The sequence below is a fragment of the Vanellus vanellus genome, assembly GCF_965231255.1.
Source record: "Vanellus vanellus genome assembly, chromosome: 11".
NCBI classification, from domain to species: Eukaryota; Metazoa; Chordata; class Aves; order Charadriiformes; family Charadriidae; genus Vanellus; species Vanellus vanellus.
In genome coordinates this window covers 1,290,949-1,361,534 of record NC_138916.1, presented here as the reverse complement: position 1 = coordinate 1,361,534, position 70,586 = coordinate 1,290,949, and the positions used below count along the sequence as shown (strand labels likewise).

Genomic DNA, 70,586 nt, shown 5'->3' with positions numbered 1-70,586 from the left:
AGGCTCACATCCCTGGAGCTCTGCTCCACCTGTGCCTTCCCCCAAAAAAGCAAAGCACAACCTAAACCTGGATAACAGAAGTACCTTTACCTGTGTGCAGTGTTACCGGAGAGCTTCTCGAGTACACCAGCTCAGTGGGACAGCGCATGTAGGACCCACCTAAGAGAATTTCATCCCTTTTCGGCTCTCAGTTACTTCCTGCACTGACTAGAAAGGGTGAGACACCAGGGAAGCGCGCATGAGGTAACAGACAAGCAGAGCCACACAGACTGAGAAATTCCATCTCTGCATCCTGTGTGAGGATCTGTGTGTGTGCGCGCATTCACTCCCAGGGGCAGGTCCCCCACTAGGAGCTGCGTGAGCTCCAAGGCAAAAGCCACACCGAGGAGGCTGAGGATTTGCTGATGCACAGTGGGGCTACTGGAGCTCCAGCCTACTCCCCGAGACCCACTCTGCAGCGGTACAACTAATGCACACCTCCCTTCTGCAAGGCAAGCTAACAAAGCTATGTGCCCCTCAGTAACAAGGGGTCCCAACCACAGCAACACAGACCCACGATGCGGCCTCAGAAGCCCAAGACCTCTTTGCAGGACAGGCCCCTTTCCCTTCACGTATGGAATTGTGCCTTTCTTGGCCTCTTTCTACAGTAATAGAGGGGAGAAAGGATTTCTCTGTCCCTACAGTGGCTGGAAAAGGGGACATTTCTTCATGGCAGCCACAGTGGCCAGCCATCCCCTCCTCCATCTGGCCAAGGAAGACGCAGATGCTTATTAACAACCCCTGGGCTGGAGATCACCACTGCCACAGCTCCATCAAAGCATCCCTCGTTCATCCTCACACCCTTCCCAAGCATTTGGGACTATTAGCCACTGCCCAGCTAGACACACACCTAGGGAGGCTTCTCCTCTGCCCCTTTATGGCTGATCTTAAGAAGTGGTTTAAGAACGGTTAACAGGAGCAGGAAGTGGGGGAAATACATTTTTAGCAGCTGTGCAGATGCTCCCATCTCCAGCAAGGCTGGCTGTTGCAGACTACCATCTCCACCACCTCCCTGCTCTGAGCATCTCCCTCTGTCTCAGTCAATATTCACCTGGTCAGTGAGGTCATATTTTCCTTGGTTCTCATCCAAAAGTCTCTCTTGCAAGAGGATTTTCAGGAGCTCACGGGTAAGCAGTTCCATCATGTCCTCCAGCAAGGCTCTGAGAGAGGGACCGAAGACCATCGGCACCGCAGGCTCCTCTGGAGACTCCAGGTGCGGGGAGCCCGTGACGCTCTTCTTCCCCATGAAGTGACCTGCAACACAACGCACTTGTGTGCCTGCACACAAACGCCGGGCAGGAGCCAGTATCTGCTATCTCACACCAACACAAGTCAACACGAAGCACTCAGCAGACCTAACGCCTAAATTAGCGAGTATAACAAAGTGAGGAGAAACCCAGAAATCCCAGGTCCACACAGGACTTTGGGGAAACTTCCCTCTCCTGCTGACAGGACCCCTGGGGTTCCACAGACGCTGGACATGTCACCAAGAGACGAGGCAGGAGGCTGCCTCAGCCCTTCCCTTGGTCATCTCCTGCCCGCCGCACGTCCAGCATCCCCCTCCGCCCCGTGGGGTACCGTGGGGAGCAGGGGGCTCCCCACAGGCAGAGGGGTCGACTGGTGGGAGCTGTGCCCTGCACACCCCGCGTCTCACAGCCGCCCCACCCGCCCCTGTCCCGTCCCATCCTCCGTCCCCCTCCCCCGGTACCTGTGGCCCAGAGGTTGCCGCGGGGGTTGACCTTGATTTTGGCCGCCTGGCTGCGGTGCTCGGCGAAGTCCAGGTGGACGGCGGGCCCCAGCGCCGCGCCGCACAGCAGCAGCAGGAGGCAGCGCAGCGCCGCCATGGCCGCCCCGGCGGGACCCGCTCCCGCCCGCCACCGCCGCCGCCTTATAGACCGCGGGGAGGAGGAGGGGGAGAACGGGGGGTGCGGCCGAGGCACGTACCGCCCGCCCCCCCCTCCCCCACCCCCGGCAGCCGCTGGACTTCCCGCCCTCCCTCAGCCGCTCCCCCTCAGCCCGACCCGCTCCCCCTCGGCCACCCCTCAGTTCGCTCCCTCGGCCCGCCCCGCTCCCCCTCAGCCCGACCCGCTTCCCCTCAGCCGCCCCTCGGCCCGACCCGCTCCTGCTCCCCCCTCAGGTGTCCATCGGGACAGACCCCCTCTCACTGCCTGCATCCAGGCGAGGCGCGACCCGTTAACCCCAACCCTCGGAGCCCCGCAGGGCTCCTCACCCCTCTGCTTATGTCACCCCATCATCCCCCCATACCCAAACGGGCCACCCCAAACACCCAGCCACGGTGGGAGATGGCACTGGGTCAACCCCTGAGGTGGACAGGCGTCGCTGCTGGGACCTCACCCACAAATCCACCTCACAGCAGGAGATCGGGGTGGGCTTACCCCTTCCCCATCACCTCCTGCTTCTCCATCTGCCCAGGAACATGCTCCAGCAGGACTTGGTCCATGGTGGGTGGGGGCCAGTCTCTTCTCCCAAGTAACAAGCCATAGAACAAGAGGAAACAGCCACAAGTGGCAACAGGGGAGGTTTAGATTGGATATCAGGAAAAATTTCTTCACCAAAAGGGTTGTCAAGCATTGGACCAGGCTGCCCAGGGAACTGGTGCAGTCACCATCCCTGGATGTATTCAAAAGACGTGTAGACATGGTGCTGAGGGACATGGTTTAGTGGTGGACTTGGCAGTGCTGGGTTAATGGTTGGACTTGAGGACCTTAAAGGTCCCTTCCAACCTAGACAATTCTGTGATTTTCTCTGTGATGTTACAAGTGGTCTTGCAGGGACATCAGCCAGCACCCGTGGCCACCTCTCCACACCCTGGGACACAGCCTTTCTGGGCTTGCAGATTTTTATGGCTCCCCAAGTAATAACCACCCTGACCCTCATCCAATGCTGGTTGTTCTTCTCTCTGAACCCTGCCTTCAGGTACATGGCCTGGGAGACCTTGTTGGTGAAGACTGAGGCCAAGGAGGCACGGAGTACCTCAGCTTCGTCTGTGCCCTGGTCAGCCGCGGTGCCTTTGTGAACGCTTTCCTTCTTCAGCTTCCTACAACTAAAGGAGTTTGTTGAGATGTGCAAGGAACACAAATCTTCAGCAACTAATGTAGTACTACTCTAGTTATAGAAGATCTGCTGTCCTTGGCACATGTCAACAAAGTGAGCTTTGGCTTTCCTAACATTGTTCCTACAAACCCAGGTAACATTTTTCATGGAATCACGGAGTTTTCAGAGTTGGAAGGGACCTCTAGAGATCATCTAGTCCAACTCCCCTGCTAAAGCAGGATTGCCTAGAGCACATTACTCAGGACTGCATCCAGGCGGGTTTTGAAAATCTCCAGAGAAGGGGACTCCACAACCTCCCTGGGCAGCCTGTTCCAGTGCTCTGTCACCCTCACCATAAAGAAGTGTTTCTGTGTATTTGAACAGAAATTCCTATGTTCTAATTTGTGCCCGTTGCCCCTCGTCCTGTCACTGGGAACCATTGAAAAGAGCCTGGCTCCATCCTCCTTCAACCCACCCTTTAGATACTTGTACGCCATAATAAGGTCTCCCCTCAGCCTTCTCTTCTCCAGGCTAAAGAGTCCCAGCTCTCTCAGCCTTTCCTCGTAAGGGAGATGCTCCAATCCCTTAATCATCTTAGTTGCTCTTCGCTGGACTCGCTCCAGCGGTTCCCTGTCCCTCTTGAAGTGGGGAGCCCAAAACTGGACACAGTATTCCAGTTGTGGCCTCACCAGTGCAGAGCAGAGGGGGAGAATGACCTCCCTCGACCTACTGACCACAATTTTTGTATTTCTCCCAATGGCCTGTCCATGCTTCCACCTCCTTCAATACTGCCTTTTCGCATTGGAGCTCAGTCATGAGTCTAATTCAGTTTAGCCAAGCCCATCTCCTGGTTCACCTACTTGTTTATCTGATTATTGGGATGGGCTTGGAAGATCCTGTCCTTAAACACCTGCCAGCTCTCCTGAGCTCCTTCACCCTTCAGAGCAGCCTCCCACAGGATCCCGCTTACCGGTTCCCTGAAGAAGGTGAAGACCAGAGTCTGCGAATCACTACTCACCTTTTCTACTCCTCTCAGGATCTTGTAGGCAACTATTGGTGCTGCTGATCCCCGCATCCCCCATCAATTCCTCATTTTTCATTAGTGGGATGGAACTATGCATGCCCAGGCATGCCAGGGACAGAGATAGTAGGGGCCTGCAATGTGGACTGTTTATGTCCAGCACTCGAGTAAAGTGAAGTCCACGTAAAACTGGAAGCATTTGGTCAGAGGGCCCCCAAAAGCAGGTTGTGCTCTCTTTCTTCTTGTCACCTGCCTGCAGCCCACCTGAAGGCTCCTCCAGGTTCCACATTGATACAGGGGTGCTCTCAGGGGTTGGACTGCTGCAGGACAAACCAGTGTGTCTAAAACAGTAAAGAAAAGATGCATAAGAGTGCCCAGAAATCTCACCCAGCATGGTGGGGCTTTGAATTATCTCCAGTTTGTGCTGTATACACAGAGCCCTGTCAGGTAGCAGAAGGTCTGAAGAGCTGGGGACTGAACAGGATCAGGTGGCCAGCAATGCAGGTCTCTCCCCAGTCACAGTACCTGAGAGGCAAGCAGAACAGACTCAGAGGTGGTCACCAAGTTCAGAGAGAGCCCAGCTCATCAGGCATGTTCGTGGTGATGAGGCAAGTTCCAGGTGAAGCTGCAGGTCAGGATCAGATCTGGAAAGGGTCAGACACAGTCCAGAGAGGTCCATAGTGGTGAGGCAGGTCTGAGAACAGGTCAAGAAGTCAGTCCCTTGTCAGGCACTGCTGAGCTGGAGTCCAATACTTCTACAGCATAGATGAAGGAGAGACTAAAGGCCCAAGGCTGAGCTTTAATGGGTTCCTGGGCCCCTGGGGGTGGAGGGTGGAGGCCCCAGGTGAGACCCATTAAGGCCCATGAGTGTCCTCAGGCCTCTGACAGCTTCTGCCAATTTTACAGCTCCCTGACTTTGCTAGGAGGTGTTGGCTGGTGAGGGAGGAGCTGCCTGAGATGACCCAATTCTCCTGGGAACTAGCACAGGGAAGACTTGTTAGCGATGCCCTCAGCATTTACGGTTCTTCAAGAGAAAAGGGTGAGAGGAGATTAATTCCTCTTCAACAGCAGGGGTTAGAGTCTGAACTCCAAACCCAGCTCTCGTGTTACGGGGAAGGAACCAATTAAAAAGTACTCCTGCGTTAGACATGTCTACTTCCAAATCGTGTGTGCATCCCCTTAGGTGGCCAGCTGGCTGGTCAGCGTGTGCCTTCTTGTTGGTCCACCACCCATGAGGGGAGGTGGCTGCCTCTGCTAACCTTGTGTCTACATGCGCTGGAGGTCCTGGGCTTGCAACGGGGAATCTCGCTCCGCTTTCTCACCAGGTTCCTTCCCTGACGGCCCTCAGGCGCAGTACAGCTGAGCAGGGCAGCGCCGGGCCCACGTCTCTGCTCACCTTTGGAGGAGACGGCACTTTTGGGAGCTCCCTGCCCACTGTGTGGGACACATGAATGGGTGCCCACCACAGACATGGCATTTGCATCACCACGGCCCCGACCCTCATGCTCACATCGTGGCAGCTTCATCTCCTCCATCAAGTCAGCCAAGAGAGGAGCCTGAGGCCCTCTGTCCCAGTGATGCTAGGTGGCAGTGACCACCTGTCCCGGTTTGAGTGACACAGGACTAATTTCTCTTTTAATGCTTGGGAAAACCGCACTTTTAGAAGACTCTACTGTTCGAATTTGTGAAAATATTTAGTTTATAGCCAGCTATGGTATGTGAGTTTCAAGTTCTCACTGTTTTTGAGCTTGCTGGGTGTGGGGATGAGGAAGAGCGAGACCCTGTCACTTGACCCAAGCTAGCCAACAGGATTATTTCATACCATGAACATCACGTTTGATTTAAATGAGAAAGTTTGCTGAGGAGTTTTCCTCTTCCATGATGGTGGTCATCCAGAGAACTCCTTTCCACAGTGCCGGAGCCCTGAGCCCTTCCCTTCCTCCTGAAGCTGCAGCGCTCGCAGTGTCCCACATCTGCGGTCGCCTGCGAGGAGTGCACAGCTTCTGTGGATAGAATGGGCTGAGGATAATCCTCATCTATTTTATATCAGTATTGGGATCAATACTGGTTCTTTAGTGCTATTAAAGTTAATTATCTAGTCTCATTCTATTAAATCTGTTTATATTTCAACCCCTGGGATTCCTTGTTTTTTTCCCAATTCCCCTCCCCAGGTGGGGAGGGGTCATCAGGTAATAGAATAATCGTCCAAAAGACAATAAATTGTTGTGGGTTTTCTCAAACCATAACACCACTGCTTTGGCTCTGATGTCCCCCGTCTGTCCTCACAAGCCTTGTGGGAAGGTGCCCCTGGTGTTGGTTTGGGCTGCCCGATGATCCCACCCTGATCCGATTTTAAATGAGACGCACAACCAGAACTGACAGAGATCTTTTCTCTTTTTCAGCTGGCAGCTGCAGGTCAGGGTGTGAGGGGAGGAACAGCAAGGCTGATCTGCACCTGCCCCATCTGCACCGCTACCTTCTGGGGAAAGCAGGAGTACTTGCAGGGCTGCTGCTGCAGCTGGCGCAAAAGTCCTGGAAATCTGAGGTGTCTGGAGAAGGCTTGGGATGTAGGCAGGGCAGCAGGAGGAGGATGACAAATATGTGAGTTTGAGAGAGGGTGCTGCATGTGAAGGAATCACAGAATAATAGGAGTTGGAATGGACCTCTGGAGATCATCTAGTCTAACCCCCCCGCCAGAGCAGGGTCACCTACAGCAGTTGCACAGGACAGCGTCCAGGCGAGTTTGGAATGTCTCCAGAGTGGGAGACTCCCCTACCTCTCTGGGCCCTGTGCCAGTGCTCTGCCACCCTCACAGGAAAGAAGTCCCTCCTCATGTTAAGATGGAACTTCCTATGTTCAAGTTTGTGCCCATTACCTCTTGTCCTGTCACTGGACACCACTGAAAAGAGACTGTTCCCATCCCCCTGGCACCCTCCCTTTAAGGATTTGTAAGCATTAATAAGATCCCCCCTCAGTCTTCTCCAGACTGAAAAGCCCCAAGTCCCTCAGCCTTTGCTCATAAGAGAGATGCTCCAGTCTCCTCATCATCTTTATAGCCCTTTGCTGGACCCTCTCCAGCAGTTCCCTGTCCTTCTTGAACTGGGGAGCCCAGAACTGGACACAGTGCTCCAGATGTGGCCTCAGCAGGGCAGAGTAGAGGGGGAGGATGACCTCCCTTGACCTGCTGGCCACACTCTTCTTGATTCCCCCCAGGATGCCATTTACCTTTTTGGCCACCAGGGCACATTCCTGCCTCATGGTCATCCTGTTGTCCACCAGGACTCCCAGGTCCCTTTCCACACAGCCTCTGATGGTACCCTCTATCCCTTCATCCAGGTCATTGATGAATATATTGGACAGGACTGGACCCGGTACTGACTCCTGAGGGACACCACTTGTCACAGACCTCCAACTAGAAGAGATGCCAGGAAGAGCTCTGGCACAGATGTCTGTTTTCTCCTCACGCTGGGGAAGTGGCGTTACCTGCGATGCTGAGCTGCTTTCCTCTGCGGGTGCTGTGAGACCTGCTGGCTCCACTGCACACGCAAACGCCTTGTCTGCTGCTTTTCTGCCAGAAATGCCAGGGTTTCGCTCGCGCAGCTGCAGTGTGTTGGCAGGGGGGAATAAAATCCTCCCGTGTCGGGGTCCAAACTCTGCCTGGCGTCCCAGCAGCCAGAGGTGGGGAAGAGGGGTTACCTGTAGGATTACGGAGGATGAAACCAGGGATAAAGCAATAGCAGTTACAGAGAAAAGAGTCCCGGGCAATTACGGCACCTACCGAAGCGTGACGGGGTGAAGTCCTGCTCCTTCAGGGCAACAACACTTTGCTCCTCAGAGATTAACTAAGAGGGACAGGCAGCCCCGGGGGCAGGGGACGAGCGGCAGGACCCAGCGCGGCGTTTCAAGCAGGGCAAAGGCTTTTGTGCTGATCTGATTTGAAGCAGACACACAACCGCACCGACGCACGTCACCTCTTCTTCAGCTGGTGGCTGCAGGCTGCATGTGTTCTCCCAGCCAAGGTGGGAGAGGGGGAACAGGTATATCAGATCACGGTGGTAGCGATGAGGGGCTGCAAGGCAGGCTTGGGACAGGCTGGGAAAAGGAAACTGGGGAGTTCCTGCCCTGTCCCAGTGTCATTATAAATGCGTGGAAGTGGAGGGGACACCGGGTTCATTGCTGAGTACCAAGGCTTGGCCGGATGGGGCACGCGTGGGAGATCTGAGCCCCCGTAACCCTGGTTTCAAGCCTGGGAAGAGCAATGGGAATAGCTGCTCAGGGACTCGGTGGAGGCTGGAAGTGGGAGCACGATTCAGGGCAGCCAGTGGGGTTTTTTCATGGAAAACGACCTGTGAAAGGGAGCTGAGCTCACCGCTCACTGAGCAGCAGTGTCGGTGCTACAGCAAACTGCCCAGCCGTAATCCAGGCAGGGCTTTGAGAACACGGATTTCATCCTCTGCAGCAGGCTCGTTAACAACCAGCCCCAGATGCCCACAGGCAGATCCCAAGCAGGAGGCTCAGCGCAGCTCACCCCCTCTCAGTGGCGTAATTACAGCCAAGCCCGTTTTTTGATGAAGGTGGTGCAGGTGCTGAGCAGCCCCCCGGGGCAGCCGTGGATGCTGGAAGAGTAGGGTCCATCCGGAGGGTGGGAATCGGGACTGCAGCTCGGCCCGCGACCGGAGCGGGCCGATCACACCGCAGCCAAATCCCTCCGTTCCAGGGCTGCCCCCTCCCTTGTTGCCCTAAGACTGAACAAGCGCAGCCCGAGAGGTGGCCGCAACAAAAGTGGCCTCTCTTACAAATGGAGACCAAGTGGCGGGGGAGACGGCACTCGGTAGCAGAGGCGGCTGGAGCCTGCTGAGACCCCCACCACCCGGGGCAGGAATTGTCACTGCCACACTCTTCCACAGCTTGCTCTCTCCAGCTCAGCAGAGTTTCACTTTCCCAACCACCACCAAAATAATCTCTCCAGTTTATCTATCAAAAAAGGCAGTACAAATTCCATTTTAGAAATTGATTTTGCTGGCAAAGGCCGCTGCGCTGGCTTCCGCAGGTGGCGCAGGAGATTGGCCTGTCGGCCACCAGCTTCCTCTGCAAGGGCCACGCAACGCAACGGAGCCAGGGAAGGACAGAGGTGACTCAGCAAATGCCAGACTTCTGATAGACGGTTACCTCCGCAAGGCAGAGCATTTGTCTGCACAGAGCTCCACGTCCCCTCTCCCAGTGGGATTAACCCTCTGGGGCTGGGTGAGAACAGCCTGCGGCCACCTCTCCGCAGCCCTGCACACCCTCCAGGAACAGTCCCTTCTCAGCCAAAGCAGCCTCAAAGCTCCAGGGATCCCGAGCTTGCACCGTCGGTTTACCCCGATGCCTCCAGTTGAAGGAAACAGCGATTGTCTGCTTTGCTCTCTGTTTTCCCCTCGTAATTCTCGCACGCGATTTATTTTCTCGACGGCTACTGACCACTGAACTGACATTTTCATAGCACAATCTGTTACAACCCCGGCGTTCCAGATGGTAACACTTAACTCAGAACCCGTTGTTTTATAAATAGAGTTAAAATTGGTTTTTCCCCCTGTGCACCATTTTATATTTATGTACATTTGAATTTCATCTTTTTTATTGCCCAGTCTCTTTCCACAGTTGGCCTTCATCCACACAACTCTTTGTATCTGCAGCAAACTTCAGTTTTTGCCTGCTTTTGCTGATCATTTTTGAATATACTGAATGCAGTCCCTGCATAGCTCCCTGGTGTTTTCTGCTACAGAGACTGTTGCCTCCTACCTTTTGTTCCTTAACTTTTAGCAAATGATACTGGTACTGGGACCAGTACTATTTAACATCTTTGTTGGTGACATGGATGGAGGGCACCCTCAGCATGTCTGCCGACGACACCAAGCTGTGTGGACCCGTCGACATGCTGGATGCCATCCAGAGGCACCTGGACAGGCTGGAGAGGTGGGCCTGCGCAATCCTCATGAAGTTCAACAAGGCCAAGTGCAAGGTCCTGCATGTGGGTTGGGGCAATCCAAAGCACAAATCCAGGCTGGGTGGAGAATGGACTGAGAGCAGCCCTGAGGAGAAGGAGTTGGGGTTGTTGGTGGGTGAGAAGCTCAACATGAGCTGGCAATGTGCGATCACAGCCCAGAAGGCCAACTGTATCCTGGGCTGCATCAAAAGAAGCATGGCCAGCAGGGCGAGGGAGGGGATTCTGCCCCTCTACTCTGCTCTTGTGAGACCCCACCTGGAGTACTGTGTCCAGCTCTGGAGCCCCCAACATAAGAAGGACATGGACCTGTTGAAGTAGGTCCAGAGGAGGGCCACAAAGATGATCCGAGGGCTGGAGCACCTCTGCTATGAAGATGGCCTGAGAGAGTTCGGGTTGTTCAGCCTGGAGAAAAGAAGGCTCCGGGGAGACATTACAGCAACCTCCTAGTATCTGAAGGGGGCCTACAAGAAAGCTGGAGAGGGACTTCTTACAAGGGCATGTAGTGATAGGATGAGGGGTGATGGCTTCAAACTGGAAGAGGGGAAATTTAGATTAGATATTAGGAAGAAATTTTTCACTCTGAGGGCGGTGAGCCTCCGGCCCAGGTTGCCCAGAGAAGCTGTAGCTGCCCCATCCCTGGAGGTGTTCAAGACCAGGTTGGATGGGGCTTGGAGCAACCTGGTCTAGAAGGAGGTGTCCCTGCCCAGGGCAGGGTAGTTGGAAGTCGATGATCTTTAAGGTCCCTTCCAACCCAACCCATTCCATGATTCTATGATTTCTGCCCGTAAGGACCTCACCTCCTATTCCAGGGCTGCTTCCTTTCTTTAGGAGACTTTGCTGAGGCACCTTGCCAAATACCTTTGGGAAATCCGGGTGGATGATCCCAGTGGGATCACCTTGCCCATACACCTCCTAACTCCTTCAACAAGCTCCAAGTCTGCTCTTTAAAGCAGCCCTACTCCTTTCCAGTCCACAGATCTCGTCTATAATCTACAGATCCGGTTTACAGCCTACAGATCCCTACATCTCCACCTCAGCCAGCGTTCTGTCCCTTGGTGCCATGGTCAGCTTGACAGAACAGCTCCCTACCACAGCAAATAGCACAACACTTTCAGGTTTGTGTCCTTTTGGAGCCCGTGGGCAGCTCCATGTGGTTCATTGCCATCCTCTTGGTCGCTGAGCTCTTCTGTAGGTTCTTCTGCTGCTGGTGTCCAGGAGACCTGCGGCACCCTGTTCCTGACCAAAGAGCAAACTCTTGTCTGCGTAGGGCTAATACAAGCAGTAACAGAGCTGTGAAATGGGCACTATTAGCAAATCCTCCAAATGTATTTAAAGAAGAAGCAAGATTTCACCAAGCAAAGAAAGGAGAACTTTCCATAGCTGCGCAAAATAAACGCATCTAAAAACTGCACAGCCGAGAGGGCCTTGCTAACGCTGAGCTAAGAATGAGCAAACATAAGAGACCAACCTGGAAATACCGTGGTTCACAGCGTTTGCAGCAAGGTCCCTTGTGTTTCTTCTCTGTTGAATTATGGCTTGATACCTTGGCGTCTTGGATACCAATGCATCTCCCAGAGAGGTGGACAGTCTGGCCTGGGAGAGACTCCAAGCTGTAGAGGTCCGAAAACACGGTGCAGGCGCTCCCAGGCACTGCAAATATCCACCCGGGTGGGCAAATGCACGCTCAAAAGCGATGGCTCTAATAAAAAACCAATACAAAGAGCAAAGGCTTCAAATCCCCCTATCTGTCTCTTTCACAGAGCTCCTGGTGCCAATAAAACTCTTAGTAGCGGTTAAGCTGTTTCAGCCTCTTCCTCACCGCTTCTCCAAAGCCAGGTCAAATTTAAAGTCCTGCCACATGCCTGAGGGCCTATTTTGATGCATTTGTCTCTTGTTTACAAAGATTAAATCCCTCTGTTACATTCATTCGTCCACAGGCAACAACTGTTGTTTATAAAAGATAAAATTTGAAATCTCGCACATCTTGTTTTCAACTCTTTTTCAATTTTAATTTAAGCCGTAAATGAGTTGTGGTTTTCCCTGAGGTTTCCCACTCACTCCCGCTGGACGTATTACAAATAACTGCTCTGCAAGAAGACTTCGAGAACAAAATCTTGTTTTCTTGCAGGCAAATCCAAGCCCAGCTCAGAAGTGTCCCAACCAGAATTACATGTCAGAAACCTGACATCCCAGTTTGAGTGAATTGAGGTTCAGAGAAATTAAATTGAAGTTCATTTTCTCCACATTATTTTTACTTCTGTCTCTGCGGAAACTGAAACTCTGCAAGGTTAGTTTCTACCAGAGGAGGAGAGATTGGAAAGGAAAGGGGATATCAAGATGCTCGGCAGAGAGAGCTCCAGAAGTGTTTTTAAAGGAGCAAGAAAGTGAAGAGATGAGGAGCTGGGCAGAGAGAGTGAGAGCTCCGTCCTGGATCACAGAGGGTGCATTTCTAGTCCGTCTCTAATTAGGCTGTTCTGGTCTGTGGAGGTACTTGATTTCCCCCAAGGGTTAGGGAGCTCTGCTAGATCAAGCATTCAAAGGACCTGCTAGAATCGAACATGGGTATGAAATGCCCCACGAGGCAGGAACAGGTCTGACGCATGATGCACTCAGCCAGCATGACCCACCACGTGTGCCCCATTCCACGGGGAAGCGGAACTACGCGTGAAGGAGCTGGTGTTTTTTTTTTTTTACAGAAGTTGAAGGGTAAGCAGGGATGAGCACCCAGCAACAGAAAAGCCACTACCACGAAGAGGGACTGACTCCTCATGGCCGGGCAGACTACTGACCAGCAGGGAATCCACCCGATTATGGCTAAGTAGATCCAACAAGGCAGCTCCACCAGGAAAGCCACCGTGCCTCTTCCCACGTGCTGACTCCAGCGCGTGTCAGGCTGGTCTCAGGCTCTACAGAGACATGATGCTTCCTGATGGTTGAGCAAGCTGAAGCGCCTGGGTGCAGATGACGAAGGGATGGAAGTCTTGCAAAGGGAGGGGAGAAGGTAAGAGGGGCAGGAAGCTCTTAAATTGGCTCAAAATGCAATGCAGGTGCTATTTCTCTTTGCCCAGCAGCCAGCGATGAGACGGTCAGATCAGTCATCTGCTACGCATCAACTGCCACCAGGAGCTGCTGACGCTGATGGGAACTGCGAAGGCTGTGCCTTTCTGGCATCACCTTGCAGTCTGAGGACCGGCACCAAGACACTCCTCATCTGATTCTTCCACTGAGTCACTGACGCCGTGCAGGTCTTCAGCCTGGGATATGTAAACATCTGCTTTGCAATCCCCCTGCTCCAGAACAGGAGCCATCCCCAAGTGACACGCTCGGCCTGAGCCACCTCTCCTCTCCTTCCCTTAGCCACAGGAGCTCAGCCCATTCTGGGAGCCGCGCTCTGGCTTTGCGTTCACACATTTCTCCAGCAGGAAGAGGTCTTATAGCCACGCATGGACAAGACTTCACCTTGCAGCCTCTCCTTGGAAAAAAGAAGGTGGACCTGTTCTGATATTATGGGCAGGAAAACCACCACGACAATACCCGGCCTCGTTAAAGAAAGCACACGACCGATCATCTTACAAATCCAAGCCCTAGAAATCCCCGCTAAGCAATAAGCAGCGATGGATCCAGATGAAATGGTGTCATGCTTATTACTGTTTAACCGAAAACCGTGCGTTCAAGCATCATAAATGTACAAAGACAGCCTTTGTCTCAAGGAGCTTCAACGTTCAGCATATTACTCCTCACAGCTCACCTCCCATCCATCGGGCTTTTGCTTATGCGTTGAGCTTCGCTAAGAAAAAAAAGAGAGTCACCCAACAAAATCCTAGCAATGATCAGAAATAGCCCAGCATCGCTTTGCTCCGTGAAACAGCTCCTGCCCATGAAGGAATCTGTGCCCCAAACTGCGGATGTGATTGAACAGTAATTAAGCAATGAAATTGCCTACCAGAAAACCTGCTCTGTTTGGCTGTAACCACAACAGAGACAGAAGCAATCTTAGCCCTGGCAGATTTTTATTATTTTTTTTCCTTTATAAACCAGACCTTTCAACACCCACATACTTTACAAACAAACCCCATTCCTGTTGTGACACAAAGATCTCCGTCTTTCCTAAGCCTCGAGTCTCAAAGGCTTTGCTGGAGCTGGCCAGACAGCTTCACCTTTAACGAAAAGAAGAAAACTGAAATAAAATAAATAAATAAAAAAAAAAACCCCAAGCAAAACCAAAACAAAACAACAAAAAAACCCAAAACACATCAAGTTCGAACAGCAAAACCCCTGGCTCTGCGGGAGCACAGCAGCACTGGCCAAACATTTCAACATTAGCACCCGGCTGAAGCAGAGATCCTGCACGCTTGGTAGCTCTTCTGCTCCGCAAAGCAGAGTAAGTCTGGCGGGGACAGAGCCAGCAGCGACTCTTTGTCATCCTGCCCCCGCCTTCTCGGTTCCCAGCTGGTGCAGGCTCATCCCCAGCACCCCCTCTTCCCGCTGTGGCAGGAAAGGCGTTAAAGGGACGGGGGAGGCAGCGCGGGGGAGCTGGTGGGTGTTCGAACTGCGAGTGGATTAACCATTTATTTATCCTCGCTCTAATTAGAGCCAACGACTCACTTCACGACCGCAGGTTGCACAGAGCCACGCTCTCAGCTGCGCTGAGCTGAAAATAAGCAGAATAGGGGCCATAGAGATGAAGGCCCACGTCTCGCACCGCAGCCCCTGATTTAGGGCAATTGTTTCTGTTCTTGAAGTGTCTGCAAAGCCCGAAGAGAGCAACGCACTCGCTGCAGCCGGGCTGCAGCAGGCTTCATCCCACCCTTTACCCCAACCACCCACCATTTGTTTTAAGCACTTCCTCCTCGGTTACTCAGCAGGTGCTTTTTAAGAGCTAATCCTTGCACCCCTCCCCAGTCATAAATCCTTTGTGGTTTAGCCTTTTTTTTTTGTTAAAATAACGCAGTGACAGTAACACAACTGCTCCTGCACGCTCAGATTTTCACGAAAGGTGTGAAAGCGAGAGGACTGGGAGAACAGCAACAGCAGCACTTTCAGCGAGTTTTCACCAGGAGGTGTTGATTAGCAGATTTCAGAGGAGCTCAACTCAGTCCTTTACGTGGGCTCAAGTTAAAAACCGATTTATGCACAAAACCAGTTTAAGCTAAAGGCAAAGCAGGCAACGGAGACTTTGCCTTGTTGCTACCTGCAAAGGCAGAAACGCTGCTCCGAGTCCTCAGGAAGGTGCTCCAGGGTGATGGCAGCTCTCAAAGAGGGGCTTTGTTTTCCCTCGCCACTGCCCAGGTTCAGCTTTTGACAAAACATCCCTGCTGTGACTCAAAGCATTTTGGAGAAACTCTGTATCTAAATTCTCTCCTCAAGGGCTCCAGGACTGGGAAATACAGATTTTATTACCATTTTTTATTACTAAGTTATGATTATTCAGAGAGACACGGGCCCAAGGCTCTGCACTAGGGGCTGGACCTGCTGGTAAACTCTTTGCAGCGTCCCAAACTTAAGATGACTTTTTGCTTCATCCTACCCAGGGAACAAATACGAAGGGGAAGCAAAATGGTTTCATGAGTCAGTACAGACACCACAGAGGTGAGTTACAATTGTCACTCGCTCAGTGCAGGTGGCACGAATTTATATAGAAGCAGATAACTGGAGAGCCTCTGCCCTGCACCTCTCCCTTGGGCTCTCCTCTGACACCACCCCGACACAAGCAGCGTCACTACCCTGAATGAGAAGCATAGAAAAAAAAGGCTGTTGCACATGGTGACAAGTGGTTTCTTCTTCCAGACCTCAGGGCAGGGGGGACTCAGCCTTCCCGTAGCTTTCCAGCCAGCTGCAGGGATCATTACAACCCGTTTCCAAAACTAAGAAAATTTTACTATTCCGTCCTACTAAATCATCCCTGCCCAACACCTATGGGTGTTTCCCATCTCGATTCTTCTGTTCCCTAGTGCTGCAGCGACAGCTTAGGCACAAAGCAATCCTTTGCCACCTTCTGCCCAAAACACCTTGCAGTCTTTAAGATTATTTCAGTGTGATTTACAGAAACATAGAAGTGTTGAGCGGCTCTACAGCTCAGGACTGATCACTCTCCAAAAAGAACTGAGGAGCAGCTGCTGTCGTTCTGTAAAGAGAGGACAAGTTCACTCGCTAGGCTCCAGGAGTCGGTCTGCAGCAGCAAAGCCCAGGTACACACCCCCCCCAACCCAGGGAAGCTGGGCAACGAGGCTGCGCTCAGCCAAGCCAAGCAATAACGAAGAACGTGGCAGGGCTCATAGCGGGCGAGATGCAAAAAAATCTTTATTCCAGTTCTGAATTGGAAAAAAACATCACCTCCGCAGCTCACCGTTTGACAGTTCAGTCAGCACAGGGAGAGGTCACGCTTGCCCAGCGGAGGCACAGACTTAGAGGACGCAGTCCTGTAGGCACTTCGAGAGGAAGCTCAGCTTCAAAGTAGAAACACTGAACAGTTTGGCTTAAATTTTTAATATAAAAACTCACTAAAAATGCTAAAATGTGACAAACCATTGGAAATACTGTGACAAACATTCGCCCTTACGCAGTAAAAAACAAAACAAACCCAAACTGGCAAGAAGCTTTGAAATGCGTGTTTTCTTCTTCCTCCCGGCACATCGGACCATCATCTACTTCAAACGTTCATCTAAAAAAAATCCATGGCACCTTCACCTCGTACTTCAGTGCAAGAGGCTACTCTCGATGGACCAGCACAAATAAACCCAGTAAAAAGAGGACTGCATACTGTCAGAGAAAGAAGAGAAGACACAAGAGTGCACTTTCACATCTAAAGACGCAGTAACAGTAGCAAACGTACAGGGCAAAATGGTTCTCTCTGCACGTATGAAGCTCTCATGAACTCATTTTAGCTGGGGTGGGAGAAGCAGGCAGAAAATGAAAGAGTGCTTACCTTAAATTTTGGATAATCATTCATTAAGATAGTCACTATTCCAATATAGGGCACAAATCTACAAGAATAAAGGTTTTATTAGAACAAACAGTATTGGAGGGCGCATACGGGAGAAGCACTGCCCAGGTACTCGTACAAAAGAAGAGTCGCTCAAGCACGCTGAGGGCGACAGTCAACAGGCTTGGGACTTGTTCCTCACAACCCGTGGCAGCGGGGGATGAGTGACAACCAGCCCCAGAGGGTGTTTTAGCCTCCAGATCCCCCTTGCCTGCAAAGATTGTGCCTTGCAGAACAATTTCGATGAAAATTCTCATCACGCCTGAGCATGCACTGCCTTTGTCCATCCAGCATCAAAATCTCAGGACACAGCTCACAGCTTGATACCTTTGCTTAAGCCAAGCTAAGAACTGAACCACCTTTGGGTTTTTGTTTTTGTTTTTTTTTAACTCTCCACAGCACCTCGTGAAATGCTTTCAGGCAGGTCACAAAAACCCAGTGGGGAGAGTTCAAGAAGAGAAGGGGATTAACAGATGGCATTGGGGGAGGGCAGTGTAAAAAGTCGCACCTTTTTCAACTTCACTTACCCTCTCGCTCGTCCTACTACGTCCTTTTTCTCCAACCAGTGCTGGCCTCGTTTGTACAGCCCTCTGTCATCAACGGCGTTATTGTCTCCCTTTGTCAAAAATTTGATGTCACCGTTTTGCCTATCAAAGACAAGACAGGCAGATCAGTCAGAGAAAAGGAACTTTTTAAAAGCTGTTCTAGAGCAAGCATGTAGAGACTAACGCAAAGATACAAGAAGCAATGATATCCTAAACGTTCGAGCAGGCTGAAAAAGGGAAACTCTGTCAAACGTGGTGCAAAGCAGACAGTTTGGGAAAAAACTGCCAATGAAACAATGTATTCTGGCCTCAGCCAAGCTTTCTGGCAGAGTTTAAGAACAGAACCAGCAGAATGAGACACTTCTAAGGAAAGCGCAGCTATTGCCTCTTTGTTTTTGACCTCCCTCGTGTTGATGCTTCTCTTGCTTCAGACACAAATGTTGGGTTCCGGGCTCTGTACTACCACCCAAAATGAGACTTTGGGGTTAAAGCATACGGTTCTACTCAGCAGTGGTCAGAAGCAAGCTGAAACTTAGAAATTATTAAGAAAGGGGGACAGAACAAAACAAACAATACCATTATGATACTGCATGAACTCACGATGTGCCTACATCTTGAATGCTCTGTGCAGTTCTGAAACCCCTACATCCTTTTTTGAAATGGAGAGAAGAACTGGCAAAGGTTCAGAAATGGATAACAAGGTGTGGAACCACTTCCATACAAGAAACAACAGACTAGGACTCTTCAGCCTGGAAAAGACAGAACTGATGGGAGATATGACGGTAGTCCAATACAAATGACACAGACAGTAACAATCAGTTTTTCACCGCCTCTTCTGATACAAGACCTCGAGGGCATCAAATGAAACTCAGAGGTAACAGGTTAAAACAAGCCAGAGGAGGTGGGACGCTTAACTAACACACTGCAAACTGTCTCTCTGGAAGGACATTTTGGATGCCAAAATATTGTATCAGTTCAAAAAGTGACCAGGTACTCCCTAAAAAAAAAAATAATAAAAGGGGGCTTTTAATACAAAACTACCACTTTGTGCCCAAAATGGTAATTTGCAGAAAGCTGGGAAATTATCACTACACTCTCTAGTTTTCAATTCGTTCTGAGGCAAATTAGTTAGCTGGTCAGAAATCCGATCCTGGAGCAGATGAACCTTTGCTTTGACCCGGAATCAGCTGCTGCTCTGCTCTAGCTTTACCCACCATGTTAGGCACCCTTCCCCAGTCATTTCCATTCAGCTTGCTGGAGAGCCAGCAACGCTTGCTTTATAAGCAGCGGTTTGTGCCACTACTCGGGGACAGGCCGGTCAACTCTCCCCGTGGCATCTGAAGGCAGATGCTGAGCGGGAGCATTCTCGTTGCTTGATTCTGTCGGCTTGCTCACAGAAATGACAGATCAAATACAACTCAGGAAAACATGCAGAAAATCTTCAGAGCTCACACTGTTTTCATCATGCCTGAATACCAATGTGTGTTACTTGACAGGAGAAGCTCAGAAGGAAAAAGGGGTAGAAAAAAGAACAGATCTTCCTTCAAAGCACATTTGGCTCAGTGTGGGAACAGCAAACACTCTAGGAGCTTACAGATCGTCTGGAAAAAGATGAAGATACCCAAAGGTGCGGATAATGTAGTTTCAGCTCTGAAAACTGATGGTGTGGGAGCGCACCATCTTATTGAGCAGATTTGACGCTCTATCATGAACCAGCACGAGAAGCCCACAGCACAGCTGCTCCGCCGTCTGAGAGGCGAATGAAATCTGGTCTGGCTGTCCTGCACCAAAACCACTAAGTAAATTTCGACCGCAAACTCTGCGTTTAGTGATAAAGAATGAACTCAATTCTGCTCTGAACAAAGAAGAAAAGGTTAGCAAGTAAAAAAAACATTTTCTCACTAAAACAATACTGATGTGAACTAAAGCCCAAGTTGCCACAAAATCATGGAAAACAGGGAAAACAGAATGTCTTCCTTCATTTTGACACTCCTATCAGCTTTCACAGAGACTTTTCACTGTTTCTATTCAGTCCATATCTACAGGAAGAAATGGGGAACTCTGGCCATTCACAGGACACTCTTGAATTCCAAACTGGCACCAGGAAGATATTCTTCAACTACTGAGAGAAGCAATTAATACCTCAGAGTCCTGCCTTTAGCACCCAGCTTCAGCTCAGAGTATGTATTTTTCAGTTTTATCTTTCCTAACATAGAGATCAGGTTTGTGTTTCATTGTTTTATTTAAATGAAACCTAAAATACTGGAGAATGGCTTTATTTCACAGAATCTCGGATTGGCACTATGGTTCTGTTACATTTGAAAAAAAAAAAAAAAGTGCTGAGACAGAGCCAGGCTTAAAAAAAAAAGAAGGGGTGGGGAATATGTGGAGACGAACTGCCGCACAGAATGCACATTTCTGCTTCTCCTTCCCATACACTGGTGGAGAGAGAAGACCCTGACCTCTCTTTCCTCTCTAATAATCAGCCCAAGCAGCAGCACTGGAGCCCAGCCGAGCCCTTCACATGCAACACGGGAGAAGGAAAAGTAGCATTTCACTTAAAAGAGTTCCCAAGACATGACAAAAAGTGCATGTGCAATGTCAGGTATAAAATTTACCAAGTATACTGACCTAATTTTTAAATTAGTGGTATCAAAGAACAGTACTTTGAAAACAGACACTGTTAAATGTTTTTGATATTGAATGAATTGGAACAGCAAAGAATCTGCTCTGTCTACTGGGAGAGGTCCCGCTCTCTCATAGCCAGGATTTCAGCTGGACTATTTATGCGCTCAAAGCTGGTCGATCTTGATGTTGGGCCAGACAAATGGTCTGGATGTCCCAAGAGCTGTGGCTACTACGAACGCTTGGGGGAAGGGACCATCTCTATCCCATCGACCTTGCTTGACCAGTGCAATCCTCAAATGCCACCTTTACATACGATTCAAGTGATTCACTTAACCTAGGAACAGATCTCCAAGCCCTGGTTCAGCTCCAGTTCATTCGTACTGCAGCAGAAACAGATGTTGGGACCCCATCCAACTGTTGCCCTCTCCAAGCTGGCTTGAAGAACCAGGGATTCAGTTCAAGACTTAGTTTTCACTCAAATGCCTCACGGGGCTGGCTCATATCCCCCACAGACTGGCCTGGATGAGTCACAGTTGCATCTTCCTCGACCAGCAAAATAGGAAAGCTCACAGGTCCAGAGGAAGCCTTGCTTGGAAAACTAAACCCTGTTCAGCAATCAAACCAGAGTGACCAGGCTTCATTCCTTCAGACATGCAGCCTGCTAAACGTTTACAGAATGAACAGTACATGGAAAGCACAGCGCTTATAGAGACTCCGAGTATAACAACGCAACACTTCCTACAGAGAAAAAAGACCTGTCTCTGCATGAGAGCAGGAACCAGGAGCACAAAAACAAGCTTTAAAATGATGTATGCTATACAGAAAACACCCTTCTTGCGTAAGTTCTACCTCTACAAACAAGAGCCGCATCACACAAGCAAATACAGCCATACCTACAGGAGACAACACAGCATCATTACGTAGCAGCTTGGGATGGAAATGATGGCACAGGAGACATTAAGTGACATGGGGAGTCCAGGTTACCAGCACAAGCCCCCCCAGCTTGTGAGTTCTCCTAGATGACCTTTACAAGTAAACCAAAGAGGGCAGATTTCATCTGTCTGAAACTTCTGTGTTACCTCTTCCTACAGCACTTGGATACCTGTTATTGACGTCCCACCCACGCGTTTACCCAAGGAGAGGAGGAAAAAAAAACAATTTAGCTAAACATCTGCAGTACAATCCCCCAAATTCTTGACATACTTCTCATGAATTTTCAGGACGCGATGGACTATAGGAATTTCCCTTCCTTCTATCCTAAAGACCACAATTTCTCCCACTCTGATTGGATCTTCAATTCGGTTCGTGAGGAACAGGAGATCTCCTCTGTGAAACGCAGGCTCCATGCTTCCACTGAAAAAGAGAAGAGGAGCCATCAAACAATATTTAAACACTCGGAAGTAGGTTTCAGAGTTTATAGCCCTTTAAGAAACATCTCACAATAACCTAAATGAAAAGCTCCTAAGAAAACCACGTGGACTTGGAGACCAGGCATGTGTCTAACCTCTACTGCATTCAATCACTGCATAACCAGCAGTTCTGATTTGCTGGGAAAAGAGCAGTGCCAGCAGCTGGTGTTAAAAGCACATCAAATGGGAAAAGCCTTCTGCTTCCTTAATAATAACAGGACTCACCACAAGCAGTATCTTCTCCACTTTTGAGCTCCCCGTTGATAGGGCTACACTAGCAGCACTGCAGTGGTGGGAAGCTTTATTTCATTTATTTTTATTTTTCACAGGTAGACAGATCATCCTCACGAACAAAGCACTGAAAGCATACAGACTCTTGTATTCCCATCTGGAACAGACAGACGGGTGCGCTAAAAATTTGTTATTGTGATTCATCGCTTTGCTTAACGATCTCATTTCAGGCAATGCTATTCAAGTTATTTTTCTCCCGTCTTGTAAATGGCAATTGTTACAAAATACTTAACCTTCTTAATTCCAAATAAATAATGCAGTACAAAACAAAATGATGAACTTTAAGTACTGCATACATTCCTGTTTTATCTCGAGACAGCGCAGAAGCTGCTACTCAGAACAGAAGATCACATCGCCGAAGAAGGGACCTGACCTAACGGCCCCTGTCTTACTCACTGGGAGGAACAGCATGAAACATCTCCCCTGGCCTTCACGGACCCGTCAGGAGGGAACAGGAACACCACTTGCTTTTATTTTGTGGGAGTTCTGTTAAATGGCATGTGGTAATCAACACTGACGTAGAAACACACGGAAAGGCCAACGTGGCCACAGAACAGGCCCCGTGCAGTATCTACACAGCGTCTGACAGCGTCAGCATCCCATGGCCACCCAAGAACCACTGCCACAGGAATTTGGGAATTTGTCCCAGGCACTAGGAGGGTGGGAGTAACACTGGTGACACCTACTGCATGGCAATTCTGCGAGGGCAATAGCCAGTGCCCAAAACATACCCAGTTACAGAGTGACAACCCTTATTGCCAGCCATGTGTATAAAAGGGTACAGCTACAGCTCTCCTTTTCCTGGCCATGTTACAGCTCACTAGAAGGCCAGGAAAAAGCCAAGCAGCTGCAAAAGAAGAGTTAGTGGAAACTTTTAAAGCATGCAACGTACACATAATAACACTCACTGGACATTTTAGCAAGCCAGTTCCCATTTAAAAAGAACCTAACTCTTTTTCACTATACGAGTTTCTTTACCAGCACCTCAAAGATTTCCGCTTCCTTTTCGCTCACCAAGGCTCACCGCATACTTCAACAGTTCACGTAGCAGCAGCGAGCCATGCCGGCAGGCAGGGCAGGCGGTGCCAGCGCACTGCTGCGTTCTGCTGCTGCAACTTCTACTAGGGGAAGTGCCATTAGCCCGGATGAGAAGAGGAGCTCTGCCCCAAACGTTGTTTTTCCCCTGGAAGGATCTGCCCGAGCAACGGGTTCACCACCCCCTGCTTCAGGCCCTTCCTTTTCCAAGTCTCCTTCACCCGCACCACTGAGTATTTCTCCAGAAGGGTTGGCGCGATCCAGAAATGTCTGGCTTGTGCTCTTGCTGTGTTTCTTTGGAAGCCCTTCCCCAGGACTACCTCCCCATCGCACAAGCCAGCCAGCTGACAGAGGCAGGAGAGCAAGATGCTGGTTTTATGGCGGGCAGCCGGCGTGGCTTACCTCCTTCCTCTCTCTCTCACTGTTGCTCTGCGTTACAGGAGAGCAGGAGTTCTGAGGGAGCGTCCCACTGCCCAATCCCTCTGGAAAACCTCCTCCGGCGGGGCCCGACGGTTCTGCAGGCCCCGGGGGGTTCTACCCCGCAACGCCCCCACCCTCCCCCGCGGGATTTACCTCAGCACCACCACGATGGGGCTCTCGCTGCCCGTCACCACCATCAGCCCCTTCCAGATCATGAGGGCGGACGAGACGATCATGCCGAAGTTCAGCACCTGGTAGTACAGCTGAGGGAAAGGGGGGGTGGGGGTGGGGGAGGTGGTCGGTCAGGCCCCGCCGCCCCGGGGCCAGGCAGTGCAGACCCGTCCCCACCCGGAGCCCACCCCTGACACCACCCCCCACCCCTCTCCGCCCCCGGTTCGGCACCTGCCGCTTGTTCATCCGCCGCACATCGTCCAGAAAGTCCAGCGACAGCATCGCCGGCACCAACGGCGGCGGCGGCAGCGGCGGCTACACCCGCCCGGCCCCGCTTCCGCTTCCCGCCCAACTTCCGGTGGCGTCACCGCCCCGCTTCCGGCCACGCCTCTTCCGGAAGGGGCGGCCATGGCGGCCTGAGGGAGGAACGACGCCCGAGGCAGGCACCCGTGGATGCTTTTATTTGCAATACTTTGAAGTAAACATCATAGCAAGGCACGAACGCCGCTGCGGGTTAAATAGATAGGTGATGGCTGGGGAGGGCCCCCGCTATCCTTAACTCTACGTAGGCTAAAACACCCCTAGGCTAACGTACACCGTATCAAAAAATATACAAAGAGTCCAAACTGTTCGTATCAAAACACGCCGAGACGAGGAGGTGAGCGATCCGAATGCAATCAGATAAATAGTTCTTAAATTATTTCAACACCGTCATATAGTAAACAATAACGAGCAGGGTTCTTGGCTCAACGTAATAAAAAATTATGGCATAGAAGATAATTATATATTACACGAAGCGCGTGTGTGATGGGGGAACGAGTGAGGAAAGAGGGAGTCAATATGACTACATGGAAAGAAGTGTCTCCCAAGTGCCGGGTAACACCGGGCCATGGCAGGAGGAGAATGCCGCCGAGGGATGGCAGTGCCCGCTGCTGCCATGGCCTTGACGCCATCCCATCAGGGTGCCCCGAGGGATGGTGGTGCCCACTGCTGCCATCACCTCAACACCAGCCCATCAGGGAGCCCCGGCAGCTGGCTGACACTGTCAGGAACACCGGGATGGTTGGATGGTTTTCCCCTTCTGAGGATGGGGCCAACCTGCCACCTGGCTCTGCCCAGGCTACCCGCCGGGATGAGCCACAGAGCCCGGCTGCACCCACCCCTGGGACGGCTACCAGCAGCGCAGATCTGCTGACAGGCAGCCAGCGAGTCTCCGAGGGGCACCAGGCCCTCCTTAATGCAACACATGGACTTGAGCTGCGCTCACCCTAGACGACAGGGGCTACAAAATTTTCATTCAGGATTATTCCGGTCCAAGACATTTCATTAAATTGCCTTTTGGAAAACAAGGTTGTTATTTGGGCAATTAAAGAAAAATCGGCACAACTTAGAGCTTGAACCTGTCCCGCGTAACGCAGAAGATCCCAGATCAGCCAGCATGGTCCTGACAAGCGTATTTTGCTGAGACAGTGTTAGGAGTTAAAATGAGTAAAACAAAGGCAGGATGGGAAGAGAAAAAAGAAGCCATAAATAGGAGAAAGAAAGCGAGATAGGGAAGGAAAAGGAAGGATGGGGCTCCAGGCAGAGGCTGAGGCAGTGCACGCTCGAAGGAAGAGAGCTCATCTTAAGGAAAACTGCAGCTGCAGAAAGTGCTCCTTGATCCTCAGGAGTTGGACAACCTCCAGGGAGGATTCTCGCCCTGCTTTCCCTTTTCACCTCTCTGGTCTGGCAGAGAGTTAGTGCTTAGGATGCAATGGCGGGGCTTGTTTGTTTTTTTCTTTTTTTTCTTTTCTTTTTTTAAACTTCCCTTACAAATAGAAGTTAATGGAAAGCAATGTCCATCCCAAGAAATCAACAGAGTATTTCAAAGATTCGCCCCATCCCCACCCCATATTTTGAATAAAAACCTCCCAACAAAAAAACCCCGACCAACCAAAAGGGTTTTTTTGTTTTTAAGTCTTAAGAGACTTTGCATGATTGTTCTGCGAGGTGCTATTAGGACCCTCCACGCCACATGTCTGACTGTGTTCACAAAGAGCTGAGTCACTTTTGCACTCTTTGCATTTCAGCTTTTCTTCTTCTGCCGTAGTGTTCATCTCGCCATTATACCCCTCATGTCCGTTCTCACTCATCTCCCTTTGTAACTTCTGCCTTTCATCTTCCTCCTCCTCCTCTTCTTCCTCCTCCTCCTCCTCCTCCTCTTCTTCCTCCTCCTCCTCCTCCTCCTCATCTTTTACTTTATGAACAATGAAGAGGTGTCTGTTCAGGGAGATATGAGAGGTATAGCACAAGCCGCAGAACAAGCACTGGTAGGTGGAGCTGTCTGTCTTGTGCCGAGGTATGTGTTGCTGAAACTCAATACTGATGTCTGTCGCAAATCCGCATTTAGCGCATTTCCAGTGCGCTTTCAGTTTTTTGGCTGGCGGCGCATCTGAACCCGCAGCGGTCTCTGCCTGACCCAGCTCATCCATTGCCATCCTCTTTGGAGATTTTGCCTTAAAAGAACAAGATTTAAAAGTTAATTTATTGTTCAAGCACATGGAAGAATTAAATGCTAAATTCCACACGTGTATCTGAAGACACCTGAGGGTGAATGCAGGTCAGTATTTTGATACAAACTAAACAAAGCCATGCCTAGGGACTCCTGTTGCATTGCCTTTCCTACCAGCACCCAAACCTCTCACCCCAACATACAGGATCCCAACGTCCTGCGACGGGAGACCTGGGAGGGGTTGGCTGGGCAGAAAGGTGATGGGGAAAGAGAACGTGAAGTCGGTGCGGGAAAGAGGAGCCCACAGAGCAGGGACAGCTGAGGGACACGGGGATGGTCATTAACCCAGACAATGCTTCTCAGATTTAACTCTGGACGTTTTCCCCTCCACTTGGGCTTTTTCTTCATGGCATCTCTCATTAACTCATCCCCTCTGTCTGACAATCCCGCAGCATGCTTCTCCTCCCATGAGGATGGCTCACTTTGCATATGTCCCTTCACGTGATTTTATCTCCTGAGCCAGCAGCATCGAGCTGTCTTTGTTTAGAATACAGCTTACACGCTTGTATTTGCAGACCCAGCTGGAGCCATGTGAAGCCACCGTCTGCCCCCATTTAGCTGGGTGCCCCGGTACGTTGGGTCTGCTTGGGGGAAGCAGCCACCAGCTCGTGGAAGCGGATTCCTGAGTTAGCCCTGGTTTCCCTTATGGCATAAATATAGAGGGGAGTCAGTCTTGGCTGCGATCCCTCAACGTGAGGGTACTGACGAATGATAAATTGCAGTGATGGGGAAAACGTACGTCTATTTTTAAAGTAAGTGGAGCAAAGAAGCCCAATCAGGCAACCCTCCACTCCAAACCAACCCAAAATAAAATCAGTTGAACGGTCGCGTTTGCTGAAAAGCTACACAGTCCTACTTAGGAGAAATTCAGTTCTCATAGGTAATGGATCTAATAAGTATTTTAAAACAGAAAAGAAATCTTTTGTAACTAGCAGAAAAAACAAGGGAGAAAGAGGAATAATGTACCGGGCTCATGAACAGAGCAGCAAGGGAAAACAAGGGTAATAACAAACCTAAATTAGACCTGGTTACAAAGTAGACTGAAAAAAGGGCCAGGAAAACACAGGGCCACATGTTCAAGAATATCTTGAAAAATGCAAGATACATTGCCCTGATGCTGCTGCAGCTCAGCTGCGCTTTCAGTTCTGATCCCGACACTGCCAGAGAAGCAAACTGGATGGAGCTGAGAGGAAGGGAAGGAAATCTGCCGTAGGGATGAGAGGGCTCGATTGCCGCAAGACTGCGGCTTGACATAACACCCCAAGTGAACAGCTACTCCCAAAGTATTTTTATTTTTCAATGAAAATATATCAGTTACTTCTGCTGTGTCTCTCTCTGGAGCTTTTGCTTTGGCCATCTGGGATAAGTCTGGGTTTTTGATGCCGTGCATGAGACTGATGTGATTCTCCAGCATGAACGGCTGAGGAAACGTCTGATTTTCATCTGTGCAGTACCTTGGAAATACAAAAAGGAAGAAAATTTATTAGAGGAAATGCCCGGCTGTTTGTTTCCATCCAAACAGCTCTTTGCTATGTGCCAAACCAATGGGTATCACTGGAGACAGACGCTGGTGAGTAATGTACTATTAGATTACCAAAATATGCAGCAAATCATCATTTTAATAACAGAGCATCACCCCTGAGAGAAATCTAGAACAATTTAGAGTTTACCACAGTAAGCATGAATGAGAATGAAAGTAGAGCGCATCTAATTTACAGTACAGTACTAAATAAATGCGGGGACTAGCTGAGATCAGGCCCACTGCGATACATGCTACACAAGCACAAGATAAATCATCAAGATGGAAAACGCACGGGAGAAGAACGACTCTCAGATGAGAGACCTATGCACAGAGGGCTCTCTTCATGACTCGCTAACACCGAGGAGGCCTATGGCACAACCCGGTTCTGCACCCAGCGCTCCCAAGAACCAATGCAGCACCCCAGCCACAAGACCACGTGTATCCTAAAATTCTTAAAAAACTGCTCAACTTCCAACTTCGATAACAATAGCCTAGGCAGAAGCACTCATGAACACATCATTTATACATAACTATCCACGTTAAAACTTGGTAGGATAGAAGAGCTGCCAGAGAGCACAGTTGACATTTCAAAAGGAGGTGTGAAGGGGATGTGCCATCTGTTAACCTTCACTCCTGGATGACCGAGGTCTACTGGAAATAAGTGCCAGGACTTGCAGACACATAAACCACCTCCCTGCAGCATGGTGAAGTACACAGAAGTCTCCGTTAGCAGTTGGGAAAGCCAAGATTGACTTTGTAGTCTTCTGCTGCCTGCCAGCGTGAGACGGGGAAGGTCCGTGAGCTCCGCATCGCCCCAGCAATGAGGCAAGTAACACCAGACTTCTCTGAAATGCACAGACTGCAGTCGTAACGTAGGCAGTAAGGGATGAAAAGCAACAGAGAGGAGATGAAGTGTCTCTGGGCAACAAAGACATCTTTTAAAAGGAGAGTAGAAGATTCCTACTTATCTTCCGGTAACTAGATGGAAATTTAACAACAGTCAGTAGTGATGTGAAAATGCAGGCGTGCTCATTGAAGACTTCTGGTTTTTAACAGGAAGAGCTGAGGTGATAAATCAATATTTAATAATGATAGAATTTTTCTCCCTCACAGAGGAAAGATGAGAGGTTATTAAGTGGTATTTATCAAAAATAAACATGTTGAAAATTAAGCGTTCCAGACAGTACTTAAGACTTGGAAAATAAGAGCAAGTTCCCATAACAATAACCAAGTGAGTTATGAAAGAAAATACACAAAACATCAGAATTTTTTGCAACTTGTCCTAATCTAGATTTCTTTTTTCACGTGAGCAGAGAAAGATTAATTATTCCAGTGGCAGGAGAGTATTCAAACGAGCCCTCCGTCATTGGTTTCTCCTTACAAATTTAACAGAAGGCAGAGACCTAAGCATAGCAGGGGGAGAAGGGGAAATCACAGCTTGAAATGTTAGAAGCCAGAGGGAGGTCGCTTACAAGACAGCATGCTGGAGTCACAAAAATAATCAATTATTGGATCAATGACAAATTTTACTCCTGCTTCACGTGGCAATGCAGTACAGGGTTACACGAAATTAAGGCACCAAAAGCCCTGAAGGGAAAACAGGCGAGACTGACACAAACTGCCTGGTGGGAAGAAGAAAAGGAGAAACCAGCATGCAAGGGAAAAGAAAAGGAGCAGCAGCGATGTGATGCCTTACAGAGTGCAGAAAGGAGGAATTCAAAGAGATGGAATGATTTGCAAGTGGCAGTCATAGAGATGATTTTTAGAACAGCGGTCTAGACAAATCGCTTTGATTCTGATACACTCCACCTTGAAAACAACTGATCCAGAGCGAAAAGATTTCTACAAATCAGGTGCATGTAACTCCAAAGACCATCACCCACAAACTTAAAAGCAAAATGAAACATACTGGGAGTCCATGTTTCATCTTCTCCAGAGGTTCCAAGTCAGAGCACAGTTACAAGAAATGGAAAGTTTAGAAGTCCTGGCTGAAAAATGCGTCAGGAATGTATTCCTATCAGGCCCCAGTGGTGATGCCAATACTTCATCCATTTACTAAAAGCTATTGCGGCTCACTAGGCAGTCCAAAGAAATAAAGTACATGAGGGATGTACTCTTCAAGACAGGCTTTTCGTAACTTAAGTGCAGGTAAGTGACAGCATGCTCTTCAGAAACACTTGCACTAAACCAAAATTTTAGTTAAAAAAAAAAAAAAATAAAAAATCCCCCAACCTACATCACTGCAAACTTCCCTTCCAACACAAATGTGCTTTAATTCTGTTTCAGAAGGATGTCTCAGAATGAGACAGAAAGCAAGTCTGCACGCTCGCTCGGCATACGACTTATTCCGCAACAGAAGATGAGAACGCAGCAGTTGTAGAGGCAGTTTTGTAAACAACTGGGCTTTGTCCTGAACTGAGACTATATTCACAATTAAAACATGTTCACCAGCAATGATTTTCATTCACTGCTGATCTACATAGCTCATCTGAAGTCTCCAAATCCATTTTCCATCTTTAAGCTGCGTCTTCCAAAGCAAATCCAGCAGGCTTAATTCTCTATTGCCCTGCAGCTTGTGCAGTCAGTTCTGCCCGTGTAAAGTGGTGGCAAGATCTAGTGCCCTGGTTCATTAGGATTTCACCCACCTTTTGTACCATGTTTTCAGGGGGAAGGCACAAGAGTGATGGGTGACTACACCAACCATGGTGTTGGTGTATTGGCCCAATATTTTCTTGGCTGCTCCACAAGGGTGCGCAACATAATTCTCATTTTGCACCTGCAGATCTCAAATCAAACCTTACCCTAAGTTTCCAAAGGGCATTGTGCAGTCAAAAGCAAGGACTTATTTTAGACACCAACTCTCTCATGTTTAACATATTCTTCTTCTCACTCTCCCTCAGTAACTTACAGCCTGGAGTAGACAGGAGCAGACACGATCTATTACAAAGGGCTTCCAAACTTGAAGGATTAGCCTGTTGTTGAAAACAAATTTGAAAAGTGGCATTCGGTACGTACCAGCAAGTATAAACCTTCTTTGCTGTGTCGTGATTATTGCGGATGTGTCTACGCAGACTGTTGGAGGCATTAAATGAGCGTTCACACTGTCGACAGGGATATCTCTTCATAGACTAGCAGAAGAACAGAAATATCTTTTAATAACAGGGTGATGGAAGGCACTGACTGGATTCTAACATTCCCATGTTCTCATCTGGACCTCATCTCTCAGGTGCAAAAAATCCCTCTTCTACTGACACAGGTCACGGAGATTTTGGGGTCCCACTTATACTCAGCCCAACAGTTGGCTAATACCAGCACTGGTCTTATAAAAACCAGGAGTAGTTAAAGCACATGCTTGATTTTTATTTTTTTTTAAATAGGAATTGCATTAGCTGCTTCTCCTGCAGGCTCATTTCACTACAGGGCCCTCTGCAGAATTAATTCAGCGGAAGGTGCCTTCTGCTCCAGAAGAAGGCAGGACCCCGGTATGAAGTACAAGTCCACTTACCCTTCTCTCTCCTCATAATTCAGCACAATAAAAGGGCAAGATGACAAAGAGCATTACATTGTCCCAATTCTTACTCATTTATGACACCCACATCCCCCTGTGCAACTCTGCCCTGTAACTAGCATCCTCCTTTTCCTACAGTCCTCTGTATAATCTGCATGCATTCCATTTAAAATCTTCATAGACTTGTTTAATGAATACATATACGTATTGAACTTAAATATTTGGCAAATTTCCTACTTCTGTAGAATTCAAATGGGAAAATCCAGCATTCTCACCCTGCCCCCATCTTCTTCTCTTGGTACTTATCAAGTGGGACAATCCAGCACTCCCCAAGTCAAGTTAGAAGGAATCAAAGATGATGATCCAGATTTCCACAGCCTCTGATCATGGGACTCGAGAAGGGTGATTCAGTATATCAAACAAGAAGTCCTGATGCCAAAGTACTAAGAAACCTGGCTGTGCACAACATCTTGGCCTACGTTCTGCCAGCAAGCAAGGATTAGCTCGACAGAAGTAGGTCAAGGCAACACAAGGCTTGAGCTGGATGAAACCAACTAAACTGAGATTTACAGTTCTTATAATGACAGCTCTGTGCACTGCATGAATCTGTTACTCTTCCCTGGTTAGATGTAGATGTAGATCTACCAAATAATACGTCATGTAGAGGAACTGTATGTCCTTCCACAACTTCGGAATGTAGGTAGTTTAGATCAGACTGTTGAACCAGCAACTGGAGAATACACAACTTTCCATCCACTTACCCCGAGGAGCCGAAGAGGAAGCCTGACATTAGATGCAGTGGGAGAAGGAACAGCAAAGAGGATGAGGTACGCAGGTTGTAGAAATCAAGGACAGAAAGCGTGCTTACAACAGGCTACATCATTTGTTTTGTTCTGGCCCTGAGCTTACTCCTCAGTAAGCTGGCAAACAGATTCTCGGTTTCTTTTCGCCCCAAATATTTACAATTATCAGGCTCTTTTGCTAAAAACAGCCTGTTACCTAGTTGAAGCGTTTCATCTGAGTCCTTACCCTTCCATGACTTCTCTTCATGTGGGACACATAGGTTTCCCGATCGGGGATCCACTGTGAACATTCCTTGCAAGTCCAACCAGTTCTTCTCAGTCTGGACTTGGATTCAGGATTGTGTCCTTCCACCCTCATGTCCTTCCTCAGAAGAGGGGAGTGGGAAGTGCCATTGGCTACTGACAGCTCCTTTGGTGAGGTATGAACCTGGTTCCTTGATGCCTTCTCAGACTTCTGTCGAAAGTTTGAGAGCTCCTCAGGATTTTGGGGGACTCCATGAACACCCTGGATAACAATAATAATGGAATCACACATAACATTTACATGTCATTCATATTATACACCTTTATAAATAAGTAACAGTTGTTATTTAAATAAATAATTTAAGCTCCTGCCCCCTCAAAACAGTATGTTGATGTCTTGCTCCTGCATATCTTCCTGTTTCCCCTTGAAGCCAGCTCTAGTGCTTTCCCCAGCAAGAGATTTTCCCACGAAACATGAAGCTTCTGTTTATGTTTCCTGCATGATAACAGCAGCTCCTTGGTGCTGCCTGTTTAACATTTTGGATGAGCTCTGAGCACTCTGGTTAAACAGGGAAGATGTAATGGAAGAGAAATGTTAATTGTCATTATTTCAAGAGCCTAAGTTCTAAAAACACATTGCTTTGGTAAGCTCTGAATGAAATGTTTGCTGTTATCTTGGGGGCTCCAAAGCTGCTTCATCTTTGCTCAAGGGACAGGAAAAGACAACCTCTCGTTTTCTCCAACCTTGCTTTCCTCAATTCCACAGTGCCTATTGCTATTTGCATTTTGACGGTTCAAAACTTTGCTCTTGACAAATAAAAGCAAGCATTAAGCCAGAAACCAGCCTTATAAGGAATACGTCTCCAGGCTCTTTGGTTGTTCAACAGGCTGAAATCCAAAGTCCCCCCAAAAGTTATTTTAACAAAGAAAATTGAGCATAAGGAAAATAATCCAGAAACGAAGAGCTGTGGGAAAGCAAAAGCAAATAAAATAGCAACATACCAAAGAAACCTCAAGAAACTCCCCTAGGAACAACAACAGTTCATCCACACAAAAGGATAATTTAGAGGTTTAATTGTGCACAGTAATTAATAACGGGTAAAGTTTCAACACACAAAGGCCCCAGGCTTTTGGAAGTCTTTCTGCGGGCTAGACACCAAGCAAACTTCAAAACACAAGGTCTCATCTGAGAAGCCTGTGTGCTTTGCACCTGATCCAGCTGATGTCCGCAGAAGCTCTTTCATGTAATGGCAGGGCAATGACACAGCGCTGCCAGCTACTTAGGGTAACACCAACAGTTCACCTTCCTCCCCATCTGGAAATCTCAAGAGCGTTTTATGAGCAGAGAGTACATTAGTACCCATCCCTCCATCCCTCCCGTTATTACACCACTGGAGGTGGGGGAAAAAAAAAATAAATAGGAGCACAGAAAAATGAACTGACTTTTCTGCAGAATCATTAACGGGGACCAGACCTTCTAACTCCTACTCTTACGCTTTAACAACAGAAAGCCAGGGAAGATGAGAAGACACATGGTTTCTTTATTTTGCATGGAGAAGCAAAGGAGGACGGCATCCAGGCGGGTTTGGAATGTCTCCAGAGTGGGTGACACCCCCACCTCTCTGGGCAGCCTGTGCCAGTGCTCTGCCACCCGCACAGCAAAGAAGTCCCTCCTCAGGTTGAGATGGAACTTCCTATGCTCCAGTTTGTGCCCGTTCCCTCTTGTCCTGTCACTGGGCACCACTCACAAAAGACTGTTCCCATCCCCCGGCACCCTCACTTTAAGTATTTGTAAGCATTAATAAGATCCCTCCTCAGTCTTCTTTCCTCTAGACTAAAAAGACCCAAAAAGAGATGTCAGGGCGCTGGTGCTCAAACTGCTGCAGGCAGGTCCCTGGGGATGGGATTTGCAAATGAGCTGCAACAAGTTGTGTACCTCAATTCAAGCCCTTCTTTCAGCATTGGCGTTGAATGCCTCTTTGAAGGTCCCAGCCTTAATCTCAACTCTATTTTCCTAGCTATAATACAGGAAGATTAGCAATCATCAACTTCACAGGAGGGCTTCAAATTTTAATTCATTACTGCATGCAAAGCGTTTCCAGATTTGCAAGTTAAAGGCATAGGGGAAGAGAGCGAAGTAGTTTTGAATGTTTTTTTCTTTTAGGAGTGAGCTAATGAATCTTCTTGCTTTTTAACTGTAAGTATAAATAAAGTCACTGATTAAAAAAATTATGTCACTTTTTTTTTTTTCTAATCAAAGGGAAATAAGACTTTGCTAGCTCTTTCTTCAGAATGCCATCAAAACATCTTCCGAGAGGATTTCCATGGCAGTGTAGTTAGAGGCTCTACATAGAAACATCCTGACTAAGACAACAGAAAAATGCGCTGCTCACACATTCATGGGATAATCAGACCTGCAAGTCCTCACATGCATCCCGCTAGAAACCACCACCAAAAGGACAACAACCGCCTTTTCATACGTATAAACTAGCGATGAATGACAGTGAGATTATTGCAGTGCTTACTGCAATGTGAGCCGTTACTGAGGGAGGGCAGGTTTAAAGCACTCCGGACCACCATTTCCACCAAGTTTTGGGGTTGCACGCAACTATCCATTTTAGACCATCTGCCAGAGCGGTGCCGGTGTGGACACACACACAAGGTGGGGCTCCCACCTCCCGAAGGCTGGTGCCTCCGGGGCAATCACTTCTGCCTCTGCCACTCTTCTCTTGCAGTCTGCTGTGGTTCTGCAGGCAAGTGGAGCAGCCAGGGAAGCGGGATGTTAAATGTCACACAACTTCTCTCTGCAGCAGCTGCAAAGGGGCCAAAGCTCTCTAGGTGAGCACCCAAAAGAAGGCGATTCAGCTTTCATTACATAAATCGAGTAACGCTGTGGGCAGAGAATACTTCTCCCCGTCTCCCAACCAAAGATAAAGCTCCCGCCCCGGTCTAATCACCTCCTCGGGTTTAATATAGAACAGTTAAAAATCAAAGTTTTACCCATAGAAAAGAAGCCTTTGTTGTAAGGTAAAATTACATATAGATGAGAGTAACTGCCTGCGTTATTATCAACTAACACAAAACACTCCACTGACATTTCCAGATATTTATTATTTCCAGTTTCCAGATATTTATTATTTCCAGATAAATCACTGTAGTCTACTTTTCCGCTACTCTGTTGCTCAAGAACCTTCCACTTCTTCAACCAATTTCCTCACCCAGTTGATGTAAACTCTCTGTGAACTCAAAATACAGGACCTCGTATGAGTAAGCGGTGGGAGTTACCTACCTTAACGTGCTGCATTAACTGCTGTTTCTGCATATACACCAGCTGACACTGTGGACACTTGAACACTCCCACTAACAACTTGTTGGTGTTCTGCTGGAAGTGCTCTTGGAGCAGCTTCTTCTTGTTAAAGACGGTCTCACAAGAACATTTGTAGATCACCCTGGAACAATTTAAAAAAGTACACTCAGTCTCTTTTCATTCATTATCGTAAGAAGACAGCAGAAAAAGTTACCTCAGCAACTTCGAAAAGGGACGGGCTTCTGAGGAGGGCCGTGCCATCAATGTGTTGTCAACACACACCCACGTGGACAACTGAATCATTAATTCAACTGGGAAGAACAACAAAATGCCTCGGGCACATACCACAGCTTTCTAAAAATAAGTTTACTTCTATGCATATGCATAACTACCTACGTGTGTGTGTCGGTAAGTGCAGACACATGGGAGCAAACTCCAAGTATAATAGCTATACATTACTTTCAATCCCACCTTTCCATAGCTCCTCCCTTAAAGCACACATTTTCGGCAGTAGCTCAAGGCTTGGAGGGGAAAGCTACAGAGTGGGAAACCCAGAAGGTTTCTTTCTAGTGATTTTTGGGGGCAAAGCTGCATGGCACAAATCTCCTCTTCCTTTCAAGTGCCAGATGCGGCAGTTGCCCTGGAGCCATCTACCAAGAGGTACCACTGTGGGTTCTGCTGGACAGAGGTGACTGTTTTACAGATGTTCAGCTCTTTCCTGCCCAAACTCCTGTCCTCCTACCCAGGAGACCATGTTCATACCAAGGAGAGCATGCTGTGACTAGCAATGAACCGCCACCAGCAGACAAAGCGGCAGATCTCATGTGAGGACGGAAACCGAAAACGGGAAACAATTGGGAGGGAAAGGGAGAATCCTGGAGCTACACAGCAAAGGAGGAGAAGAGATAAACCCAAAATACTTACTGAGTAGTCTTGTGAGGCTCTGCTGGGTGCTGGCTGGTCATGTGAGCCGTGGTGCTGTCAGCCGACTTGAAGGCCATCGGGCAAAAAGAACACTTGTGGAAGACTTCGCAGTGTTTCTCATGGATGTGCACTTTCAGCATGGCGAGGGTCATGAAGACAACTCCACAATGGATGCACCTGGGGGATGCATGAAGAAAGAGCCAAGTTACAGCCACAGTGTTGCTTCCAACACACGTGCAAAGCGGTGCAGATGGAGGTGAGCACCAGGCTACGGTGAGTCCTCGTTTAGTCTCTTCAATAGCAATGTGGAAGAGTCAAGGAGGAATATGATACAGAAATTCACAGGCTGGCTAGACCTCACAACTAGACGTCTGCAACAAGCAAACAATATCTATAAAGGAAGCCTTCAGAGACTAAAACAACCCAGAAAGAATAAAGGAAGACGTGGTTCAGCGAAATGCCAGCCCTGTCTCTGTGAAAGCCAATTCCACCACAGGTACAAGTGAAGAACTGAAGTAAAAGAATCTAAGGAGATCTCCAGGTAGCAATAAGCAGCATAAATGCCAGTTAGTCCCCAGTTACAAAATAAACAAAAAAAGAATATTCAGCTAGGGAATCTTCAGTAACCCTGTACAATTGCTTCTCATACCCCACTAAGCACTAGAAAATAATGACAGCAACAGCACAGATACTGAAAACAGCAACACAAACACCCAAGGAACTGATTAAGCTCATTAAAACCATTAAGACACAGGTGTTGCCTGGAAAGTACTTGTCTGGGAGCTGGGGGGATGTTCCAGGAGGAGAGAGAGGAAGAAGCAGAAGTTGCACGTGGCGCCAAAGGATTTTTCTTGGCAGCTGAAAACACAGAGCTGGGGCCAGGAGGAGGGCCAGTGTCACCTCACCGGTTCCAGTCTGCCTCTCCTCCCAACACACGCTTTCAGACATGCCTTGCCTGATACTCCCCCAGGGTGGCGACAACCAGCATCCTTATCATATTTACCTTTAATACACCTCCCAAGCACTGCACCCGCCTGCTGCGCGCCGAGAGAAGCCACACACCAACACTACAAGGGCACATGAGGATGCAGACACCTGCCCTCGCCTGCCTCGGCCACACCAGCTGCGGGGTTTGCCATCCCCACAGGAGCACCTACGCTGATCCGGGACCAGAATAGCCACTCCTAAGAAGATTCGACCAAAATGACTAACGGCGGATCTCTGCTTAAGCCAGCACTGCACTTACGGACCGTTACGGCAGAGGAGCTTGGCTGGGCAAGCCGGGGCGGCCAACGCTTGCGTTAGTAGAACGCGAGAGACATACAAGGGATGACTTTCTCCCGCAAGCCTGGAGTTAAGCCGCCTTAAAAATATCTTTTTGCTTTGTTCTGAGGTCTGCTGTTTGCCCGCAGCGCTATTAGGGTTTGTGCGTTTGGCAGCGCTGCAGCACGGACGCTGCCGTCGCAGATGGACCCCAGCTCTCGAGCAACTGGAAGAGCTCCAAGCCCCTATCAAAAACAAACAAGCCTCCCGACAGCGTTTAGGAAACAAGCCCGCGCTTTGAACTTACACTTCAAAAGATTGTTAGGCAGAAGCCAGCCCGAAGGAGACAAAACCCCTCCCCCCAGAATACACACAGAAATGCTGTTTTCTTAAATTTAGAGAGGGAAGCGGTGACAACAGCTGGTGTCATCTTTGGGGAAGCATGAAAACCTTCTGCTCAGGTAGCTCTGCCTTCAAGCCTGATCTTCATTTACGTGAGATGGGGAGAGAGACTTTCTAGTATAGTGTAGCACCAGGAACCGTGTTATTATGGAAGAACAAATTCCCCAAGTATAAATGGAAGAACAAGTGCTAATCCTGACAGTAAGGTCTGGCTGGTACATCCAGGAATATCCGATGGGCTTCTTCCACAAACACTCAAACTAACAAGAGATGGTTCTGCATTACATTCGGTTTCGGTAAGTACTTCATATATAGAATTAGGGATGAAATAAGTACTAACTCAGGGCCAAATGATCACGAGTTAATTTAATTTACAGTAAATGGAAGTTTAAACAACAGCCACTTTGTAATCAGGAATCCCAGTGCCAGAAGGACAAAGTTTGATAAAGTCAACTAATTAGGAGAACAAAGTGGATGGAGGATGTCAGAGGCTTGCCATGTAATTTCTGCAAATTGCAAATTCTGCTATCATCTCCCCAGCACGGGGGAATAATTTGCAAGAGAAGACTCTCGGATAGCCTCAGGGAAAGGAGGGGTGGCGTAAAAGTCTTGGAAAGCATCCTGTGAGAGAAGATAAAGCTACAAGATGTTGTCTTAACCCTCTGAATATTTCCTTTGCTGTCACTCTCCGGATGGCACCGAGCAGGAAAACGGGTTCCACATCAGTGGGGACAGGTGGAAGGTGCTTGGAAAAGGCGGGGAGGTGACACTTGGAGCAATTAGGACAGGCTTGTTGATTTTAATTTTTAACTGCAGAAGACCTTTCTCATTTTCAGTGTAATCACTAGCCTTGACTAAAACCCAAATAAAATAATCTTACTCCAAACTTAATTGAACGCATTGGGGTATTCGCGGAAAAGGAGACAGAATAAAGACTGATCACAAAAACAACCCCAAACTTATGCATCAAAAATTCAAGAAAAACAAGGATATAGTGAGAAGCAGCAAAAGCCGAGCTGATCCTGGGAAGGATTTAAAAGAACTCCTCGGCTTTTCAGCTCTGCGGGTAACAAAAGTGAAAGAAGAGAAGTAAAGTCACTACGTGACCACAGGACAGATGCCACGGATTATCTAGAGACGGTTCTGCAACTAAAATTTATTTCTTCTGTTTTCAACAATGCCAGTGACATCACCCCTGCAGCAGAGAGAGGCAGGACAATAAGGATGGCACAGCCAGAAGTTCACCTGTCTGGTGGACTCGGTTTTCACAGATGAGCTTAAGCAGATGCGAATTAGAGAAGAAGCTCAACAAATTTAGCTTCCAGAGAAGCTGGGTAAAGCTAGAAAATCTGTAAGTATCATTCCTGAGCTCTGTCTTGGTTTAGATCTTCATTAATGTCCCTGGCCACAGAAAGCAGATATTTGCTAATGACACCTGTAGATGGATGGAAGCTCTCGTCGCTGACAAGGATTAAAGCATCATAAAGATATTACTGTAATACATCTGGAATGAATAATGCTTTTTAAAAATGCCAGGTCATACACTTAAGAGTCAGGACCAAGCTCTGCCGTACACTGCAAGCCCGTCAGTTGGAAATAGAGGAGAAAGGACTTATGCTGGATCACTGCTAAAAGACTGAGCTTCCTATATAACGCAGCTCAGGCCAGCGTAACCCTGTGACACGTTATTGATCGTGGCATCGATGGGGATGGGGATGCTGCACAAGCAGCTCAGTGCGATGAGACTGCGCCTGCATTTGGGATTCTCAGGTGCAACTGAAGTCCAAAGAACTGTATCAACCCCCTGGTTAGTTTTATGAAATCTACTCCATTCCCATTTTTCCATCCCAGGGAAAACGTGGTGGGTTTTTTTCCAGCTTTCCTCCTTCTCTCAGATTAACTCATTTTCAAACAGTCCAAGTATCCCAGCCATTTAATTTGCAATGGAATTAATTCTTTGTTGTAGGCTGTGCCCCCTCAAATCAGATCCCACATAATAAAGCCTTATCTGAATATAATTAAATTGAGAATCGGTTCGTTATGTGTCTCTTGTCTTCACGGTTGAAAGAAAAAGCCCTTGAAAACCTAAGTGTGATTTCAGAACAAACCACACAGTGAAGGCTTCCTGAATTTGCCGACATCTTACAAGAACAGTTCCAAGACCAGAAATTGCCCTATTCATTTTAAATTTCAAAGTATTTAATGGCACTTGGAGAAAAAACAGAACGTTCGGGAATCTTAAAAAGTCACCTTGTCCACCACTCATCTCCCAAGTAAATCATTGGTGTCTTAAGAGCTGTGCTGCAACTGAGGTGATCTAAACATGCCAAGGAGGAAAGGTTTGTAGGGAAAAGTAATGTCTTTAATTAAAGCAATCAATTTGGTTGGAGAAAAGACAATGCACGCACATACACACCACCTCATCCAGAACCTTGGGAGCCTTCCTCCACCTGTCTCAGTTCAGGAGAAGTGTTTGGAGAGTTGTAGAGGCATACAAGAAAATAATCGATGCCCTTCTTGTGAACGCACACATCCCTTAGTCCATTATAACTGACATAAATATAAGTTCAAAACTTGAAGAGATTTAGAAGATTAAGATCTGCATTTTTTTTCTGTAAATACCCATCCTGAGACGCCCATCTGCAACTTGAAATCAACACAAACGTCTTTCAGCTTAAAGCTGCCTCAAAATCATTTCTGCTCTCAGAAACCTCCTCTTAAATCCATTTAGTAATTCCCCATTTCAAATGCGTTTTGTCATGCAGAAAACCATGCCAGGCCCGGGCTACATCCTCTTTCGTTTCTGCTGTAAGGAAGACACATTTACAAAGATCTAAATCCAAGTTTCCCATTCCCTCTCGCCATCTCGGCACGGACCCTCTGGAACCTGAGGCACAAACCTGAATCCGACTTTGCGGGAGTAATGCAGGCAGTTCTCCTTGACGTGAGTTTGGAAATAGGCAGAGCGGCAGACAGCTCCACACTCCGGGCAGCAGTACGGAGACTTGTGAGCGTGGATCCTCTGGTGAGCGCAGTAACTGCACTGGTTGGGCAGCATCATCTGGCACACTTGACACGTCTGATGAAAGAAAGGTTACAATAGTTAGTTATTCTCTATTTGCCTTTTTTCCCCCTAATTCAGCCTAGAAAACTTTCATGTTTAGAGGAAGCTCCAGCACATTCCTCTAGTATTAGCATTAACTCTACGAAGCTCTTCGGCTAGCGTCCTTAGCATCTTTTTCCACAACAACCCTAATGACTTCCACAATTAGCCATTCCCGATGACGATATCCATTCTTAAACCATGTCCTCTGTGGTTTATTTCCTTGTTTTCCCCCTAAAAAAGGCAAACAAAATCTTTCACCTCTTAGCTCTGAAGATCTGCTTGGTCACCGCTTTCATTTCAGCATTAAGGCACTTGAGAAGGAAAGCACTTTTCTCAACAAGCCCCCACACCGCACCAAAATCACCCCCAAAAAAGCAGGAAAATTCCACTATACCCCAACTTACAACCCTTACTGCTGAATGCAGTACAGTCCTGATGTGCAGCAGCCTTCCCCACCAAACTCACCGTTGCCTCTCTTGCAAAATTTCTTTGGACCAGATGAAATCTGAACTTTCGAAGACCACAAACCACATGTGCTATGATACCCTTATAGAAACTTCTTGATAACTAGAAATGATGCAAAGACTCTTTCTCTTCCTATTTCTACATCCTTTATGAAATCCATTTTTTTTTCTCCTACCCTTAGAAGGGCGACACTTACTATCAATACCGCTTTGCAGAAGAAACATAATTTACTTGATCTGGAAAGTTTTTTTATGTGGATATATCATCCCAGTTTCAACAGCTGTCAAACCTCTGCTGCCTCTCACAGGTGTCTCGACTCTTCTGTATTCCTTCAAAGCCCAGGAGCAGCTACTCATCCTCTGCAGGATGCACATGACCTGATGCCTGAGCGGCAGCAGAGCTGGAGTAGACACCATCCTCCCAGCTCTGAGCCCTCTAGGAGCTGAAACTCTCTTCTGTCATTAATAAACCCATGCAAAATTACTCCTCTGCTCCTAACTTTAGCTTAAGAATGAACTACAGCAAGCAGCTACATAGGGATTATCAAATCAGGTAGTTTAAGTACATCATTTTTTCCGCTACGGGCAAAGAAGGTTATGAGGCTCATTAGATCAGAGATGGTGAGAAGTTTTACCAGAGGGTATTTCTACATGGTCAAACAAAGCTTTTAACATAGCCCGTGCCCGCACAGATGGATCAAACCAAGTCCCGCAGACTTCACTGCTGGAAACCATGGTAGGAACCTGGGACAGAAGCCCCTAAATCTGTCAAACGAGTAAAATAAAATCAAGGGACAACTTCATTTTCTACACCATTGCTACTTCATGCAGGATCTCTGTGACGCTCCAGTATGTAATGGCCATCAAGGAATCGTCAAAAACACAGCAGGTAATAGAAAACATCATTTATAGTAAAATGCAAAGCTATGACAAATCTGAAAAGGTTTGGGGCAGGTTCGGGGAGAGGAATAAAAAATAAGGCTCTCGAAGGAGGAAACTGCAGATATTGCGAAACACTTCAAAAGTCTCAGACACACGGTTTGAGATGTGTTGCAACTTAATGTAGAGGAGAAAAGGTTTCCCCAGGAAAGAGAGAAACGGGTGGAAGAAACCGTATTGTAGGACCCATGCATGCACCCAAATGCAATTCAAATAAACTCAAAGAGTATTTCAGCCCTTCCCCAAATGCTGGAGAAGCCCCCTAATTTCAGCAAAGAACAACGGCACTACTGAGCCATGGTCCGAGCCCATGAAATGTAAATAGGAATGGGAAAATGAGAAATAGAAATGCCCTGAGGACCTCTCTGTGAGGAACTGAGCAGGACCGTAAATTCTCCAAAGCTCTCTCAAATCTCCGAATAAGAGCTACAAGAAGAAATTAATGCTCAGGCCAGTTTTATTGTCTTTTATGGCATTATTTTCTAATGGGGTTTTGATTTACAATGAGAATTTTAACTTTTTTGCTGGTGTTAAAAAAGGACTCCTCTCGCTTTCACCCGGCCTAGTGTTTAAAGCAGACTCAGCACAACCACAAGTTGAAAGTACCTTCACCCTTGAAGTTTAGCGAGAAACATTTTCTCCTCAGATCCTGCCTCGTCAGAGCCAATTTAGTTTCGATTTTAAGGCAGCAAAGAGACAGTTTGTGGCTCACCTCTTTCTCCCCAGCATGCCGTACCCGCTGCCCCCAGAGGCACCCTGGCAATCAGCCCACATTAAAAACCTGAATTTTCACTGCTGTGTGTGCTTGCGCCAAAAAATATATGCCAAAAAATTGCCTGATATTTAACGGGCTCCATGCCCACGTGCTGCTGCTTGGGGATGTGTAATCTACGTCAGAGGAGCAGAGAGCTCCCGTCACCTCCCTCGTTAGGTGAAAGGCTCGGTGAGGATCAAAAATATGCTAACGTAGGGCAAAAAAAAGTTTGGGGGAAGGCTAGCAAGAGGCATCGAAGCTAGTGGTTATCTTCTTTGGGCTCTGTGAGAGCAGGAAGCCTGCCAGCGAGCGTGTAGACACGATATGGGAATAAAAAGCAAGACTCGGTGAGGATAAGGCTAAATGAATTTCTTGCAGCTGCAGACGCCGGGGAAGAGGCTGGAAAGATTCCCATGCTGACAGCACGCTCTGCAGGAGAGGGTACAGTACAGAAAAGCCAGCCCCAGCCTCAGAGTTCGGATCGTCTCGTGGAAGAGACAAGAAGTTAGGGAGTAAACAGACAAAACGAAGAGCGATGAGTCACAAGGACAAATTAGTAAGAGTAAGTAAAACCGTCATCTTTAACCAGCATTACTTCTCTAATCGGGAAAAGTCAATGCAGCTTCTCTCTTCCTGCTTCTCAAACCCATCCAAGCTCACCAGAGGAGTCAACAACCATGTGGGTAAGGAGGATCTGACCTGCAGATGGGTTAGGCTACCTCGGTTTCCCAAACAGTTTTGCAACACCCTTCACTAAAGGGTTTTAAGGAAACTAAGATGCCACGGCATAAGAGAGGAAAGGTTTTGCATGGATAAACAAGTGGTTAGAAGAAAGGAATAAACAGTGAGTTCTTTGATGGAGAAAGGTCCCCAGGAAGTTCTGCTGGGGATTTGGGCTCTTCAAAATAGTCTCAAAGTAACTGGCAAATGGAAATGAGCAGTGAAACGGCAAAGATTGATGATCATAACCCAGTAACTCAGCATTTTACAGATAAGGGCTGACCACAAAGAACTGCAAAAAGACCATACAGCACCGAGTGACCGGGTAATAAAATGGCAGGGTGTATTTTTCCATTGAATCAACCAAGGAATACAGTAGAGCTGAAAAAGGCTTAGTGGAGGGAAAAAAATATAACTGGCATCTTCACGCTCATGCTTCGTCCTTTTTTTAACACCTGTAGAAGATGTGAGGGCCAAAATCCTGCCCAGGGGTATCACAGGAGGGTCCGCTTGTCCATTTTATGCCAGGAGCTGCTGCATTTGTCAGGAGCAAGCGGGCAGCCACGCATGGGCTCCCGCACCGAAAGCTTCATCTCGGAGACGGAGCAGCTTTTTCTTTTGCAACTCTTCTGCTTTGTATGAGAAATTGTAACTTGGTTCCAGATGTCACATTTTTATCTCTCTCCTAGTTTTCCATGACTTTTCAAAGAAGTCTGGCAGCAATTTGAGACATTCATTAGTCAGTTATTTCTAAAGCATGTTACCAGGATATGATTTTGAGTTGTGTAACGTCTGTGTTTTTCATATACTCCCATAACCTACACTTTAATCAAGAGTTATTTATTACAAGTTTTCTTTAATTCCGGCTTGCCTGCCACATTTCATTTGGGCTTTTCTTCCAGAAGTCACATTCACACACACAAAAACGCTCAGAACCTCAGCCATTTCAGAATACTTGATTTTATTCCCATTTTTACTTATTAGCTTCTTCAGAAAGGGGAAAAAGAATTAAAATACTCACTGAAATAGAGTGAAGGTTGAAAAAACATACCGCTCCAAAAAAGTTCATCTATTAAACCCAACCCTGTGGCCACAGAGATGTTTGCAAATCAGGAAATTTATAGTTAACACTCAGTTTTGCTCTGGAAAGTGCCTGCGTAGAGGCGGCACCGTTAACCTTTCTGTTTCACTGAAAGGATTGACTACGCAACTCGACGTCAAATTTGATCCATTGATCGCGAGCGTGTTTTCTTCTAACTGCCAGCGGTGCAAAGCATCCCGGATCAGGGTCAGGGCAAGCTCCCATCCTCTCGCACGCAGGCATCACTGCAAAATTCCTGCAGCCAATTTTCTCCCCCAGGTAAAGCCCGTGAGCAGCGAGAACGGGATCCCCATCAACGTACCACTGAAAGATGAATTCAGGGCACAAAACTCTTTGCTTTCACTTACTCCCAATGCGCAAGCGGAAAGGGAACTGGCTTCAGCAGAAGCAAAGAAACTTTACATTGGTTTTAGAGCCTCTTTGCTGTTATAGAGTTAAGTGATGTTGATGAAGTTCACGTCTATCTAAGAGATTCCCCCAAACTACCAGGGCCCTCCTTGCTATGATCAGCATGTAGCTTCAGCTAAAAAAATGGGGCTGCACCGACCCTAAGGCATGGGATGAGGGCTATGGAAGAGGAAAAGACTCAAAAACCTAATGACCTCTACGTAAAAAAAAAAAAATTACTAAGGACTCAGAATGAAACAGTTAGAGGGGAACAGAAATTACGGTTTTGGAATGCAAATGTTTTAAAGAGTGCTTGGTCCTTTACATATTCAAACCAAAAATCCCCCACAGGCAGTGCCCCAAAGCCCCAGTTCTTCCCAAATCCAACCTTTCACGAGCTTTAATTTTTCTACTTTAGGCAGAGCTGCAGGGACAGCTGATACTTCTGCAGCTGAGGGATCATAGGCAGTTAGAAATTAGCAGGATGCTTCTGCTATTAAAAAAAAGAAATTAGTGGCGAATTACTACTTAAAGTTAACCTTCAGCTTCACGTTAGCTTTCACTAACTGCCTCACCGGGATAAATGCCAGCAACCCGCATCCTTCAGCGTCGATGCTCCAGTGTGCAGCAGCGTGATGTGCTGGCTCTGGCACCCACAGCTGGTCCCAACACCTTCATCTCTGCAACCCTGGGCTCCCCTTCCCCACCTCCCCACCGGTACGACTGTTTGCAGGGCCACGCCACAGTCAAGGTCCAGACCACTGGAGGATTATTTTTCACTTGGGTTATTTCAACAATTCAGGTTACAACGCTGCTAGACAAAACTTTTACCAATGGGAGAAGCAGCAGCGAGCAGAGAATTTCTTTCGCTGTCGTGATAACTAAACTCTACTGCTGCCCAGGCTCTCTTCAAATGAATAGGTATCATTGCATTAGCATGTTCAGTTTACAGATGAAAAACCCCCTACAACAGAAACTCAAGATTATTAATTTGAAGAAGAAAAATCTAGATCCCAACAGACACCCTAAAACCAGGGTGTTCAAGTTGCAGTGACAGAATACGGGTCAAGTAGATGTTTCATCCTAATTTACTCCTATACACTCTTACATTGTCATGCCCAAGCACAGCAAAGGTATTTTTACTTCCTTGGCTCTAGTTGCCTATTTTAAGATGTCAGCCTGAGGAGCCAATGCCACTGAGGGCATCTGCTTGGCCTTCAGCCTAAAGGACATGACCACAAGACACCTTTCAATCCAAAATTTCTCCCATCCATCCTCTCTTCTCCTACCTCCAGCTTACTCCCCCTCTTGTCTATTCATTCTCAGCCTCATCCTTGCATCCCACCTCTTCCTTTCGACCTTGTTCGCTCTCTTTGTATTCCCGCCCCTCATTCACTGCCCAGCGCTCCCAAACCCAGCGTCCTCCTCAGACCTTCACCAAGACTGACTTCTACACACATATCTATATCATTGCAAGACACCAGGGTGCTTAAGCCTCAATAAAATAAGGCATTTGACTAAAACCTTATTCCCTGGAAATAAGTCTGTTCAATAAACACAAAATACATTTTTGCGTATGTGGAAAAATCCCTGGTTAAAGCACCAGTGTAGACCTAGAAACTTGACAGTTTCAGGAAACAAAGTGGAATTGCAACGGAAAGAAACACTGGCATCACAGATCTTAGACAATGTTGCTTCATATAAGCTTAATTCTGAAATTTCTCTGTACCTCTTTTCTCTTTATGATCTCAGCTGTAATTTCAAGAATTTCAGTTTCCACAGCTTTTCTTCTGACCCACTGTATTGGGTTTATGTGGCAAGGTTTTGGTAGTGGGGGGCTGCAGGGGTGGCCTCTGTGAGAAGACACTAGAAGCTGTCCCCATGTCAGACAGAGCCAGCTCCAGCTGGCTCCAAGATGGACCTGGCCAAGGCTGAGCCCATCAGCGATGGCGGTAGTGCCTCTGTGGCAATATATTTAAGAAGGGGTAAAAAATTCTGTGCAACAGCTGGGAGAGAGGAGCGAGAAGATGTGAGAGAAACAGTCCTGCAGACACCAAGGTTGGTGAAGGAGGAGGAGGTGCTCCAGGCGGCAGAGCAGAGATTCCCCTACAGACCATCATGAATACCACGGTGATGCAGGTTGTCCCTCTCTAACCCATGGAGGACCACAGCGGATGTGCCCTGAAGGAAGCTGCAGCCCATGGAGAGCCTGCGCTGGAGCAGGCTCCTGGCAGGAGCTGCAGCCTGTAGAGAGAAGCCCACGCAGGAGCAAGTTTTCTGGCAGGATTTGTGACCCTGTGGTGTACCTATGCTGGAGCAGTCCGTTCCTGAAGGACTGCACCCCGTGGAAAGGACCCATGCTGGAGCAGTTCATGAAGAACTGCAGCCCATGGGAAAGACCCACAATGGAGCTCTTCATGAAGGACTGTCTCCCGTGGGAAGGACACCACGCTGTAGCAGGAGAAGAACATGAGGAGGAAGGAGTGGCAGATATGAAGCGTTATAAACTGACCACAGCCCCCATTCTCCTGAGCCACTTGAGGGGAGGAGGTAGAAGAGTCAGTAGTGAAGTTAAGTCTGGGAAGAGGGAAGGGGTAGGGGGAAGCTGTTTATAGCTTTCATTTTCTCACTATCCTACTCTGCTACAATTAATTGGCAATGAATTAAATTAATTTCCCCTAGTCGAGTCTGGTTTGCCTGTGATGGTAACTGGTAAGTGATCTCCCTGTCCTTATCTCAACCCACAAGAATTTTGTCCTATTTTCTCCCCTGGACCTATTGAGAAGGGGGAGTGACAGAGCAGCTGGGTGGGCACCTAGTGGCCAACCAAGATCAGCCCACCACACCCAACGATGAACCGCTCTGCCTCTTGCATTGCAATCTGAAATCTGAACTCCCAGTTGCAAAAATGATCATTTACTGGATTACACCGAGTTTTCATATCCCCACTTGCAAGTCACCAGTATAATCCGTAAGGCTACACGGCACATGTCCCCTCTCCTTTCTTATGATGGCAACGTTAAAGACCTCTGCTCCTGCCTCCACGCTGCAGGGCTGATTTCTGCTCATCTCTCCATGGTGATGCCCATCTCAGCCTCCCAACTCTGCCTCTTTCTTCTCACCTTGCACTTCTTTGTGCCTTGCATCCCATGGAAGACTACCACAGCTTTTCAAATGCCATTTTTGCTATGATCTCCACCAATCACTTTGCTTTTTCACCCATTCCCTTCTTACGTGACCAATCATTTATTTGCTAATCCCAACTAAAACATTTCAGCTCCCACTCCAGAAGAAAGATAAACAGTAAACCCCACTCACCCCTTCCAACAGCCTCTCTCAGGCCTCATCATTACCAGCGGGTTCTGGCTTCCTGGGATTTCATGTCTGGTTTATACCAATCTAATGAGTGCTTGCCACCCAAGGAGCAGTCACAGAATGGCTGAGTTTGGAAAGGACCCCCAGAGGTCATCTGGTCCAACCCTCCTGCTCAAGCAGGGCCACCTAGAGTCGGTTGCCCAGGACCATGTCCAGACAGCTTTTGAACACCTCCAAGGATGGAGACTCCACAACCTCCCTGGGCAACCTGTGCCAGCACTCAGCCAACCTTACAGTGAAAAAGTGCTTCCTTATGTTCAGCGGGAACCTCCTTTGTTTCTGTTTGTGCCCACTGCCTCTGGTCCTGGCACTGGGCCAGGCTGGAACTTTCACTGGAAAGAGCCTGGCTCCATCTTCTTTACTGTCCCCATCACGTGTTGATACACATTGATAAGATACCCCTGTGCCTTGTCTTCTCTAGGATGAACAGTACCAGCTCTCTCAGACTCTCTTCCTATGCAAGGTGGTCCAGCTCCTTCTTTATCTTTGTGTCCCTTTGCTGAACTCTCTCCAGTATGTCCATGTCTCTCCTGTACTGGGGACAGCAATGGACACAGCTCTCCAGCTGTGGCCTCACCAGTGCTGAGGGGAAGGATCACCTCCCTTGACCTGCTGGCAACATTCCTCCTAATGCTGCTAGGTTTTCCTTGCAGCAAGGACACATTGCTGGCTCATGGTCATCTTGGTGTCCACCAGGACCCCTTTTCTGCAGACCTGCTTTCCAGCAGGGTGGCCCCCAGCATATATTGGTGCATGGAGTTGTTCCTCCCCACAGGAAGGACATTGAACTTCTCCTTGTTAAACTTTATGAGGTTCCTGTTGGCCCATTTCTCTAGCCTGCCAAGGTCACTCTGGGTGTCAGCATGACCCTTGGTCTTATCAACCAATCCTCCCAGTTTTGTGTCATCAGCAAACTCACTGAGGGTACACTCCAGCCCACCATCCAGACCATTAATGAAGATACTGAATGGTACTGCACCCAGTACTGATCCCTGGGGTACACCGCTAGTTACTGGTATCCAACTAGACTTCGCACCACTGATCACCACCCTCTGTACCCGACCATTCAGCCAGTTTTCAATCCACCTCACTGTCTGCTCATCCAGCCCATACTTCATCAACTTCTCTATGAAGATGCTATGCAAGGCAGCATCAAAAGCCTTACTTCAATCAAGGTAGACAATATCCACTACTCTCTCCTCATCTACCAGTGCAATCCTTTCAACATAGAAGGTTATCTGCTTGGTCACCTTTCAACAAGCTTCGGCACCTCCCCAGGGAACAAGGTGAAGCTGAGCAGCCTGTACTTCCCTGGATCCTCCTTCTTGTCCCTTTTCAAAGATAGGAGTGACATTTGCTTTCCTCCAGTCCCCAGGTACCTCTCCTAATCACCATAATCATTCAAAGACTACCAAGAGTGGCCTCACTCCGGCACCCACGGACTTGTGTATGTCCAGTTTAAATATTCTCTGACCCGATCTTCTTCCACCAAGGAAATGTCTTCTTGTTCCAGACCTTCCTCCTGGTCTCCAAGTCCTCAGATTCCTGAAGGCCAGTCTTGCTAGTAACGACTGAGGTGAAGAAGGTATTTAGTATCTCAGCCTCTTCCATGTCCTGTGTCAGCAGGTCCCTTGCCCCATTCACCAGCGGGCCCACATTTTCCTTAGTCTTTCTTTTGTTACTTATCTACTTAAAAAAAACCCTTCTTGTTGCCTTGGACATCCTCCGCCAGATTCAATTCCAGGAAGTGTTTGTCTTTCCTACATCATCCCTGCATACTCGGATTCCTCCCAGGTTACTTGTCCCCATTTCCACCTTCTGTACACTTCCTTTTAAAGTCTGAGTTTTGCCAAGAGCTCCTTGTTCATTCATGCAGGCACTGTGGCATTTTTGCATGACTTGCTGTTTGTTGGGGTGGATTGCTCTTGAACATGAAGGAGGTGGCCCTCTAATATCAATCTCCTTTCTTGGACTTCTCCTCCTTCCAGGGCTTTATCTCACGGGACTGTTTCAAGCAGATCCCTAAAAAAGCCAAAGTCTACTCTCCTAAAGTCCAGTGTTGTCATCTTGATTTTTGTCCCCAGGACCCTGAACTCTACCATCTCATGGTCACTGCAGCCAAGGCTGCCTTTGACCTTCACATACCCAGGGAGCCCTTCCATATTGGTGAGTGTGAGGTCCAGCACAGCACCTCTTCTCATTGGCTCCCCTACCACTTGGCTCAGGAATTTGTTATCAATGCTGTCCAGGAGGTTCGAGGAACCTCCTGGACTGTTTTCACCCTGCTGGGATGTCCCACTAGCATGTATCAGGCTGGGGGAAAGTCCCCCATGAGGACCAGGGTCTGTGAACACGAGGTTGCTTCCAGCTGTCTGTAGGCAGCCTCATCTACTTGTTCTTCCTGGTCAGGTGACCCACAGCAGACACCCACTGCAATGTCATCCATACTGGTCAGCTGTTTAATCCTGACCCATAAGGTCTCACTGGCTGCTCACCTATCCCCAGGCAGAGCTCCAGGCACTCCAGCTGCTGCCTCACATAAAGGACAACTCCCCTTCTGGTCTTCCTGGCCTGTCCTTCCTAAAGAGCCTGTGTCCCCCCATCACAAAACCCCAGACATGTGAGCCAGCCCACCACCTCTTTGCGATGCTCTCATGCCCCTGCCCATCGCCCCCAGAGCTCTAGTCACTTTTGATATTCTCCAGGTTGCCCTTGGCAGCATCATTCGTGCCCACATGGAAGAACAGGGGAGCAGCAGCCTTCCTCTTGGGGCCAGAAGACACCAGCTTCCAACCTCAGTTTCCATCCTACCTGAGAGAGACCCTACCTTTGGCTCCAGCTGTCCCCTCCTCCTTTCTCTCAGACATGTCTCGGCCCCCAGTTTGCACCCATCCTCATTCTCCTCTTCCCCCCCCCCAAAGCTGGTCTAGGTCCCCCACAGACTGCAGGACCACCAGAGCCAGGTGAGCAAGAGTGGGTGGGAAGGAGGAGAGGGTGGGATTACTGCCTTGTGTGGCAGCGGATCACGAACTGATTTAAGCAGACCATGGAGACGCACCCTAGCTTTTCTTCCTCCCTAGCCTCTCCTCCTCCTCCTCCCAACTCTCTGTTTTGCCCTCAGGGTGCAGGCTCTTGCTCCTGTCCTGCCACTCATCTCTTTGTCTGCGCTCCCAGCGATCCCTGCCTGGAGCTCCATTCCCTCAACCTGCTTTCATCATAACATCCTCCATCCCTTTGCTTCTACAAAATCCAGAAGGAAAATTTCCATATAAAACAAAATCCGTCCTCGCTAGTACCTAAGGACTGCATTAATCACCCTTGGGTTGGAAGAGGGAGACAGCAGTGCTTTATGGGGCCAAGGGAATTTTTGTTGATTTGCAATCCTCTTGTTTTCTAAATTAAAACATCAACATGCGGGGGGGGGGAAGGCAAGAGAAAAACAGCAAAGATACGGCTGCTGTCTTTCTTGCTTGCTACTTTGCTGCTGGGAAATTACCAGTGCAGCATGTGGTCCTACTAGCTTCTGGCAAGTTTTAGCCAATAAATTATAAAGCATTGATTTAAGAGGGGGAAGGAAGAAGAAAAAGAAAAAGCAGCAATAAAATTGCTTTTAAATAACTCCAGTGTAGGTGGTGCGTAAACAGGATACGTCACGACTCTGAAAAATTCTTATTGGACAAGTAAAGGGTGACAGAAGAAGAAAAAGGAGGGGGAGAACAAAAGCACAAAGGTGCAAGAAAATTCAGAGGTCCTTAGGTCCTTAGTTTACATTTTGTACTTTATTTAAGTTCTTAGCTACCTCAGTGGATTTTGGGTGGTCAAGTCAAAAAAGACAGGAAAAAAAAAAAAAAAAAAAAAGAAAAAAGTATGAAACATCTCTGGTTACCAATAGATGGACAATTATGCCCAAGAGGGTCAGGAAGTACTTTGAATTCTTGCACATGTTATTGTGCGCCAGTCTGTCCTTGCCAAAAAAACAAATAAGCTCCATCTCAAAACCAGCTTGTGTCTTTTGTTCATTACTTCTGCTGCAAACCTCTTCCAGAATTCACTCCTCTGATGATTACAGACCGTACTCTTAATTTTCCGTGTAAATCTGTTTCAGCGTGTCCTTGCATCATTGTTGCCCTTAAATTGAAAAAGCTCTTTTCTATAAACATCACTTTGGATACGGAGTGTCCTTTGTATCCGCTCTCACACTTTAAGGAACAGCACATCTAAAATGAAGGCACCAGGAGCTGCATGGGTTTTGTTCATCTCCTGGAATTTGAGCCCAGCCCTGAAAAGGCTACCAAAAAAAACCCCTGTCTGATGCTGACGAACTACCCAGGGCGATCCCTGCAAGCAGAGGAAGCACTTCTTTTTTTGCAGATTTAGTTTCTGGTGGAAAAAAGAATGCCACAACTCTCACCTTAAGACTGTGCCTACTTCAGTACTGAAGGTGACCCACCCTAATTCACCAGGCCTTTGTCAAGCTAAACTCATAAAGGTTGTTTTGGGGTTTTTTTTTGGTTTGGTTTTTTTTTTTTTTTTCATTTCCCCTCAAGAGATCATCTTTCCATTTCTCTGGTCATTCTTCCCTCACTTATTCCAGTTTATCCCTGATAAACAAAACAACACACTCTTCTCCAGCTAGGTTATTTCTAGCAGCGACAGGGAGTATTGATGCCACCCTGACTGCTGCTGCAGGTTAACATAAATCCCTTGCACAACTGGGTCATCTTGGTCATTCAGAGTCTTCTCGTGACCGAATACAAACATCTTGCTTTTTAGTTGCTTCATCCCATTCCTACTTGGTCCTCAAGATCATCTAGGTCCTCCTGTAAAATGTTCCCAATTTTTCATGATTTCTTACTCTGTTGGTTCAGCAAATCTTATAGACTCATCGAATAGTTTGAGTCAGAAGGGACCTTTAACGGCCATCTAGTCCAACCCCCTGCCATGGTCAGGGACATCTTCAACTAGACCAGGTTGCTCAGAGCCTGGCCTGGAATGTTTCCACGGATGGAGCATCCACCATCTCTCTGGGCAGCCTGGGCCAGGATTTCGCCACCCTCATTGTGAAAAATGTCTTCCTTATATCTCATATAAATCTCCCCTCTTTTAGTTTAAAGCCATTACCCCTTGTCCTATTGCAACAGGCCCTGCTAAATGTTTGCCCCCATCTTTCTTATAAGCGCCCTTTAGGTACTGAAAGGCCACAATAAGGTCTCCCCAGATCTACACATTCATCCTCCAAAGTCCTTAACACAAACATTAACTGCAGAGGTATCCCAAAGCCATCCCTCGGGAGGTCTTACAAGTAGCCCATCCCCAGTTGCAATTACCTCCCTTTTACCTGATTGTGCTCCAACCTCATAATTCAACTTCTTCAGTACAGCCGTTTCCCATATGGCACTCTAACAACCATCTCATTGAACATCGAGGACATTAGGATCTACTAATTTCTCTACTCCGAAAATAAATTACAAAAGATGTATAACAGATTAATTTGGCATAAACTACACCAATTTAATTATCTTTTCTCCCCCGCCAAAATCTTGCTTGAGAACATAACACTGCTGTAGTCAGACCCAACAGACCTGAAGTTACACAAGATCTGCTACCACCTTTTGAACATCTGGACAAGCATAATGCCTACATGTAGCACAGCTTCTCATTTGAACAAAATCCAATCTACCAGATATTCCAATTCAAATACTGCTTTCTTTTCGCAGTTCTGCGATCAAAAAACAGTAAACAGATTCCATCAAGCGACTCGATTCACAGGCTTGCAAAAACTGCAAAATTGGCCTTGCTAGTCTCCAAAAAAAGGCAAAGTAACTGTGGTCCGTTATGATGATCCACTCAAAACATACATCCAGTAAATGCAGTTCTTTCTATTTCTGAAGCGGATTTGCTCACCATTTGCAAAGCCCGTACCCTCACCGTGAGCCACTGAGACCCCACTGCAGTATTTGGCTGAGATGAACTGCCTTCATCTTCTGTGTTTTCTATATAAAAATAAGCCAGGTAGAATTTCTCTTCTGTACTTTGAAGAACTGCAATCCTGTAGCTGCCACAAGTCTAAAGTGTAACATCAAGGACAAGCCCTCGATTGTTTTCCTAAAGGTCTTTCCACTGCACCTTCTCAACCACAGCATCGTGCCCCTCTCTTCCTCTCACTTGCTCCAAATGTCCTCCTTTCCCTACTGTCCAGACCACATCCGTATCTTTCTTCCTTCCTCCAAAATAATGGTGACCCAGCCATGTCACTGTCATTTTGACCACACCTAGGTAACTCATTCATCCGTTATCTGTCCTATAAACATGGGCTCTGCCCGAGGCCATTCAGAAATACAAGACCAAGTATTTCCCAAGCCAACAACTGGGACAAACAGAAAACCCAACGATCACCTTTTAAACAGCTACGGGGAAATGTGAAGATGTCAAAGTAATTCAAAAAGTCATGGTAAGAAATCCCAATTAAAGTGAGAAGTCTTAAGTATCTACACAGGATAAGTTTTCTCGTAGAGCAGAGCCAGTTTAGGCTGCTCCTCCTCTCCGATCCAATCACTCCTGCCTCTTACCACAGCTTGCTCGACCTTCAGCTTCTGGATGACTGAAAACATCACACTGAAAAACAAGTCTTTTTCCTTTTAGTTCTTTTCTTCATCAACCCCGTTGGATCAACCCTTCCTTCTCAACAAGGTGACGTACCCATTCCATATCAGGTCTAAAAAGGTTTTTGAGTTAAAAGCACTGCAACTGAGCACATCAAAGTCTGTCCAGTTTCTCAACTTATGGTCATGTTAGATGTGCATGTCACAGTTAATAATCCAGATTTAGTGTCATTTAACAGGAGAGCTTCTAAGAACATTGATCAAAACTGCACCTATCTCATCTCCCGTAGGTCAGGGGTCTCCATCTTGTAGTACAAATCCAGGTGCTGCAGATAAATCACTTTCACCCTTCGTCTTCAGCCAAAGATGCTCTTTCCTTTATACATCCATCTATCCTCTCCTTTATACATCCATCTATCCTCTTTTTTGGGACAATCTGCTACCATGCATCAGAATAGTCACAGACGATAAACTTTAGGCCACAACACAGTGGTGACCTGCCCTGCTCTTGAAACTCTTTAAAAGACAAAAGTCAAGGCATAACTTTACACAGAAAATATCGAGATACTCCATACTTACTCAAGGAGGCACAGCAAAGAGTTTGTGTCCGAATTCTGGGACTGAGTAAGAAATTAAAAAAATAAAAGAAATTTCAAAAATACCACAGTGCATTTTTTTGTTAGCTTTAATAAATTACGACACTCTCTCCCCCACTGCCCATACAGTTGCTTTTAAACCAACGTTTCAATACAGCGAGAAAAAAACTCGGGTACGGAGGAAGAAATACACACTGATTTTTGCTCAAATACACGAAATCATAATAAAGACTAGATAATTAGTCTCTTGAGATCTGGGGATGCAGTTCATGTCTGAGCTTGCCCACAACTGTTACCACCACCTCTGCATCCCAGCAGACTGTCCTGCAACAGCAGTGTGTTCCGGATCGAGCACAGGTATGCAACTACTGGTCCTGTACTGTTTTGTTTTTTTTTTTTTTTAATTAGAAATTGCCAGTATATAAATCAACAACTTCTGCCATGTGGACATAGTGGTTTTGATCCACTACTGCGGGCACTAAAAGATTTGTGATGTTGAATACAGTTGTTACGTCGATACCTTCCTCAGCAAGCCAGTTTCTACCACTGCTCCAAAAAACAAGTGACCCGGCACAACTCTGGAGATGAAAACCAGAGTTTTCAACTGCTTTTACAACCTAAGAAACCTTTGAAACCTAAGAAAGTGTTTGCGAAATCAGCCACTTGACCATCTCCAGCTTCTACCAACTCTTTTTTTTTCTGACTGAAATAAAAATAGCAACCCAAGAAATTAGAATCACAGAATCGTTTTGGTGGGAAGAGGCCTTTAAGATCCTCAAGTCTAACCGTTAACCCAGCACTGCCAAGTCACCACTAAACCATGTCCCTCAGCACCACATCTACACATCTTTTGAATACCGTCAGGACTGGTGATTCCACCACTTCCCTGGGCAGCCTGTTCCAATGCTTGACAACCCTTTTGGTTAAGAAATTTTTCCTAATATCCAATCTAAACCTCCCCTGGCACAGCTTGAGGCCGTTTCCCCTTGTTCTATTGCCTATTACTTGGGAGAAGAGAACAACCCCCACCTGGCTACAACCTCCTTTCAGATAGCTGTAGAGACTGAGAAGGTGTCCCCTCAGCCTCCTTTTCTCCAGATAAACAACCCCAGTTCCCTCAGCTGCTCCTCATAAGACTTGTGCTCCAGACCCTTTACCAGCTTCGTTGCCCTTCTCTGGACACACTCCATTTCATTAACGAAGCTCCATTAGCTCATTAATGCAGAGTCAGGGATATCCACAGCATCTTCTCAAAATGGGTTTGGCTGGTTCATGTTTTCCCATTTCAGGAGCTTATGAGGCATACTCCAACAGCCTGACCTATGTCCTTCTCACACCATGTTTAATATCAGACTCGCTTAACATTCATTAACGCCCCGATAGGCAAAACCGTCAGCTTCTCATGCCTCATTACTGATGGTAGCTATGCAGCATGCTACCCAAGTGAGACACACGATATCAACGCAATCCACACCACCTCCCTTGGAGCGCTCAGAGAAGCCGAGCGTGGTACCCATCAACTGCAGGGACCCCTATGAGACCACCAAATCTCACCCATCCTTTTACCTCTCAGCCCAGCGACACCAAATACCCCGGGTACTGCAAGAAGGCAGAGGGATGGTTTCCATTAGCTACTGCTAAATCTGGAGGCACGCAATTACAGGCATATGGGCACAAACTCTTATTTCCTTTATAAATGTAATAGCTTTGCTGAAACAGATGTTTCGGGAACAGCACGGAGCACCACCGGGCAGTCTGGAGGACAGCAGATACAGTGGAAAAGGACTCCCAGAGCAAGGCACGTATTCCGTTGAGTATAAGCATGGGAAGATCAAACAGGGAGGAGATGGTTTTACAAGCTCTAACATCGCCTCTTCTTCCAGTTTTTCAATGCTTCTATTCCAGAAAAATACTACAAAAATAATCTTACATCTAGCAGACCTAACTTGAAGCAAGAGGCATAAACTAGTGGTTAAGTAACAGAAAAAATTATTTCATTACTTACTTACTATTGGACATTCTTTCTGTCTTTAAAGAGCTCTTGAATAGATAATCCCACAACAAAAATAGGAGATACATTTTTAATGTGACTGATTAACACTTTAGCTCACTTTGGAGCACTCACTGTACCCCTTCAACCTGAAGGTTTTCATTCCAGACTGCTGACATTTCCTAAAAATGCATTATAGGCGAAAAATAAGTTACAGCATTGACAGAGCACAGTGCTTGCTGGCCTGCCTCGGGTAAGAAACCTGATTACAGGGCTGTACGAATCCCTTCTGGCCTCACCATTTTTCACGACATGAAAACCATTCAGCCATAAATATATATATATATATTTTTTTTTTGCTGATGATGAATTTAAGAGAAAGATAACGAAGCATCTAAACGGGACCACAGTGACCTCAATACTCCTGCAAGCCACTCAACAAGCAAAGGGAGGCTCTGAAGCATGCAGACACTACAATGGCCATGGCAGAGAGTGGCCATCGCCTCCCCGAATGTCTCGTGTTGGCATGGAGTCCTTGTTCGTGGAAGTTGTGGAGGAGACTGCACCGGGAGCCTGCCAGCTCTGCTGGCAGCCAGACCGACATGGAAAGCTTTCACCTCATCTAAAGAGATAAGGAGGAAAGATTCCTCCTCCTGTTCAACTTCAGGTTGGTTTATACTTAAACAGGATTGACCAAATTTTCCAAAATAAAAAACATAAACAAAGCGTAAGGTCTTGCTACATAACGAAGAGGATCTCCTCCTCTTCATCAGTAGAAACCTAATTTGGAGTTCCAAAGGGGATTCAGACCCCCCATCTGCACCTACAAGGGAGATCTGTGAAGGCGGCAGAGATCTGAGCAAGGCAGCACTGGAGCAAGGCAGGAAGCCCCTAAAAGGTTCTTGAGCCCTCCTATGGAAACATGGCATCGACTCGTGCCCCTCCCACCCAAAGGGCAAAAATAGCCTTCCACCCCACATACCGCCCTGCTCGTCTCTCAGCAGTCCTGTCCCAATACACGCTTTACCACGCTAACAGGACAAACAGCAACCGATGTTCAAAGTGTTACAGGGAAGGTTTTGGCACAAGTTTTAGGAAAGGTGTCAGATCTCCTCTGGCCACATTTAGAGCACAGAAACCTGTTTCAGGTAATGTTCCGCTGGTCCTCCTCTACAGCACTCCTGCAAGCCTCATCCAAGTGATCTTTGATCTCCAACACCTTCCTTTGATGCTCAAGGATCTCCATAGTATCCTTACTACCTGCTTTTTGCTGGCAAAGGGTAAAAAGAGGGCAAGCAAGCAACACTAAACATCCCTCCACGCGCACACATCTGGGCTCATGCGTATCCCAAATGCTCCCCACAAGCACTTTTTTAGGCAAAGCGACTCATTTGCCACAGCAACACCTATTTTGTCCCCTGGAGGACAATCTCTTTAAACTCAGCGAGATTTAACTAATAACATTAAAATGATGACTTACCAGTCTCTCATTATCTTCTGAGGTTCTCTGGTAATGAGCTGCTAAAGCAACGTAATCCTGCGCCTGCTTGTTACACTCTAAACACTTAAGTCCATGACGGATTAGTCTCAATGGGTCCGTATAGAGAGGCAAGGCTGGCTGAGTGTTAGCAGAAGTTCCTCCCCCACCTCCTGAAGCAGCACTGGGCTTCCGCGAAGGAGAGGGCGAGTGCAAAGCCTGAGGAGACAGAGAGGCTGAAGAGCTTGTAGGAGAAGGTGAAAACATTTGGTCTAAGGAAATTGGTTTCATTAGCAGCTGAGAACACTGCATGATAAATCCTTTGCTCTTATGATCTCTTGCATGTTTAAGCAAGCTACACTTATTAAAAAAAAGTAGCATAGTTGAACACTGAGTGCACATGACTTCAATATGAACGCTTCGTCTACTATAGTGTTGAGTCAGGCTTTTCTCTAAGGCAAACGAGTCCCCACATTCCAGGCAACAATACCCAGAGGCAGGTAAATTAATACTGGTGTCAGGCGGAGGGCTAAGGTTTGGAGTATAGGTTGGCACCGGATTAGCACTGTGTAGTACTTTATTAAACGCCTCCACGACGACAGGAGCAGCTTTCTTGACTTGGTGCACCAGTGGCACAGACATCTGCGTCACCTGAGGCTGGTTTCGCCTCTGCGCGGACGACTTTGCCGTAACAGAAGCAGCAACACTATGCGGGACTAAGTTGAGATTTGCCAAGTGCACGGCTTTGGGAAGAAGGCTGGAGGTGGTCACGTTGGACGGCTGCACCACGATACCTTGATGCTGCCTCTTAATGCCTACTTTTATGGCACCGCCGCCACAGTTTGGCAGTGGAGATAAGGACACGGTACACGTGCTGTTTGCAACAATATCTGTTTTCATACTGTCTGTGTAAGGACTCGCTATGTTTGACAGCTGGATAGCCACAGCAGCCCCATTTTTGGTTGAATTCTTGCTAGCCTCGCTTTCCATAACTGCACTGGTGTCAGGGGATGGGAAAGATCTGATAAACTCTTCGGCAGATGAGGTTTCCATAGGTGACTCTTCTGAAGATTTGCCCAACTCATCGTTTTCTGGCAAAATTCTAGTTACAGTTCTTTTAATTTCACCAGAGGATGTCTTGATAGTCTTTATTCTAACTTTGGGAATAGCTGGCGGAGAGCCGGCTGCCATGGAAGGAGAGCCTTTCCCACTGCTGTCGCTGCACACACTCCGAGGACTCTCGGGCTGCTTGCTGGCCTTCCTCACCACCTCTAAAGGGCTTCGGGGACTCTTTGGCGACTTGGGCATTTTTGGACTTCCCTTCGTCCCATCTTTAAAAGGACCAGTTTCCTTGGTAAGGTTTGGTTGATCGCCTTTGGGAATACATGCAACCTTTTTGGCCTGAAGAGCTACTAACGCTGCCACACAGGAGGACAACTTTGAATGAGTTGGCTTTAACCTCTGGCGAGGTGGTACCGATGAAGACATGTTCAGCTCGGGCACGGACCCCTTACTTTCTCCTAAATTATTGTGAGGGAGGTCTCCAAACACCAAGCCTTCTCCAAGAAAGCTATTGGTATCTACCAAGTCCTTGCCTGACTCCACAAACCTCTCCGTTGCTTTGTCTTGTTCTCTCCTGCTCATTTCCAGCCTATTCTCTGGCTGGCAGTGGATTTCCATCTTTTGTTCCTTTTTACAGTATTGATCAAACATGCTTAATTCGGGCTCTGGTACCTTCCTAAGATGATCTAGTACTGAAGCTCCCGTTGCTATATACATTGAAGGCGGTGGAAAATACGGAGTTTGGGCATGTTTGGGTTTATCACCGATACTGTTCTCTTTGAATGCATCCTCTGGTTCAGGGCTGGAAATCGGGCTAAACTGACTAAATGTTGGCAAAGGCTCCGACTTGGACTGGTCCAGTTTATCAGAGTAACTTCTTGAGCTGTCACCATTAATAAAAGTTGACTCAAACTTGCCATAATTATGCACTAAAGCGTGAGCCTCCGATGGCAGATCGGACCCACGAAACCCATTGTGTAGCAGACCAGTCCCGAGGTGATTGCCCTCTTTTTCTGCCTCAAAGGACTCCTGGCGACTCGTGTTCTTCACTATCACACTCACAACAGGAGCATCAGAGGGAGGCAAAGAGTGGGATAAGGATGCATTCTCATCTATGCAGATTCCCGATGACTTCAGGTGATTCTCATTCTCCTCCCCAGTTGGTGGGATGGTCTCCTTGGCATCAAGGCTAGTCGGATCGGGGATGTCAAAAGCAGCCAAGAGGTCATCGAAGTCTGGGGTTTTCATGTCCCCCATGATGAAAGCTACAATTAAGAGAAAAAAAAAAATGTTGTCAGGTACATTTCCCCCAAGGACAAACTTTGTTAAGACTCATTTGCATAAACATCTTATGCGACAAAAAACACAACTGCCTAAAACACTAAGGCAGCAGGGCAAAAAGGCTAGAAGCATCCATGGCAGACACTTCAGCTTCCATTTTAACTATTCCAAGGCTGAATGTTTACACACAAAGATATTAGTCCAGCTCCTTCAACACAGCTTTCAACACAACAGCACTGTTTTGTAGGGCATTGTGGGGAAGGAACCTCTCCTGCCCTAGCTGTGCCTGGAGGATCACGAAAAGCTCAGGTCCCATCCTGCCTGAGCTGGCAGGGGCAGGTGACAAGTGAGAGTCACTCACTTCACTCCTGTCCTGCAACACAATCCACCTTCTCCGGGTTGTGGGCAGAGCTGCTCCTGGTGCTTCAAGCAACATGGTGGGAGACAGCATCCCCTTCTCCCAAGGTCCCCAAGAACAGAGCTGTTTTGAACATGACCTTTTAAATGACACCAACCTCACGCAGGGGACATCTTTTCAACCTGTCAGGTGTATCACTACTCCAAAAGTGGCTGCTGTCATGAGCCTCAACAGAAAAGATTCAGACGCACATTAGCGCAGGGTTTCTTGTTTGGTTGGTTGGGGGGGTTTTAGAGCTAATAGGCAACAACCACTGCCGATTTCTCAACAGATTGTCACATCTGAAGAATTCAGCCCTCCTTCAAGGAAAAAAGGCTGGAGGAAACAGGTGGCCCAAGAGAAACAGGGCTGAAAATTGAGATGACTCCCTACCCAGAGCAATTTAAATAATAGTCTTCAGTAAATATTTCAATACAGCAGCCCAAAGCACAGTAAACCAAGCAGGGTTTAGTTGAAACAGGGGCAATCCTTAATTAGGTAATAACGCGAGGCAAACCTGCCCAAAAAAAGAATAAAGGATCGTATCCAAATCGTAACACGAAATGGTGTTCCCAGCCAGCTCTCTCTTTATAAGCCCCCCAGAAGGGAAGCAGGGACTTAGATGCTCGCCACAGAGACCTACGACAGCGATAATCAGGCTCTGATGAGATGCATAATGAAAACTGACAGCACACAATTACTTGAACGTTTGTGTTCACTACCATCAGGGATAGTTTTTCCCCCTGTTTAATTATAATATTTTCAAGTTGGTGCAATATATAGGCTTCCCAAATATTTAATAAGCCATTCTTTTAATACATGTTCCATTTAAACCCCAAATTTATGTGAACTGATGTATGCTGTATGCAGGGGAGGAAAAAAACACCCCAAAGAGCGTCAACCGAACTAGCAGAGCACCAGTTCCTGCTTGGCAAGGAGCCCCCATGGGCAAGGTAAATCCTGCCACGCTCACTTGACTTGGGCTGCATCAGCGCTGCCAAAGCCAGCGGCAAGCGAGGGAGACGGAGAGGATGGCAAGAGCCCAGGAGAAGCGGGAAGAGCTGGGAGCAGAGGAGCGGGCAGAGAGAATGACCCTGAGACAAGGCGGAGGGAGAGAAAGAAACTGTCTGATACCTTCCCAAAAGGTCACTGATTTAAAGCTGCTTTCGTTATTTACAGTGGGCTTTAAAAGTTTGTTAAGCGTCACATTAAAACCAAACAAAGCGGAACCCTTCCTGGCAGAGCGCTGGTACGGGGAACAATTTACAGAGCTGGGCCAGGAGAAATCACTTCAGCATGGAAGAAGAGGACATACTGGTCTTTGAGCTTTTAGTTCAGCCATGCCTACAGACAAGCCCCGGAGGTGTTGCTTTGGTTAATCTGCTGCAAAACACTGTGGAGATTTACTTGGCTTAAGGGCGGCTTGCTGTGGTTTAGCTTAAACTTGTTCTCGTTCTTAAATTAGACCACAAATATGAATGTCCACAGAGGGCTGCACAACAATTTACAATCACATCCTTCAGCAAGGTAGAGCAGCTGTGCGTTAAGTCCTTGGAAGCCCAGAAGATTATCCATATGCTTCACACCACCAGCACTTGATAAGGACTTTTGAAACATCGCAAGACTACTGCAATTGGCAAAAGTGTGGACCTTAAACTTCCCCTTCCTTTGGGTGGGAAAGCTTGTGCCAGCTGGGAGAGAGCTAGGCACCTCTTGGCTCCTGAGATTTCTGGCACACAAATCCTTCCGCAAGGAAGACATTTCATCCATAACCTGGAACGCCCAAGTTTCATATAGAGAAAAACGAGCTTGCCAATCACTCTTGATTTTCTGTTCTCACCCCCAAAACACCTATCCACATCTTCAGACGCGGCAGTGTTTTAAAATACACGACAAAATAAATCTGAGGTATCTGCAGCATTACCAAATAAGCTGTTCTTAGAAGAAACCTTGCATTTTCAGAAGCTTTTGTGTACATCTTTGAGCCCTATAAAAGACTAGTTTACGCTCTTGTCTATTAGAAGAGAACAAGTCTCGTCTCTAGTATTTCTCCACAAAAATCGCATCTTAAACTTGTCATACATGAAGCTACAATTTTTCAAAACAGAGCAAAATTGGACCCAGATTCTAGAGAAGACCAAGTAAGTACCTTGCCGATAGAAGTTATTTTCAAATGACACCAATCTCAAATTTTGACTAAACACCATTTATTTCTGTTCTCAGATAATAGAGAAAGTATATTAAAGGAAATTATGTCAAAGCCTCCTACAAACTAGCTTGTGAAGAAAGCTGAAAACAAAGACCTCCATCCTTACTCCACCCTTCTTGTGCAAAGGACTTGCGTTAGAACCCAAGCTCGGAATCCACTTTTCTCTCTCCGCTTGCCTATGAAAACATGGAGGTTGCAAAGCACTAGAAGAGGAGAATAAAATGAGCACAGAAGGAGAACTTACAGGGTAGAACGCATGTATTTCAATGCGCAAAGCCAACCTCGCAGTAGCATGTTTCTCCAGGAGGCAGGGAACTAGAAGCCTCCAAGCCATACAAAAAAACCCTGCAAACTCGCTTGAGGCAGTACGTCAAACCCCAGGGCCTTCTGCCATGGCTAAGCTTCGTAATTCTGCAGTCGGGCAGAGGTACTGCAGGACCAGCGTCCCACACACGCACCATTACAAACCTTTTTACCAGCGGTGCTATTCCTGGGGGCTTTCGGAGATCTGCAGTAGCTCCTCTGCAGCTTTGCGTACCATACTGTTCAAGGAGGAGGTTAAAGATTGCCACCTAATAGGAAAGCAGAAAAAAAAACGCAATTATGCCAAGGGTAAAGAATAAAGGAAAACAGTAATAAATATTGATAAACCCGCAAAACAACAGCGAGGCACAAGGGGAAACAGCCGCCAAGGGCTGCTCTCCTGAGTGCAGAAGAGGCAGGCGTCTCCTGGAGGGGATGCAGGCGGCCAGGGATTGCCTGCCAGGGGAATCCTTTGGGAAGGCCGGGATGTCAGAAGTGGGGGGCCAGGTGGGGGGAAGCCCAAACCAGCTTGTCAAGGTGGTGGGGGGGGCCGTCAGGACTGTGGGGAGGGCAGGGGAAGGGGGGAAACCGCTGGAGGATCAAACCGCAGGTTTCCCGACGGCAGAGGGGACCCAGCGCTGAAACACCCCTTAAAGTTTCAGCAGCCCCGTGAACTCTCCGTCCCGAGTTAACGGTGCCAAGAGGCCCGGGGCAGGGGGGGGTGACCCGGGGGTGGCCCAGGGCTCTCGGGGGTGGCCCGGGGGTGACCCCATGGTGGCCCAGGTAGCTCGGGGGTGACCCTAGGGTGTCCCAGGGGGGCTGGGGGTGACCCGGCCCGTGGCGGCCCCTCCACCCACCCCCCCTCCGGTGCCGTCCCCACGCGTGACCCACCCGAGACAAAGGCCCGGGGGCCTCCCCGGCCCACCGCCGCCGCGCTGACAGCCCGACCCGGCCCCGCCGCCCCCCCCGGCCGCACGTGGGCGAGCCCTGCTGAAGTTTTAAGTTTGTCCCGGTGCCACCGGACCGGGCCAGGCCGGGCCGCCGCGGGGAGGAAGGGAGAGGGGGTGGGGGGGTGGGGGGTGTCGGGGCCGTGCCCGGTACCGCCGCCGGGGGTTGGTTGTGCAGAGGGAGGGAGAGAGAAGGGGGGAAAGGTAGAGGCGGCGGGAGGCCCGCGGGCCGGAAGAGCCGGTACGGGCTCCGTCTGCCGGCGGCGGGGCCGCCCGCCCTGCCCGCGGGGCGGCAGCACCCGCCCGGCCTCCGCGAAGGGGCGGGCCCCGGCGGGGCCGGGCTGAGCGGGCGGCACTCACCCAGGCAGCGCCGTTCCTCTGAGGAGAGGGGTGGTGATGGTGGTGTGGGGAGGAAGAAGGAGGGGAACCCCCCCCGCCGCCGCCGCCGCCGCCGGGACCCCGCGCAGGCCTCACCCCGCACCGGGCACCAACGGCCGCAACATGGCGGCGGCGGCGGCGGGCGGGGACGGGGGCGGGGACGGGGACGGGGACGGGGCATGGCGGACCGCCCCATCCTCAGCCGTTTTCCACCGTCTATCCCCCGGGGGCGACGCAGGCCGCGGGGCGGGCGGCCCGCAGGGCCCTGCGGGCCGCCCGCCCCGCGGCCTGCGTCGCCCCCGAGGAATGGCGGAGGCCGGCCGGGCCCCCGCGCCCACCTTCCCCTCAGGACTGGCTCTGACAGGATTCCCCCCCCCTTCCCCCCAAAAAAAAAAAAAAAAAAGCTATTTTCTACAGCGGCGCCCGCCTTTTTAACTCCTTGCGCCTCGGCACTGGTGAGGTTTGGCGAGGGGAGCTGGAATTTTATCGCTCTCTCGTTGCCACGTTGCGAATGGCGGGAGATTTTGGGGGAGCTAGGCAGGTCGCATAGGCTATTGGCATTTATTGAGTGTCGCTGCTGATTGCTCGGCATCTTCCTCGGCGGATAAATCTTCCCCATACGCACTGTCAAGTCCTACAGTTAGAATAAGTTGATGGTAATGGTTTGTGTATAAAATCTTCCATAGTGATGGATTCAGAAGCTCCCCCCAGGGGGTCCTGCGTCCTGTGCTGGGCTCACCCGCTATGAGAGAGACCGCAGAGTCAATGAAGGGCCACCACGATGTCAATGAAGGACCACCACAATAGTGACAGAACCTCAGGTATGAGGCATGGCTGAGCGAGTGGAGACTGCTCAGCCTGGAGAAGAGAAGGCTCACCAGGATCTCATCAATGTCTATAAACACCTGGAGGGAGAGCGCAAAGAGGACAGAGCCAGGCTCTTCTCAGAGGTGCCCACAGCCAGGACCGGAGGCAGTGGGCACGCACTGAAATGTGGGAGGTTCCTTCTGAACATCAGCAAACACGTTTCACTGGGAGGGTGACCAAGCGCTGGCACAGGTTGCCCAGAGAGGTTGTGGAGTCTCCAAAACTGCCTGATGTGGTTTAACCCCAGACAGCAACGATGCACCATGCAGACGCTCGCTCACTCCCCCCACAGTGGGATGGGGCAGAGAATCAGAAGAATAAAAGTGAGAAAAATCATGGGTTGAGATAAGGACAGTTTAGTAAGTAAAGCAAAAACTGTGCACGCAAGCAAAGCAAGGGATTCATTCCCTGCTTCCCATGGGCAGGCAGGTGTTCAGCCATCTCCAGGAAAGCAGGGCTCCATCACGCGTAACGGTTACTTGGGAAGAGAAAATACCATATCTCCAAAGGTTCCCCCTTTCCTTCTTCTTCCCCCAGCTTTATATGCTGAGCATGATGTCATGTGGTATTGGATATCCCTTTGGGCAGTTGGGGTCAGCTGTCCTGGCTGTGTCCCCTCCCGAATCCTTTTGCACCCCCAGCAGAAAAGGCCTTGACTCTGTGCAAGCCCTGCTCAGAGGTAACTAAAACATCCCTGTGTTAACAATGCTGTTTCCAGCACAAATCCAAAACATAGCCCCATACCAGCTACTATGAAGAAAATTTACTCTACCCCAGCCAAAACCAGCACAGAGGTGTTCAAAAGCCCTCTGGATTTCCTGGGCAACTGGCTCTAGGTGGCTCTGCTTAGGTTGGACCAGATGATCTCTGGAGGTTCCTTCCAGCCTCAACCACTCTGTGATGCTGGAAAGCACTTTGTGTTCAGGCATGCATGTCACACTCCTGTCATAATAAAAGACAAGTATTTCTTCAGTTTGTCTTTCCTGTGATGTGACATTTTTACCATCTACACCTGGTATTGGATGTACAGCATTGTTTATACCACATTTGTTTCTTGTCTAGTTAAATAATTATTATTTTCCTTGTCATCCGTCCCATGGGCAAAATATTTCTTTTTTTTTTTTTTCCTATTGAAACTCATAGCTTCACTTCTTTTATTTCTGAATTGATGTCATCACTTGGCTCAATTTGGAGGTGATAGCCAGTCCCTCAAGACCAACAAAAGAGCAAAGGAAGTCATGCAGAGAAAACACTTTCAATATCATGACTGTTACCTGTATTTTTAGCACGTCTTTATGAAAAGCTGCTCAGGAGCTGTAAGTGGTATCTAGTAAGAGAGCTGACATTTCTTACACAATCTATAAAGATCTGACACGGTCCTGCACAAGTTGTGGCTTGCAGGAAAGCCACTGTAATTTGAAGGGTTGCGCTAATTAAGAAATATAACGCCCATGGGAGTTTAGCTCCATCACAGATGGTCAAGGAGGAGAGGCAGCTCTAGAATGGCGGGGTGGGAAGCTCCATTCCCCTCCTCAAGGCAGCAGAGACATGAAAAGGCCTAAGGAGAATGTATATTCTTCTGTATGATCTAAAAATCACATTTCTTTTATTTTTAGTCCAATGTGGTAATCTGGAAATAAAAAATATTCCTCCTTTTTTTTTTTTTTTTTTGAGGTTTAAATTTGTCCCTTTGGGCTTGTTTCATGATCTGAGCTAAAGGATTTGATGTGGTAGAGACGAAAGCTGTGGATCTGAAGGAGGCGCTGTTACAAAGCAGCCCTCTGCACTTGGGATGTGTTGAGGCTGGAGCAGGGAGCGGCATCGGCAGAAACCCCTCTGTCCTGGTGGCACCTTGGTGAGGGAAACCCCTGGATGAAATACTCAAATGATGTCCAGCTGCATCGGAGATCTTCACTTTTAATTCTCCTTCCTGCTTGGCGCTGTTCGTGCTTGCTTTTTAACTGGGGTAAACTGGTTCTTCCCAGGTGCTGGCTATGTTGGAGGGTGTGCGTGTGCGTATGTAGGCAGACGGGCTGGCACGTATGGTGAGACCCATTTTATTTTTACACAACAAACGTAATAAAGTCTTGAGCGCTCATGCCTAGGCAACTGTCAGTTTTCAAATCAAGGATTAATTTGTTTCTGTCAGAGCTCAGTGTTATAGAGAATTACCTTGAGCTGGTTGCAAAACTTGTGCATTACAAAACTATAATTAATGTTTCAGAAACTCCAGGGAAGGTTTATTATTGGCAGGGTGAGAATGAATCTCCAGACACAAACATTCCTCTTAGATAACAGCGTAGCCTTTGGCGTTATCTACACACACAAAAAAATCAGTGTAACTTAAATCAGGGTAATTAATTACACAGTTGTCATCTGTATACATTTAAAACCATTTACACCTTTCAGTCTGGCTTTTTGGTCTCCCTGACTCCCAGGGCATGCCCTCTGCATTGCCCCAAACAGAGTTTTTGCCTCCTTTTCGCTTCTTGACACATATGCCGATGAGCCGACAGTTCTCTTCAGCAGAGATCCCTCTTTACAATCACTGATCTACAGCGAACACGGGAAAAAACTTGCCCTTACTCCACATCCGTGCTCAAGGCAGCTTGTAGTCAGTGGTCGTGGCACTCGGTTGCCACGATGGAGACCTGACCTTAAATTCTTGCGTCAAATCAAAAAGAATGAAGCTGTGTATCCCATCGAGTTTGAGAATAGGAATAAGAACCCTAATTTGGCAAAATCCTGTTAGAGAAGAACTGTTTTGTGCCCTGCCATGCTTTGGATTCCCATTTAGTGGAGTTGGAGAAGTGATGAGATGGACTGATTTCTTGCAGGGAGGTTGTAGTCGAAGGCTGCTCGAACGGCAAGGACCTTCGCTAGTGCAATAGCAAACCCGTTTTACTACTCAACTAGAAAACTGGGAGAATAACTTCCAGACAGACGGTTTTCTTCACTCACGAGAACTGCAGGCTCCGGTGCAGTATCGACATGCTCCAAGGTCTGGGCAAGCAAGGACCCTTTGCGCAATCCTCTGTGCCGACAGCGGAGACGGCACAAAGCTCTGGGATTTGTATTGCTTTGCCTGAGAAGTGCTGACGCAACTGTTTGCGGGGCTCTGCACCTGATTGCTGAACGCCAGCGGGGTTCACAGTGACCCCTTTCTTCTCAAGCTGGCTCCAGATGGGCCCACTCCCATGCTCCAGGCTATGGCAAGAGGACTTTCTCAAGATGGTTCTCCTGCTGAAGCGATGTTTCATGTGGCTGCAGCCCTGGGCCTGGCCTCGGGACTGGGGTGGCCAGGGGACACAGTGGTTTCCCCATACATTTCCCAGGGTGAGAAAACTGGTTTGAGCTGTTCTTGCCTTTGTGCTGCCCCGTGTGATGGCAGCGGGACTGCTCTGCGAACTGGAGAGAACTGATCCAGGCTTTATAAACCTCCTTGTGGAAGAAATTAGACTTCATGACCTCCCTCATCAGCTTACACATAGTCCCGCAAGCAGTTGTGTGGGCAAAAATGAAGAAT

The 70,586-nt window shown here is 48.0% G+C and overlaps 3 protein-coding genes across 3 annotated transcripts in view; all 3 read right to left on the bottom strand.

The window, feature by feature from the left end:
* Positions 1–1,918, bottom strand: part of NMB (neuromedin B) — a gene marked incomplete at its 3' end in the record, with an annotated part of 4,292 nt that extends 2,374 nt beyond the window's left edge. Inside the window, exons 1-2 of the mRNA XM_082488751.1 lie at positions 1,748–1,918; positions 1,091–1,293 (exon numbers count right to left, since the gene is read on the bottom strand). Coding sequence (XP_082344877.1) covers positions 1,091–1,293; positions 1,748–1,883 — 339 coding nt within the window. The 5' untranslated portion in view covers positions 1,884–1,918. The remainder of the gene's footprint in view (positions 1–1,090; positions 1,294–1,747) is intronic.
* Positions 1,919–16,570: 14,652 nt separating this feature from the next.
* Positions 16,571–23,931, bottom strand: SEC11A (SEC11 homolog A, signal peptidase complex subunit). The gene is made up of 6 exons (XM_082488665.1): positions 23,813–23,931; positions 23,564–23,673; positions 21,459–21,608; positions 17,610–17,729; positions 17,026–17,083; positions 16,571–16,859 (listed from the first exon to the last, which is right to left on the bottom strand). Exons 1-6 carry the CDS (start codon positions 23,861–23,863, stop codon positions 16,809–16,811), a joined length of 540 nt encoding a protein of 179 aa, XP_082344791.1. The 5' UTR covers positions 23,864–23,931; the 3' UTR covers positions 16,571–16,808.
* A 148-nt stretch (positions 23,932–24,079) lies between these two features.
* ZNF592 (zinc finger protein 592) lies at positions 24,080–66,248 on the bottom strand. The gene is made up of 10 exons (XM_082489092.1): positions 66,176–66,248; positions 65,034–65,137; positions 59,620–61,943; positions 41,005–41,183; positions 36,440–36,616; positions 35,498–35,657; positions 32,192–32,470; positions 30,670–30,782; positions 27,451–27,586; positions 24,080–26,076 (listed from the first exon to the last, which is right to left on the bottom strand). Exons 3-10 carry the CDS (start codon positions 61,933–61,935, stop codon positions 25,534–25,536), a joined length of 3,903 nt encoding a protein of 1,300 aa, XP_082345218.1. The 5' UTR covers positions 61,936–61,943; positions 65,034–65,137; positions 66,176–66,248; the 3' UTR covers positions 24,080–25,533.
* Between the last annotated feature and the right edge of the window lie 4,338 nt (positions 66,249–70,586).

What these genes read in the sequence shown, in the direction of transcription:
- SEC11A (XM_082488665.1), bottom strand. Translation starts at nt 23,863, where the DNA reads ATGCTGTCGCTGGACTTTCTGGACGATGTGCGGCGGATGAACAAGCGG. An exon ending in GGCGGATGAACAAGCGGCAG is followed by an intron (nt 23,674 to 23,812) that starts GTGCCGAACCGG and finishes CCTTTCCCTCAG; the next exon opens with CTGTACTACCAGGTGCTGAA. An exon ending in GTCCTGAAAATTCATGAGAA is followed by an intron (nt 17,730 to 21,458) that starts GTATGTCAAGAA and finishes TGTCTTTGATAG; the next exon opens with GCAAAACGGTGACATCAAAT.
- ZNF592 (XM_082489092.1), bottom strand. Translation starts at nt 61,935, where the DNA reads ATGGGGGACATGAAAACCCCAGACTTCGATGACCTCTTGGCTGCTTTT. An exon ending in GAGCCTCACAAGACTACTCA is followed by an intron (nt 35,658 to 36,439) that starts GTAAGTATTTTG and finishes AAATTGTTCCAG; the next exon opens with GGTGATCTACAAATGTTCTT. An exon ending in CAGAGAGAGACACAGCAGAA is followed by an intron (nt 26,077 to 27,450) that starts GTAACTGATATA and finishes TGTTCTTTTAAG; the next exon opens with GCAAAATCTCCAAAGAGGAT.